The sequence below is a fragment of the Aquila chrysaetos genome, chromosome 5, assembly GCF_900496995.4.
Source record: "Aquila chrysaetos chrysaetos chromosome 5, bAquChr1.4, whole genome shotgun sequence".
Taxonomy (NCBI): Eukaryota; Metazoa; Chordata; class Aves; order Accipitriformes; family Accipitridae; genus Aquila; species Aquila chrysaetos.
Genome location: NC_044008.1, coordinates 28,445,580 through 28,517,668, shown reverse-complemented (window position 1 = coordinate 28,517,668; position 72,089 = coordinate 28,445,580).

Genomic DNA, 72,089 nt, shown 5'->3' with positions numbered 1-72,089 from the left:
TCTGATTGTGAATGGTGGTTAGCTTAGCTGTAGAGGGATTCTGGGTAGGTGTTATAGCGCATCTGGAACACCTGCGTGGAGCTAACAGGTGTGGAACAAGTCTGATAGGAGTCCTACGGCTTTCTGGAGGGGCAGCAGGAGGCTGGGAAGATTGGGGGAATTCTTAAATTACCATCTAATGACCATGCTTTGGGTGTCTAATCACTCAGCTGAAGTTAGAGGGAGAGTCTTATCCACGCTGTCTGCCATCCATGCAAAGACTGGAGGCTATGTCTTCATTAGAGTCATTGGATCATTTGCAGGAATAACTAGTTTATCTGTAGGCCAAAGCTTTGTTTACTTACCTTTTCTATAATACATAATTGAGTCCAGTGAGAACAGGCTGAGGTCTCTGGTAACTGAGAAGTATTTGGGGCTGTTAGACTGTTGGAAACTGCCATCCTTCACTATGCACTGTGACTATGGCGAAACCCATTTGAGCTGATATTGTAAAGCAAATGTTTTGTTCAAGTGACTCACAGCCTCAGAAAATGAGCACTTGTTTCACAAAAATAAGCAGGGTGGTACGTTTCAGGAAAACAAAAATTATGCAACATCAGGCACAAATGTCTTCAGCATTTCCAACTAAATGAATCTCTGCAGGGAAATGTAAATACAGAAGCCATTAAAGACTAATCAATGTACATTTTAGATCTCTAAACAATAACACTGAGCAGATCAGTAACAGAGCCCTTCATAATTTGCAGTCTCTGCAGAAACAAAGAACTTCTGTTGTATTTATTATCAGATAGCAGCATTCCTGTCTTGAAATCCAAATACAACAGAAACTCCACTGCCCTGTGCAGTTATTTTGGTCATGAATAGGGGCTCTGTTTAAGATCAGCAGGGTATGTACACCTAGGAGGACACTATGCTTCTGAAAGTTAACTAGGAAACTGTTGACTCAGACTCTGCTGATGAACATCTCATGGCTTCAGGCTCCATGTCTCTCCATTTGCTGTTTTATTTTTTCTTCAGCAGAGTTCATTTAATTTGTAATATATCCAGAGGGTTACTGCGTCCTCAAGTATGACAGCACACATGTAATAAATAATACAGTATTAATGCTAACTTTTGCAAAAAATATTTTGCTTGGGAACACAAATGAATGAGTCCATTTCTTTAGGTTGGGTATTTTAAATAGGTATTGGTGGTAGTGACAAGTATTCGTTGCAGAAAAATCTACCATTGCAATAGAATTATAGCCGTTTAAAGAAGTTTCTGAATTCTGTTTGAAAATAAATACAGGAATAAGCTAAACTGTAAATGAAACAATTCGTAAAATACATTAACAAGTCAGACTCTACATGCAAATATATACATATATATCTTTGTACATATATGAAAAATACCTGGTAAAATCATTCAAAGTAGTAAACTATCATGAAGATCAGACTGCCATGCCATTAAAACTAAATTATTTGGGGATTATTTTTTTTTACTGTAGAAGAAAACTGCAGAACAATCCCTACCTAGTTACTAAAGATGAGACTGAAGCACAGGGAGGTGAACAGAAAGATTCCCATGGAGTCCAGCTAGCTTTGCCTCTGAGGCGCTGAAACCGCAGTGAGCTTCGTGGACAGAGGAACCACCAACCTCCTGGGGTGTACAGACCCTCCAACGCTCCTGCCAGAGAGAGGCCAGAAGTCTGGGAAAGCGTGGGTCAGAGCTGCTCAGCGCTGGCTGGACTTGAGCCAGCTCGGGGCTGGATGAGGGATGACTACAGTCACATAAATTCTGACAGCCTACATCTGGCATGAAGCTGGAAACCAGCACAACATTGTACATCCTCCCATGGACCCTCCGTCCAAATCCCTCTTACCTCAGGCGTCCCCACATGTGGCTCCATTTCATGATGAAGACATGCTTCGAATGAAGCAATACTGCACAGAATCTCACTTGGAAGCTTGATCAGCTTTTTTGGTTTTTCAGTTTCTGATCTGACTAATCAGCCAGTCTAAACGAATACTGCTCTGCTAATTTGTCCTGGCTAAGGATCTGATTCATTATGTCTATAGCTCATACTCCTGTGGCTCCCCAAAAGCTTAATGCCATTAGGATGACCTACATTGGTGGGTAAGAGCTTGTAAAATTAAGACTTTAATTTACTGCTGATGTTGTTCTTTGATCAAATTATTTAAAGTTGTAAAATAATTCCTTCATATGGCTGTTACAGTAGCTTTTTTCTCATATCATATTAAAGATCCAGATTAATAAAAGGCTTATTGTAGTGTCAAGCTATAAACATATGACCATTCTTTTAAACTATTGAAACAATTGATAAGTTTACCAAATTTGGACAGATTGTTTCCCTTGTGTATCTCCTCCAACATATTTTGGTTGAAACTTTTGCACTGTTTCTAAGAAGGGGAAAAAAATGAAAAAGAAGGGGGGAGAAAAGGAAAAAGAAGGGAAAAAATAAGCACTTTGTTCATGCTTAGAAAAACCCCTGATGTGTTCGGTTGTGTTTCTTTTCCCCAAAAGTTCTGGCTTTTGAAAAGTCAAGGCCCTCAAGTCTTGCCATCAATGGCATAAATTAAAACCATAAACTACTGAACAACTAAAATTTGGGCCAAGACTATAAAGTCGCTACATAGGAAAAGTACCAAAAGGCTGCAACTGAGAATGTGGCCCATTCCCAGGTTTTACATTAAAGACTTATTGGTATAATACTTCTTAGACTTCCATCATCTCTTATGAAAAAATGAGATCCATTTCATTTTTTGACAGAACCATAGGTGCCCATCCTTGTACAGGGATGCTGTGGATTTATGTGCACGTAGGCCTATTGATCCTCCCGGTGGCCTCTGGTTACTTATACAGGAGTTGTCTATTTTGTATTAGAAGAAATTTACCAAAATGATCCCACATGCCAAAAATACAAATTCATTTACAATATACAAATGTACAATACATGCACACTAATATCCTGATATACAAATATTATTTATTTAACACACGTAATAGCCTTGGGTTTCTAAATGAATGTGTCATGGATCACTAACTTTGAGCAACATGAAATCTATTGCACGACATACACTTGAAAGCCAGAACAAAAAGCATTCATTTCTTTGAGGAAAAATTTCTCTCCATAAGGTAACATTCACCCACACATTTTATGGGCTGTTTGCCACCTGAAGTTTTAAAAGGTGAGTAAAGATTGACAGATACTGTTTGCATCTACTCATAGAGAACTATGTAAATGCATATTTCAAGTTTTATTTTCTTGATTGATACTATTCTTTTCTGCATGTTATTTACTTTCTGTATTGCTATGTTGTACTCTGACACTCAATAGTAGCACTCAGTAAAGGCAGAGTGGGATTCTGAGGTCAATCCTATGTGTGAAGCATAGCAGATGGTGCCCCACCCAAGTGGTAGGGTTGCAGACATTCTTTAATATGATGTCGTTCTCCTGAAAGGTAGCCAGATTTCAAAGCCAAAATATGGGACAATACTTGTCGATCTATTTCAGTTTTTATAGTACGCTCATTACTATAATATCTGGAGACACAGAGATATATTCTGGAGTGGGACAATGAAGGAGAAAGAAGAAAATGGTCTTCTTCCATCAGTTTTTCCCTTGCATAATGGAGAAAGAGAATCCACTTTAAAGTAACAAAGAAGGTAGATCAAAGCCTGTCTTCTTACTTCCTCTGTTCTTTCTTTATGATTTTATCTTTCCCTGCCTCTTCCTCTTCCCCCTCTTCCTTTCACAATCTGCATACACTCCTACTCACAAGTTGCTATCACTCAGTCTACATTTGCTTGCTCACAGCCATTTTCTTTTCCACATATATTCATTCTTTTCACCAAACCACAGCTAGCTTGCTCTTCTGAGCCATCCCCTCCCAAGAGCTGCTAGTCCAGGCCATCTGAATCCCCAATCCTTTCTCTGCATTACTGACTGCCCTCAGCCTGTCCCATTTCTGTATACATATCCTTGCCAGATCACCCATTATCTGACACCTTCTGCTGACTGTGCAAATGCAGTCCATTTTTCCATGTAGAAGCTCTCTGCCCACGTGCTGAAAATCTTTCATTTAGCCAGGTTGTCCCTCCCTCATCACCTTCATTCCAATCCAGTCTCCTCAGAAGTGCTCCCACTGGCTTCACCTGAATCCTTGTGTATAAACCTCCTATCCTATCCTATCCTATCCTATCCTATCCTATCCTATCCTATCCTATCCTATCCTATCCTATCCCACCTTGTGGAGAACTGAAATGTGAATTATGTTTGTCACATGTTTGGTTTGCCAAAGGAAGTAAGTGCATGTTGCAGGGCTTGTTCTGGTAAACTTTCTTCTTTTACAAATAAATTTCTGCTGGATCTGGAGGAGTAGAAGAAGCAAACCCAGGATATGTATTGCTGTAATTACACAAATTCACAGAACTCTGTGATTTGTTCTCTCTAATCAAAAGCAAGCTTGGTTGCAATTTCATTAATTACCTGAGCTCCTGTTGATAGTCTACCCTAGTATCTTCCTCATAGCAGCTGTTGCATTAGGAACTGAAACCCTGCTAATAGACTTCAGCATCCACCATCATGGTGTACCAGCTTTTAAAGTGCAGGAGCCTAGCTGTCACTGCGTTTGTTGCTCAAGGACACTTCTGAGAGTGGTTCTTTTCCTTTTCCTCTGGTAACTGGCCGGTGTGTTTTCCCCCAGATCTTCCTCCTGTCTGATTTAGAAGTTCCTAATGAAGTGTGCAACATGCTATTTGGGAGACTGAAAGTGCTGTCCCTGAATAGAATTTATCTGGAAAAGAAACAGGAGACTACCTGAGCAGAACAAACAACAGAGAGAATCTGGATGAAGATACGTACATTTCTTGATGTTTTTTTGTTTCTAATGTTGATTTGTGTTGGAAATACCTCAATAGCACAATAACCTATGCTAGCCTGCTCTCCCTGGCACCAGAAGACATAGCTGTAGCAGTTTTCTTTTTATTTATTTACTAGTTTATTTATTGCCTGTACGATCAATCAGTACTAGTTTGGAGACTATATTTCCAATAAGCATTCTTAACTTCTCCCTCACTTACCTTACTCTGTAAAGTTAGACTGTTTGGAGCTGCCACCGATGCCGGAGGAACCTCTAAGTACAGGGACTGCATGGAAATCTTTGTAAGTACAACAGCACCATTGTCGGTAATTCTTCCTTTCTTTTATTAAAAAAAAAATTAATAATATGAGACAGTAGTTTTAAAAAAAAAGCCTTGGCAATGATTCACTGGTGCATTTTCTTTTACTTTTGCTTTCCTCTTCTCAGGCTAGTCATCAGCATCCTCTGTAACATAATGAATGGATACATGGAAGTTGGTGAATATAAAACTTCATCAGCTATTCAGATGAAGGTATCCTGCTGCTGCCATAGAACAGAATGCATATCAAAATGTATATCCAGCAGTTTTTCACATGGATTTACTACGTAGGACCTCGTAACAAATTCCTTACCATTGTAGGAATCAAAAGCAGTAATGGTTTCCTTGGTTGCTTTTCTTCTTTTCTTTTGACACTCTGAAGTTTTGAGGTACTTGGATTTTTTTGCACTCAGCAGTTCATATGTGCTTAGGAGATGGATGGGTGCTGTGTGTCTCACAGGAAAAGTTAAAGTAGAAATACTCTTGGTTTATTTATTGTGTCATGGTCTGCTACATGCAGGACGAGACCTTGTGACCCATATGGCTCTTGTCATGTCATACATTCCTATTCACACAGGAAGAAAAATACACTATTTCATTTATTTTTTCTTATCTTTTGACCTTACCTTATCCTAGATAGTTGTGGGTTTTTTTCCCCTCATAAAGACTGAAGAACAGTGATCAGATTCAGAAAAGGCAGCATTATATCATCACAAGACAAAACCCTTTGCCTCCCAGATAGCAAATATTCTACTCCCATCTCAAAAAAAAGCTTGGAAAAAAGTTGTGTTATATTACTGCATCGCTGCCTGTTTTTAATATTGCATCCATATCTAAGATACTCAAGAAGCTATGCGTACTACCTTAACCTGATGCAAATCATACTTTCAGCAACTATATTATTCTGTTCTGCAATCTGATTATTTCTAATGAATTAAATGGGGTTCAGTTAATGTTTGAATGGAAGATGGGAGAGCTTGTATATATTCATTTGTCAGTGATGCATGTATGTTGGGCAGTATAACACAGGGCAGTCCACTGGTAGATAGCACTAGGCAATTTGTGATGCTATTTCTGGATGTAAATAGAAATTTGACCACTCTTGTTTAACATGTCCTTTTTTGTTTCTCAAAACAGTTAACTTTATATCCTGAGCAGTTTCAGCTCTGGTAATTATTTTTGGATGACCTACATTCCAATGAATTTTCAGTTGCCTGTGATACTCCACTTATTTGCTTGTCTCCAGTGAGAGTGCAATAATTCTACAGCCTCTTAAAATATTGACCAGGATACCAACAGGAAGCTTAAGGACTTTAGTGGCTGATGAACTATTGTATGTTTCCATTTTTAAATGTAGCATTATGATATTATTATTATTTGTAACTGTGGTGGTGAACTGATTAAATAAACTATAACTCCTTAGAAATACATCTGAGAACTTCAAATTCATCTCCTAGCCCTAATATTTGTCAAAGTAATTTGAGGTCATCATGGAGAAAATTATTCAAATCAATGTGAACAAAATAGTAAGCTACCAAGTATAAAAATGGGCTTATTCAGTCAAAGTTTTCAGATATTTTTAATACACTTCTGCATTCTACAGGGTTATTTAGACCACAGCTGAACCAAAGGGCATGTTATTCCAGAATTCATGTACATGTCCCACAAGCACTTTCAACAGTACAATATTTACATTTAAAAGAGACTAAGAAAGTTCATAAGTTTGCAGCTGTCCCAAATTTTACATTTTTTCTGCTAGCAACTTTTGCTAAAGCCATTTAAAGTTAAAATGTAAATTGAAGCTAAATTCCCTGGTCCCTCAATTCTCTCTAGACAGATAGACAGCATTCACATGTAAGAAATGACTTCTACTCTGAAGTGCTCTATTGCTACTGAAATAATGTTGCAGAAATTTGATTTGAATGTATCAAAATGGGAGAAATATGTTAAGCACAAGCACAGCAAGCAGGCATATTACACACATGCACTCACACACGAATATCTGTATGACGGATAACCCAAAGGTGAAGAATGTCAACTTAAACTGCATATTCAAACTTTTGAGGCTTTAAAAAAAGAAAAGCTAGCTATAAAAAAGACACTGACAACATCAATTTGCTTTACATTTTTCTAATGCCTCGATCTTTAATTTTTAACTGAGAACACTGTAATTAGAATGGTCTGCATTAAAAAAAAAAAAAAACCCCGACCTAAATAATAGACGTTATTATGGGAGTTTTTCAGTTTCCCCTTTTGATACTCAGATAGGGCTTTTGCAGATGCCTGTAAGAAACAGCATAATCTCACTTCCCTTTCTTTCTTCTTCCTTCTCTCTGGATACAAAATGCCTTTCTGTCTGTTCTTCTTTGGTATCAGTTCCACAGAGACTTTCTGTTGTGCCATGAACCAAACAGCAGAAGGAAATATGTAAAGAATGAAGCAAAGAAAGTGAAGAATAGAGAGAGAGTATTTCTAGGATAATGTATTTCTATATTATATTACACTGGAACAGGCCTCCTAGAGAGGTGGTCCATGTCCCAAGCCTGTCGGTGTTGTAAGAGGCATTTGGACAATGCCCTTAACAACGTGCTTTAGCTTTTGGTCGGCCCGAAGTGGTCAGGCAGTTGGACTGGCTGATCGCTGTAGGTCCCTTCCAACTGAAATTTCTATGCTATGCTATGCTGTGCTATTTTATGCTATTTTAAGCTATGCTATGCTATGCTATGTTATGTTATGCTATGTTATATTGGACAGAAGGGTTCCCTTTAACACTCAAAGAGACAAAATTTCTCCTGTAAACCTGTTTTTCAGTGCAAAACTGTCTAAGATGCAGCCAGATTTCTAGCACTTAAAAGCTAGTTAGTCCTTGTTCTAGTCTTTCTATACGTGGTCGTTGCCCTGCTGAAGGAGCAGGATGTGCTCTGCAGGGTCACTGACTGTTCAAGTGGCCACACGGTGTAAAGCGGTTGAAAAGAAACTCCAAAAGCTCACTTACATTTGCTTGGAAAGTTTGCATTTTGTTCATAAAGCACTGAATTTTCTAGGCAGAGTTTTAATGAAGGTCAAGGAAAGGGCCTGGAAACAGGGTTTATGAAAGTGTTGTAAGGTTCATTATTGTCATTGTGCGGAAAAGGATAATTTCCCTAAGAGAAATGGTGACATATACATAATAAAGTCCCTGTCCCTGTCATGACAGCTCAAGAGCATGCCATCGTTACCACCTATGTCACACTGCAGGTGTGCCTGCCATATGGGTGACAGCCGCTGACTTCTCTGATCAACACATAATTATCTCTGAATAAAAATGCGCATCGGAGTGGCTGGACATAATGGATTGAGGACCCAGGGCAAAATGCTCTTTGCCGCGTCCCGCAGCACCACCTGGGGGTAGGAGGGGGCTGAGGGGACCTGCGGGAGCTGGGGCAACCTTGGGAAACCTGCGGAGACTGGGCCGCCCCGAGGTTATCGTGTTTATCCTTCCTGTCTTCTCTTGGATAGGAGAGGTCACTTGGTTAATGGTAGGATGCCCCTGACGGAAAAGGTGCTCCTGATCGGGGCTATTCTCCGCTGATCTAACCATATATCTCTCTCACAGCATCTGGATAGTTTCCATTTGCAGAGTCCCCTTCCCCCATAAGATAATAAATATCATATCACAAGGATGGCAGTGCTCCTTCATGGAACACTGACTGTTTATTAGAGGCAAAAAGTTTAAGAGAAATGCTAACAATGTTCATTAATGGCCTGCATCCAGGTTTAATGAGGCATGTCAATATGCGGACTGGGCAACATCAGTGGCATAATAGTGGTGGTAAATGGGAGTAATTGTATCCAATTGTACGGCACAGCTTCCAGGAATGAGCCCGAACTGCCAACTGACAATGACAGAGCAATTATGGGAAGGCAAGCGAGCTGTGTCAAATTAGCACTTGGTGAGAACTCATTTTTCAGAGATGTGCTTGCTCTACAACACCACAAGTGATAGCTACTTTATTGTGAGTGATAGGAAGACCAGCACTTAGACTGATGTTCTGATTTGTCAATAGCTGTATTTGAAAGCTTAGTGTCACAAATATATAGAGATATTCAGGGAGAGAGGCACACTGCTCATGATCCGAAGGATAAGAACGTCGCTGAGAAGGTCATCTGTCAGTGTGAGCTGTCAAAGAGAGATCACACTCTATGAAAAGGGAACATTCAGCCGACTTAAGTAATTACCTTTGACTGAGATTTGAAGATGTCTTCTTTTGTTGGCCTACATTGACTGCATAATTTATAATTTACTGCAATCAGTGAAGGGCCAGGAATTGTAACTAAAAAAATCCTTATTTTATTTCTCATAATTACGTTTCTTTTTTGCTCCCTTAGTGCCTCGGAATGAAAAAGTAGGATATTGATGAAATCTTTTTTAGTAACTCGCTCAAATCAGCTTTATCTTTTAACATATCATACCCAAATCGGAAGGTTTGGTTTTTTTTTTGTTTTTTTTTTTTTTTTGGATCGCAGATATGAGCCATACCCTATGCCATCTTATAAAGTACACTACATTCCTAATGTGGCTTTACATGCTTTGTAGGATTACCAGTTGAAAAGGATAAAGGAATAATTCAATTTTGTCTTTCTAGTGCAGAATAAGGGGGAAAAAAAAAAAAGATTTGGAGTACTAAGCACTGAAATTGTAATCCACATCCTATTCGGAGATAGAGATCAGTTTGATATAGTTGTCAGAACTGCAGAGAGATAAGTATTGTAGCAAATATTTTAGAACTTTGTGGATTAATAGAATTTTCATTGCTTGGTGTCTTTTTTTCCCAGTAATCTCACTGGATCAATGTTTGAAAAGTAATTTCTTAGCCTTTAATAATCTGAAAAACAAAAGATAATATATGACCAATTATGCTCTGGGGTATAACAAGTATTACATTTTTGTTTTTTATCTTAATAGGAAAAAATATCTACTTACATTTTATTAACTAAAAATATAACATGAATTGTTATCAATGTAGCTTTTGAATTTTTATTTTCTCAGTAAAACAGTCATTTTGGAAACCTTTCTTTGGTTTTCCTTATTCTACTTGCCACTGTGGTCTGTTTGGTGTATCAAACTTTCTGATTCAAACAGGGAAATCTTTTATTGGGAGTGGCTGAATGATTAATGAATTGTAACAAAAAGAGACTGGGGATTAGCATGCCTTCTGGCCAAAAACTGTTGTTTAATTCCAGGTGTATTGATTAGCTGTATAGTTATTGACAAAAGAATTAATTTAAGTACTTTAAGTCAATGTTACTTTAGTTGAAATCTCTACCTTTAGGCACAAGGAAATGCCAGTACAAAACTAGTCAATTAATATATTGTCAAAGTACTGTCACATGAAAAAGGCTTTATGTCTTCATATCTTAAATTTTAGGAAGGATTTTTTATGTCATGCTAATTTGCTAAGATTCATCAGTGAGTCATATTTAAAATTCATAATTGTGGGTTTAGTGATGTTTGCTAATTATTTAATGTTTCCTCTGAACTTTAAAGATTCTTCTAAAATATACCTTGTTTTCTTTAGTTTGAATTTCAGTACCTGACATTATTTTAAATTATATGCCTTGCTGATTCTGAAACACATTTTTAATCATTATTTTTTTATGTTTCAGAATTCTTTAGGCCATTCAATTTCCCCCATTGTTGAAAGCTGTTTAATTCACAATGCCTTGAGTACAGGCCCGTCATCTATTCTATAGTGACTATACCACTTAATAATGGAATAGTGCATCAAAGTGCCACTTAGGTCTCAAATTGTTATGTATGACTGTCAAAGCGGTGAAAAAAGCAAAAAGAAAAAAAAAAGAAAAAAAGGGAAAAAACCTTGATTTGTCTTTACTACTGGAACGTGAATTTGTCAGCCAGGTTTTGAAATCACAACAGCATTGCTTGCATCCCCAGCGAGATGTCGAAAACTTGACAGGTACATATTTTTTCAACTACAAGCACTTCTATAATGAAAACTAAATACACAAATCTTATTTTTTTTGCTCTTGACAGATAGTTGTTGCCAATGGGATTTAATGTTCAGGTTTGAGTTGTCAAGAGAAATAACCAATAAGCAATCCAAGTAGTCAGTATACAGATATTCAAAAGCAAAACGCCTGGCTTATGTGATATACTGGGAAGATTTGAGTGTATAATTAACTAACTGAGGAACCAAGGACACTTAATCTTCCCTCTAATGGCAAGTTCAACCCATCACTGTCTCTCTCTGGGGGACAAACTGTAGCTTGTTTTCTGGTCACCAGGGCCTTTGGTTGTCATTTTGCTCTTTCTTATTCATCATATCCTTGAGTTCTGGCACTGTTCCTTTCATCACTACTCAGACACAGTAAGAATTAACAAGATAAACTATGGTTCATTTCTGAAACCCTATTCATCATCTTATATATTTTTAAATTGGGGCTGTTTATCTGTCTGCCAACTCTGTGTCACAAAATTATCTGCTTTTCTTTCAGCGTACAGAAAAGGAATATGCATTTGTACATTTGTTGCCTGCATAAACACGGATTTACAATGTGTACACTGGATGCCATTAACAATATCTTAAAAAATGCTCTAAGAGCAGGCATTTACCTCCAGGCTATCCACTCATTTACATGGCACCGCATGTCTCTGTGCATGGGTGTGTGTGCAGTATTTACATGGATGGGAGAGAAAAAGCAGGATAGTGGTAAGCAGGGTAGTGGTTGAGGGGGAGACTCAGGAACGGAGCGTGGAGGAGGCCAGATGTGGTTTGCGTAGAGGAGCACCCCCTCCCAAACCCCCACTGGGGCTCTCAGCGCTCGGCAGGAGCCAGCCCAGAGCGGCAGGCAGTCCCCACGGAGAAGTGTTGCTGAATTTGAGCTCTGCATGGAAGTGACCACACAATTCCAGGTATGAAAGCGCTCTTGCACCGCTCCCGTGTCCCCTAGGGAGCAAGAGGACCCTAGCATGACTGGAGCAAAGCAGAAAAAATTTCCGTTTGCTTAGGAAGCTCTCTGCTCACAGAAAGGCAATGAAAATGGCTGCCGTGTAGAATTTAAAAAAAAAAAAAAAAAAGTAACTTTTAAGATGCACGACATGAAAAAGAAGAACGTGGCACAAGAAGAGAGTAGTATGTCTAATGCTTTCTGGGCCATGTGCCAGGCTTGCGGACCAAGAACCAGGGGCATCCAACTGCTCTCCCCAGGTTGCTGATCTCTGCGCATGCACGGATGTGGGACATTGCACACAACTGATCCAGAAGCCTCAGGCCACGTGTATGTCCTAAATAGACTTCTTCTAAATATTCACATAGCAGGGAGTGTACTAGTGATTTTGTAAACCTGTCAGTACAATTATTATGCTTACTAAACTACTGATCGTTTACTCAGCAAAATTATTACTTGTCGGGAAGAAATTTTGCAAAGCTAGATTATACACAGAGAAACAAAAGAGATCTCAACAGAAAAACCCAGAACTTGGGGTATATAGGTAAACCCAGGGTTTAAGGTACATATTGTGAGCAAGGAGAGTCAAAGCGAAGGCTGACACAACTTCCTTACTTATTCTTCTTAAACCGCTACTGTCACTTGTGTACAGTAAATCTGTCTTAGTTCATGGATCATTGACACCATAGACCAAAACGTTTAAGGTCGCTGGTATCAAAGTAGCTGGTGTGCTTATGCGTTATGGACTTGATCCTGGAAGGTGCTGGGTCCCTGCCAGCCAGCTTCAGCTGGAGCTCAGGCTGCTCAGCGGCTGGCAGGATTGGACCTCTAGCTTTGGTAAAGAGCTTTGCCATTTTCCTTGAAAAAGGTTGCATTTGTGTAGTAGATCTGCTTTCTGAAGAGGAAAGCTGTGTCCTTCTTCAAGTTAAAATATTAAATAATCTTGACTGTCCATTTTTATCTAAAGAGTCATTTGTGCACAAGTTTTTTGTTTTAAAACAAATAAATTATTGAGCTATCATGAGTAGCCAGAGAGAGCAGAAAAATACTTGAGACAACTCATTTTGACAGTACTTTTTGATATGCACATTTATAACATTAAAACATCAATTTTCTCCAGTTTAGTGAAATAAAAAGAAAAGTTCATTAGCCCTATCCAAAGGGATGAAAGAGGATTACAATGTAATTACCGACAGACCCTTAATACAGTGGTAGAAGTGACTGATATTATTATTCTAACACTGGAAAATTTACTGTAGATGCTTTTGAGTCAAACTACGCATACTCCTCTGTTTAATGCAGGTACTTCCAAACATTAATTGTACCTGATAAAAAGCTCGCACCCTGGCTAATATACCTGTTAGAGGTACTGTGTGTTGTCATCTGCAAGTCTGGATAGCTCAAGGTTATATGACTGGGTTAATAGGATAAGATTCGTGGTTTAGCACTCAGGCTTCTAACACACAGCCATAAAGACGCTGAATGAAATATAACTGGCTGTCTCCTCCTAGGAAGCAGTCTGCAGGCCTCTAGTGATTGTTTCAAAAGTTAGAGACTCTTAAACGTCCTACATTTCAAAGTGTCTCATTTGTACAAAGACTTATAAGTGAAATAGCATGGAAGAGACACCCACATGAAGGAAATCTGTGTTTAAATATTTATCTGATGGTTTTTATTTTAAAAAACATAATTTTTTGTACAAGAGAAAAAAGATAAGAGAATTATTTTCATGAAACAACTGATCTGTATCTAATCTGCAGAGACATATTAATATCAAAAATAGACTCTCTCAAAAATCAGGCATAGCAAAGATTTCATAATATATTTGATTAATCAAAACCCAAACGGAAAGTTCTGATCTTCCCAGATGCTGATAAGGCTTACAACTTGCTTCAGGGCATTATAAACCATGCAGCACCAAATGCTTGCATATATTTCATAACACACCAAGCTCTCAAATATTTCTGTAAAAAAGATCCATCATTAGAATCTTACTGCTTCTTTTCCTGGGCTGCACTGCACGGACATAGTATCATGCACTGATTTCCAAAGAAACATTTCCTTTTTTTAATTCCTTAGTCTGCCAGGCCAGCATGTTTGATACAGAACACTTAGTAGGTGATGTTTTTTTTAGCAACTGCAAATAAGAAACAGGAGCAAGGATCCTCAGCCCTGCTAGCTGAATGGTTAGTGAGGCCCAAGGAAAAGGATACAAATAGTTTTATTGTGTGCTGCTTCAGTCCTGGATCCATTTTAGTCCAGCCTATTTTGCTGACTTAAATGACATTTGAGAATTATTTTAACTGGTATTAAAGACATGTCCACAGACTACAGGCTATTCTCTGAGCAACACTCTCTAAGAGCACGGAGAGAAGACAGAAATTATGAGAGAAGAAATAGTGACTCTATTTCCACCAGGGATTGTATCCTTTGCATCACAATCTACCAGAAAAACAGAAAAGCATAGGAGTAAGGATGTTAATAAATGTTTATGTTGCTCAGTCAGAGCATAAGCAGTATTTTGTCACTAGGTGCAATAGCATGAGATACTCAACATCCATAATCCTCTTCCTGGGAGCACTCACATCTTGCAGATGTTTTATGGTCACTCTTTGCCACCCCTGCATGTACTGAGTGGGGACTGTTATTTGAGTGTCATACACACTTCTCAGTGGCAACATTTTGGAGGAGGGAGGCGAAAAGGAAGGGGGTTATGAGCTGACCTGAAGAGGGCAAATCTGTCCATCATTCCACCATGTAATGCCAGGAATGAAAGAAACCGTCCGAAGGACCAGCTTACATCACAGTACTGAAGAAAAAAAAAAAAAAAGGTAGAAAATGAAAGTTTTACTCCTTATTTGGCTTCTTGCTGTTTAAATATGGTGTATAAGCTGGGTGCTGCACATGGTAACAAGCTATAGCTAGTGTTCTGCGTTAATCATCTAAAGTATTGAGTCAACCCTTTCTTAAAATTAGTGATGAATTTATTTTAAGTTTGATAGTAATACACGATATATTTTGACACTTCTCAAGAGGGGAAAGTTGCCTCACGTGCCAAATTAACACCACAGGAAAATTAAAGCCAGGGCTAAGCACACTGCCACTATTGCCCTTGTGTTGGGTTTACATGTTGCATACACCCCAAAATTAGCCTTTCTAAATATTTAACTGCCTAGAACATATTAGTTTCAAAAGAAAACAAAACAAAACAAAACAAAACACAACAAAACAGAGAGAAAGAAAAGCTGGAATAAAAAAGTAAGGAGCTCAAGAAGGAGCTCAAGCTTTCGCAGATTATCTTGTTCAAACATCAGAAATTGCTCACATCTTTGTCAACACCAATGGTATTGTAAACAGTTACAGTAAAAAAAAGTTACAATGTACACTGGAAATAGAAAACAAAGTCGAGGGTGATATTTTAGCTAAAATGCTTTCTTTTGGTACGGACAAATTAAAACAAGGTTCATGCATTCTCTCTTGTAAGCCCTTAGAAAGCCTGATAGGCAAAGTTCTGCTTCCCATATTTTTTATTTTTATTCATTATTGTTCCCATGAGTGTCTTGTTAACCTTTTCTTATGGCTCATTTTAGACAATGGAACAAACCACTAGCGTTTTTCAAGTTATGAGAAACACCAGTAAGAGGGGCAGGATATACAATGCTGACTTTGAGAACAGGGCTGGTGTCTGCCATGCCAAACTGTAAACAAGCAATATTGAAGGAGGCTTAGACTTCAATAAAAGTATCCAAAAGACTATGTGTATATCCTAGATGTCTGCTGACATCTTCCGCTTCCTCTCCCCACCTTTCTGTCCCTCTTTTAACCACATCTGACTTCATCCACAGCTGAAGAATGTGACCTTGGACTCAGGTTACCCTAAATGAAGTAAATGAATGCAAGTCCAGTCACTATGGTTTATTAGTAAATCTGTAATTAATCATTCTGTGCCACCCAGAATTACTGTCATTTTTATCTCCTTCGACATACCTTTTTATCCTTTTATAGTCCCCCTTCCTCACACAGTTTTTCCTTTGTTTCCAGCGACTGATCTGTCTACCTTTGGGGATATTCCAAGTTCAGAGTGAGTTTTACATTCTAACGTCAGATCTTACACACTGGAGATACGGGATTTCTGTAGCTCTCAGTACAGTTTGCCTGGGAGATTGGTAAATTCATACTATGTAGACAAAGAAACCAGATTCACACTTCTAAACCAGTATTTCATGCATTGCAAGATATTATTCTGATCAGAAAGTCAGAATGATCTAGTGGAAGTTAAAATTAATGTTGAAAGTAGTGATCTGACGTTTAACAGGAATCAGTATAAGGAAACACAACACAAACCTTGACTGTTGTTCCCAATATATGCAAGGCACTTGCAATCTCTATCAGCTGCTACAAAAATTTGCCATTTAGAAGGAAAAGGTAAGTGCAAAAATGCCACAAAGATATTGGACATACCAGAGAACGCTGAAACAGGTAATCGTTTTAAAACAAGAGCATTTGAGTGAGATGCAGAAAAACCCAGGATGCAGGAAAGGAAGGAATGAAATAAAGGACAAAGGAGGATTTGGTCAGAGGAATTGGTTAAATTCTAGAATAGGTGGAATAAAGAAAAATGTTTTTGTTTTATTGGGTTAACAGAGGCTATTGCTGGTTATTTTAGTTCATTTTATTGCAGGTTATTTCATTGGAGGGGGGATATTTTCTTTTTGATAACAACTGATCCAATCTGAAAGGACTTTTGACTTTGTAAAAACCTTTTACTTTCACTTTTTGTGATGTAAGGACCAGTTCTTATTTACACCCATCCCTAATCATCCCCTACAGGAAAATTTAAGGATAAAATGCCATCAGCCCCTAGAACTCAGTCAGGTGGACAAGGGGATACAGTTCATTAACTCAGCTGCAGTATGAGGCTGGTGTATTCACCTGTCTCTTCACATCTACCTTCCAGTTACTCCAACTCTTGTACTGAACTCACATGGAAGAGTTATAAAGACAGGCACTATACATTAGACGTCACCATAAGAAATGTTTTCAGACACACCAATATCTGAATAATGATGGCGGGAGGCTGCAGTGTTGTGCAAAGTCACAAGTCTGCTTCTGCAAGACGACTAAGCAGAAAAGTTGTGATGATGGAGACTTACTAATTCATCAAAATTCATCAATGTTCTTACAGGAAATACAAGGCATCTGTGTGAAATAATTTCCAAAACTTGAGGTTGAAGTCTTGCCCCAGTTAAAACCGAAGTCTAATGAGTTTCAGAGGGGCAGGATTCCTCCACAGCTGCTTACAGACCCGCACCCAGGCAGCACTGAGTACCCCCAGCTCCCCAAAACAGGGAGGTTCTTTGTGCTAATCTCGAATGACCACATTACAGTCCGCCGAGTTGATCTGTGTTATCATGAGTAGCACGGTGAGCAAGGTTTAGCCCTGCAAGATGGAGAAAAGGATCCCTAATCATGTACACTAGTTTCTCCTGAAACATTTCTAAAAATTCAGGAAGGAAGAAAACACTGGCATGGACAGACTTTCTCTCTTTCTTACTCTTTCTTTCTTCTTTCTTTCCTTCTTTCCCTCTTTCCTTCTTCACTTTATTTTTCTTTCCTCCTCTGTTTCTTTCTTTCTTTTCCTTCCTTCTTTTCTTTCTTTCGCTGTCCTTTTCTTCCTTTTCTAATGGATACTGCATATATAGGGGTTGAAGAGACGAGAACACAGATTTAATTCCTATAATGTTTCTATAATCAATGCTTTGTATCTGAACAAAAGTGTAAAGAAGGGCATAAATGCACTAAGCTGCATTTCAAAAATGACATCGTAATTGCTGGGACTGCCTATCTTACCTTGGCCTCAAGCATTTACCAGGATTCAAATTTATTTCAAACTGTTCTCCCAAGTCTGCCTAATTTTTTTTTTGTCCAAATAGCAGCAACTCACAGTTAGTGAACAAAGCTTCAAGATTTTTTTTTTACTTACAGCTAAATTTAACTTTACCCATCCAATAAAAAAGAAATAAGGGAGCCTTTATTATCTCCCTGGATTTCTGGGTATGATACCACATCATAGAGAAGTGGTTATTAGAGACAATGGCCTACCAAGGTGAAGTTTGTAATAAAGCCTATTATGTGGTTTCACCATTGACACTAATGGAATGTAACAGTGATTTAGAATGATTTAATGGTTCCCAGGTTGTGCTCTAATAGTGCTCTTTATATTATGATGTATATCACAAAACCTAATGTGGCTGTTGTGATATATTGACAGTATTCATGCTGTTTCATTTTTTTAGGGGAATTTTAAAAACTGTCAAAGAAGAAAATTAATAGGCTGCAACTGCTTTATTTTCAAGGGGTCTGTTTTTTAAATGTATGTGCATAAATTTCTATTTGGTGCCATGCTTAAGCTAATAAATTCATTTGCATTTTTATTCCAAAGTCATAAAAGTGGAATGCGTGCATGCATGCATTTGTGTGTGTGTGTCTGCGTTTGAAGCCCTGCTTTGAAAAGATTGCACTGTCATCTCAAAATCTGTTTACAAAATGGTACTAATGGTTTCAAATGCTCCTAAAAGGCGAGTGCAAAAGACAAGTTTTCTTCTTCTCACAGGCTGCAAAACGACACTAATTTAATAAGAGGGACACAGCAGGGGGTATGAGTACAGATTCACTTAAAAAACATCCAGACCCTTAGGGGTCCAGGTGGCTTTTAGACTTGCACTTAAAGTCTGGAATTTAAATAAAAACACAATCATCTTGGAACAGACACAAAGGAAGATGTATTAGAGCTGAGATACCTGCATTCTGAAACGGTTTGTGGGCGTTTCAGCAATGCCTGACCTATTAGCTCTAAGGCATTTTTGGTTTCAAGTAGGTTAAGGAACAGCAGGAATTTTCTTGCATTTTCTAAAAGTTTTCCCCCCCTCTTCTTGTGATTTAAAAGCATACCTCATGAAATATTTCTCTAAAGATCACCATCCTGAGCACCTCCCAGGCACTCCAGACCCCTTGAGTGACAGGGAAATGGTCAATGGATTGAGGTCATGATGGTGAGTTGCCAGTGAAAATACACACAGAACACAGTTCTCTCCAAAAAAAAGGAGTTTCATACCTGGCTACATTTACCCTGTGAATGTCAGAGCAAAGGTCCTCGGCATTTTTTCTGATAAGCGTTTCCTTCCCCATTTGCACAACTTCACCCTTTTTAAAATGAGTTTCCCACGCTTTCATGTTGAAACCAGGCACAGCTCTTTTGGAGGGCAAAAGAAAGGAGGGACCATGAAAACTTGCTTACTGCTACCTAGGTTGCCTCACCAAACACTGCAAAGGGAGCAGACCTTCTCAATCCCCACTCATGCTGAGAAGCTGTGGAAGATGTCATCCACCTCTGCTCCCCCAATAGCAGTGAAGAAGAGGAAGACATCGCTCCTGGTGAGGATGGGCGAAGGACAAGACCACCAGCCCTTACAGGTGCGGCAGAGGGGAAGAGAACAGCAAGAAAGAGACAGCTGCCTGGCAGTGAGTGTGTCATGTCACAAGAGACTGTCCTGTACTTGTGTCTCTTCTGTTTCTTCCGTCCCCAAATAATTTGCGCCTTCATGTTGTGTGCTGCAACTGCCACTGCCACAGCAGGAGGAAGCTGAACCTGGAAAAGACGGGGGCCGTGAGTCCCAGATGGGTAACGGTGACCGTACGCTCCCTTTTCTCCCGCAGGATGGACACTGGTTCAAGCATCTTCTACACCAGCTGGTCGGTGCTGCTGTCGCACCGCTTGCACTGCTGAGGTGGGCACAAGTCCACGGGGGTTCGTGCCGCACCCTCCTTTTGGAGGTGTAAAGGAGAGTAATTAATTTAAATCATCCAGCTGAATTTACCTCAGGTGAATTATTCCTTGGGTGCCCACGCTGATGTAAGTACTGTCACTTAAGGGGGAGAGAGACACAGCAATCTGGGAGGAAGAGTGATGTGAGCGAGTGCTCAGAGAGAACGTAGGTAGTGGTGAGCACAGTTTTTGGTCTGTCACCACCATATCAAGATCTTCCCAAGCAAAGAGGGAACTTGTTCCTGTGGGACCCTGGAAAGAGCCTGCTTGGCCAAACTGTAGGCTATAGCCGTTTATGTGGCACTGACCACTGACGCTCACTAATTGCTCTGTTACAGGGCAATAACACGACACTTTTGTCATGTCCTGCTTCAGGTTAGCTTGCTTGTAGACTTTCTTTTTTTTTTTTTTTTTTTCCTGTGAAAACACCAGCTTGTGATAAAACCGCCTGTGAAGAGATCTGCTGGAACACAGCCAGCCGTCTCCTGATGGGATCACAGTTTGCATTGCATGTGCTTCCACCCTCATGGCCGGGGAATTCAGTGAGCACAAAAGGACAATTTTCCTCTTTCTCTGATTCACCCCCTAAAACTGTCCACAAAACCATAATTTTTCAAGTGTAAAGAGTATGTACAGGCTGGAAAATGGTTTTATAAATAGAACCTTACATTGAATAATGACTTTGGGGCACTGAACTGAGAGAGGACAGGCAGAATTTTGGAGAAAGTCATTTGTTTTTGACACTGAAGTTATTTCAAAGTTATAAGCAAGATATTTCTCAGGAGATGTTCTCTCTTTCTTTCCTTTTTGTACTGTATCATCCCTGTGGAGAGCTTTGTGGAATCATACAGAACAAAATTAGGCAAAGTGCCTGTTACATAACCTCCCGGTTCTCTAAAAATAATGGGAGCATCACTATCACCTGATTTTCTCCCTTCCCAAAGTTTATGTACAGCACATGTGAAGCAGGGTCGGGAAATAGTGGAGATAGTATAATGAAATATAAAGATCCTTTTTACAGCAATGCATTGAAATTTGCATAATTATTATCCCATTTTGACTTTTTAACTTTAGAGAATCTATGTGGGTCAGTTTTCCCTGTTTTAATTAGCAAAATCAAAATAACAAAAAATGGCAATTTCCTTCTTTCAAGCTCAAGTGGACTACTCAGCCTGTAGCAATAATTATATTTTTCAAATGTGAGGTGCCTAATTTAAAATACAAGATTCCCAGTAGCTGCAGAAGTTTTAAGGACACGAAGTGACAGAAGCAAGTGAGCCTTTTGTTCTTATTGCTTCCCAGTCGAAAGTCCTCTCAGCATCTAAACTTCGTAGGAATTGTGTCACCCATGTAAATAAATTTCTGTGTCAATATTATTTATTGTAAAATATTTTACCCACTGGGGTAAATGAAGAGCAAGGCTTTACTAATCAGATTACTAGCACGCTTATTCTAATTTATACCTTCCACAGTTAGCCTTTAAGCCACAGTTGACCTCTTATTTTTTATATTAACTGGAAACAATTCATCAAGTGAGTTACCCCTCTCCTTTCAAATCCACTTGTATTACTAAAAGGTTGAGTAAAGACCTCTGGGGAACAAGGGCAATTTTTGACATGGATCTCAACAGATTAAACTATGCAGGGACAATATAGAATACATTGGAGCAATAACATTATCACATCATAGCCTGATTGAGAGGCATTTCCTTGCATTTTTGTCCTTTTACCATAAGCCAATAGTAGCCACAGGCATTTGACTGGAGAGCCCGGAGGATTGACAGGCCTGGCAGTCATTACACGCTGGATTGAATACTAGATTACTCCAAAGTGGCTCAGGGTCAAGGATCAGTGTGTTCCCTTTTGGCACTAAATGACTTTAATATCCTTACTGTATTAGTCAATTACTTTAAAGCTGCTGCTCTCTGAGCTCTCTCTGCCCCCCTGCAGTTTACTATGGACATTTGAATTGCTCCCATACTTAACCCACACATCTGCTTTTAGCTGTCAAAAGAATAGTGCTACCACTGGAGCTATTGACGATGCAAAATGAACAGAGATACTTGCTGTCAGTGTCAAGTGGCACTTTCTTCCCATTGTTTGTTTTAAAGAACTCCTAAATAACTCCACAGCGAAACTGTTCCTAATTCAGGAAGAGTCCGATCGCGTTTTGCAGCCTCCCTTTAATCTAATCTCCACCTGACCAAAACAAGCGGCAGTAAGTTATCCTGTCCTCGCAGTTAATTGTTTTGGGGGGAAAAAAAAACGTTGTCCAAAGAGCTGAAGTACTGCGGTAAGACGCAAAATGAAGGGTTGCTTTAAACTCTTGCTTAAATTTCACAACAGTCACTGTGACTATAGCAAATTACACTGCACTTCTGAATTTATTGGTGCAACACGGTGAAGAATTTTATATCATGGCCACTGAACATTAAAAGGTCTGGCTTGGCTTGGTGTTAAACCAACACGTCTAGATTAAATATGAGCAGAACTGATCTGAATTTTAAAACTGCTTGAAAGTCATGCCTTCAGTGTTTTAGTGAAAGTGATATCACTGCACATGAAAGCACATCTGTGCCGTGGGGCCCAACTTGTGTGTGGTGATGTCATTGGCCTAAAAAAGCAGCTCAGGACTTCACAGCTAGATACATACAGAAACAATTTTCTCTTACAAATATACCTATTCTCATCTGCGTGAGGACAAATGGGCACTGCGTTTTAATGGAAGACCTGCCAACTGTGTAGTTTGGTGAGCCCATGTGTATATCACTTGCATGTAGGCAGTCCCACCTTTTTCCTCATTTCTTTCTTACTTGTAATGTGGGTATAAGGACTGGTTGTTTTGTTGTTCTTCTAAAAAATACCACCAGTGTTTTACAAGGAACAGCACCGTGCATATTGCCGCGTGCATCGAATTGATCTACTTTGCGGACAATCCAAGAAGGATCTGTCATGTCAGTGTTACCTTTCTTATCCTTCAGAGAACTATTAAATATCCTAATGAGCAAGGGCCTCAGACTCTTCATTTACGGCACGAAAAAAAGCAAATTCCGGCAAATTTTGACATACGTGGTAGATGTAACACAGGTCATTACTACTGGGAATTCTAAAAGTTCTGATATCCAGGCTGCCCAATACATTTAGCAGGGAAGTGTCCACTCAGACCTGTTTGCTGATGACAAGGCCAAAGGAATAATGAATCCACTGTGCACCCTAAGCTTCTGGAAGGCTTAGGCAGTATCAGAGGCATTCTAGCTCCCGGCTTCAGCTGTCTTTGCATTTAATTAGAAATTAAAATTGCTGTGTTAGGAAGTAGATGAAACAACTTTTTAAATAAAATACTCAGTCTCTAAGTGCCTGTCCATGTTATTCAGGATCTTTGAGGATAATAAATACATTTTAGGTAAGAGAGAACTAATAGAAATTCAGTAATATCACCAGTGCTAAAATATATGCACACTTGTATGTCTTTCAATACACAAAAACATTTTATACGATGAATTCTGAGTTTGTCCATTTCAAGTAGATATTACATGTGTTCCTACTCCAGGAAGGCAGACAGACATGTGGACAGTAATATATATTTCGTTTGCAGTGTGCCTCTGCTCAGCGGCTAAGCATAATGAATGGTGCCTTGGGGAATGCTCTGAATAATTGTGCTAATTTAAAATTTAGTCAGCAAAGGACCTTAAAAAACTTGATACCTCTTGGTAATGATGCATCATTAGCACTTTTCATTCATTTATATTTTGTTGTGTTTAGGGATTTGGGTATTCAGGAGAAGAAAGGTAGCCTGACAAGAGAGAGATTGAATCAGCCCCCTTGATACCTGGGAGTGACAGAAGGTGAAGTACTGTAGCTGCAGTTGACAACTACTTTAATATGAGCCACTTATAAATATTTACAATTCATAAGTCAATGATGAGCTTGTGTATAGCACATAAATAATACCATAAGTATTTGGCATATTTATTTGGAGCCTGATCATTAGTTTGGAGATAGCTTAGTGTTAAAGAGTTATGGAAACATTTTCAATTAAAAGAGCTTTATTTGGAGACTGCAGTGTACAGCTTTGAAGAAAATAATATACATGAAACAGGTGAGTTCACACTTCTAGAAAACCGCCATTCTGAAGAACCATTCTCACCTTAATCATGGGAGTAAAACATCCAACTTCAGTGCAATAACATACGTGAGTAAGATTAATAGGAACTGGCTCTCGATGATTTATTTGGCACAGATACCACAGCACTTAACATATGGCCTTTTTGCAGTACAACGATAAGCATATCAGAATCTAGTCATAAAACAGTGAGTCCTATTTACTGCAGGAGACATAATTTTGTTGGGGATATAATTCCTCTTGTTAAGGAATTCTACTAATAAGTTGATTTTGTAGGCTAAATGAGACACCTCAGGTGCATGATTTTGATCTGACTGCAATAAAAGATCAAGCTCTCACCAGGCTGACGGGTTGAAAATGAAGCACCTATTGACTGACAGATTTCAATATTTTTTGTTGAAGACAGACAATTAGATGCAAACATTTTTTGTTTCTTATATTAAATGTTGTACATGTTTCATAAGGGGGGGGGGGGGGGGGGGCATGACACCCAACAGCCCCACACTCCATAAAACAAAATCAAATAAAATTAAAAAGCTTACAGAGAATGCATCCCTTTTTTCTGAAAAGCTGAAATGTCTGTACTTTCCTGAACTACTTTAGGCAGAGTAATTATCTGTAGCTTCTGTCTCTTAAATATGAGTGCAAGGTGCAGTGATGAGTGCTAAATACATTAAACAGGAGTGAAAACTAAATTGGAACGTTCTGGAGCACATGCATGGATACATAAAAAGATAAACTAATCCTCTGCACAGGTAAAACATATAATAACTTGTTATGTTTGTGTGTCTAATTTTCATGTTTTCTGGATTTTGTCACCGCTACTTTTTTAATATAACAACGAGGTTTTAAATGACCACTGGGGATGGATACTCCTTTCTTTCCACCCTGGTGGGTAATGAGAGAGACAACACCTCCAGCCATTATCCCTTCGAGTGCTGAGTGGGAGTGCAGTTAACTTTGATAGCATAGAAGTAAGTACATTTTTTATTGCATAGAAAAAAAAATGTCGAGAATAACCTATTCAGTTTAACATTTTCACAGAGTAATTACACATAAAATTAGCTAACCATCAAACTTTTTAGCTACTTTTCCCCATCATATTAACTGAATACATACACATTTCATCTTTAAGCACAGAAAAATTATTTTAACCTGGCAATATCCACAGAAACAATCTAGGGGTTTTTTTTTTTTTTTTCATTTTTTACTTGTTGATAATTTTAGGTTTGCCTCTCAAACTATAATTAATTTTTCAGATACTAGTGTAGAAAATCAATCTGCAATGTCTCTCTCATGTTTGTACAATGCAATCATTCATTAATGCAGTTTCAAATATCAAAAAAGCGTCTGTTTTCTGTTTAATTTGTATGCTCTTTTGTAATAGGATTGTCAAAGTCTTGTCATGGATCATCCTCAGGTATGTAAACAACATACGAACTTACTTTGGATGATAGACAATCTCATAATTTTCTCTTGTAAAATGACATATACAAATCAAGGAGCCAAAGCATGGAAAGTAACATATTTTGGTCTTGTGACTAATGGTAACCTGGTGCTATTGAATTACTGAACTGTGTCTGAGAACTAATGAGAAAAATTTCCCAGGGGAATCTTTATCCAATGCACTTGGAGAGCACCTTGGGGACTCATTCCGTGTCTGTCACCTTTCCCGTCTCATTGACACTCAGCTTCTTTACCACCATTACACTGTGCAACCATTTCACTTTACACCTCACGATTAGAATATTAAAAGGAGAGAATACTACACTACTTGCTCCAGATAGCTGAGTTGTTTTTGACACTTAAAATAGAAATTGTCACTGAAATATCACAAGGACATGACTGTCTCCAGCTCCAGAGCTCCAGTAGAACATTTTAAAGCTCAGAGCCGTATTATTTTGCAGCTAGTGATATCTTTTATCATATTTCTTAAACAGCTTGCTTCTTAATTTCTTAATTAACAATGAAACACTTAAGGATACGTCATGTCATGTAGACCACACAGATGATTCCTCTTAGGTAAAATTTGTTCCTGTCATAGTAGCGAGGACCGAGTCACTGGTATTGATTATACAATGATGAGTTTTTAAACGAAGGAATAGAAATGTCATTAGCAAAAATGTAGCATTTTGCATGTGATAAATATTTGGTGAAGACTTGTGAAGACTGAAAACACACGGAAAAATCTTCAGTGCTTGTACATGGCAAGCGCTTCATTGACTGATGATGAACACTGCTGATTTCCCTCAGTGAGGATTTGCCTCATATATCTTACATCTATATTTAGAAGAGCTTTGGTACATCCCGATAGGGCCAAAACCCGCCTTCCTCTGAAAAGCTTCCTCACTGAAGTGCACAGAACTACTCTCATGAGTAAGAGCAGGGAGGATTTGGCCTCAGGGAATAAAGCTCAACTTTAAAAAAAAAGTTTGAAAAAATCCAACTACAATTTTTAAACTTAAAAAGTGCTCTAATTTCACCTGGTTGGTGATTTCAGAGAGAAGCTAATTAAAGCCAATGGAGAATTTTAAAAATGAAGGAAAAAAAAACAAATTAGGGCAGCAGGGGGAAAATAAGTTTTCTAATTATATATAATGAGGATGTCTTCCGTATAGTGCAGCAAATGTTCACCTTCTCTATAATACCGAGAGTATGATGATTTCTGCTGTGCGGCCCAGGGTGCTACACATACAGCTGCATGTACCCGTTGCACAGGTATTTGATTTTATTAAAGAGTTCTAGTTAGCCAAATGTCCATGGGGGTCACACACTGTTTCTGTGTAGAGACTGAGAAGTACTGAATATATCTGACTGTTGATTATATTAACAGCACCTATTGCCTCCATTGGCTGTTTTTGTCACTTTGTTTTGTTGGCAGATTCTCAAGGGATATTATTATATTAGCGATATTTAAGAGATAAAAGCAGGGAGGTGTGCGAAGGGGAGATTATTTTGGCAAGTATTAGGAAGAAGCAAGGCTATATGCTGAGTTTAAGTTTGTCTTCTGCCAAAGATCTTTCCAGGGAACGGGAGAAAGTGTTCTCTCATCCTATCCTGCTTCTTCTGAAGCCAGTGGGATTTCTGCTACAGACTCCCTGAGGACGGGCTGAATGCAGTATTTTTTTCAGTAGTGGGCAGCCACCGCTGTGTTAGGGTAGATCTGCTATTTCTTGAAAACACTTGAGTGTACCTGTCCCAGCCTTGCATTACCAACTGTTCAGTCTTTCATTGCTGACTCAGCAAATATACTTTTCTCTAAATGAAATGAAGATGCGCTTTTGGGGTTGTAGATTTTCTAGAGGATTCTGCCCCTCGCCATGAATCCTGAGTTTCAGAGGAGATGTAAGGGACAATTGGAAGACTCACTTAAAAATTACAATATTACTGATAATGTTTAGGGAATGAAAAAGGCCTGAAAAACAAACCGACAGGAATTATCAGTCCTCTGATGTTTGATGTAAGCCATTGATGGTGGGAGAAATACAGTGATGATGATGATGAATAGGGAAATAAGGTTTTGATGTTCTCTTCTGCAGTTACTCTGAACCTACTGAAATCACAAATGTTTTAAGTCTCATTTGTTTTACAGGACTGAGTTTAATTAATTAGAACTCGGAACAGTCATGCATGTCTGTGCAAAGTGAGGACGAAGCGCTTCTGCTCAGATGATCTCCTTCATCTCCACTCTGCATCCGTTCTGCACAGGGGGAAATAAATGAATAAGAAGCAAGGCTGTGAGGATAAGATCTATATTACCAGCTCTAGCCTGTTCACCTTTACCTTTCTTGTTTGAATTTCAAGTCACTGTACTTTATTCCAGGTTCAGACCAAAATTCCTTTATCTATGCTGTTACTTTAGCTGGTCGGAGATCTGCCATGCATGAACAGAATATCAAAGAGGAAGCTAGTTTATGATTATTTTAGAAAAGTTTTTGCTTTTGACTTCAGTACACATAATATTCAAAAATAAAAGTCTGTGAATTGGTCTATTTAAACTTCCTCTACTATTTGACTACATTGACTTAAGTCAAGAACCGTGAGGGATTTTTTTAAAGCATTAACATATAGTTTACACATTCCTGTCTCCTCTTTTAAGTGGCAAAATACAATTCTTTTGAAAATATATAGGGGAAACGCTCCATGTCAATACTTAAGATATCAGGAGACAGGTTGTGAACTGTATTTCTTTGTCTTTCTCATAAAGATAATTCTGAGTGTGGCAGAGAAAGAAATCCTTAGTTGCAGTTTTGCAGGAAGCGCAGGAAGCAGGTACGTGATTCAGTATCATGCTACTGCTGCTACGGGCAGCAAGCCTTTTCAGTAGAAGTTGGGATTTAATATACATTTAAACTTTTTCTCTGTGATCTCTCTCCCACCCATTAAATTTCTTACAACTGGGTCTTACCAGCTTCTCAGGGATAGTTTTTGATTGGGAGTTGATGAGGCTACATTAAATCTTCTCGACGCTTTGGATACCCAAACCCATGGCTTTCTTACGCAGCAGAACATTACAACGAAAACCCGAGGGCAACCAACATGTATGTGAGCGCTACTAATTTGATGAATCTTTAGTAGTACAAGGTAGATTTGCAGAGACAGTAAGTGAAATTAGACACATTGCATCATTTATCATTTTGCTTCACCACCTTGGACTTATGCAGGCATCAACTCTATTTAATTTCTATGTAATTGTATATATGCATAGATAGAGAAATGTGCACTTCAGAATGTGTCTCTTAAGGCCAAGAGAGTTCAAATATAATCCTCCCACTGTCACAGATCTGTGTGCAATTTTCTTTAAGTTCAAGTAGAGATGCATAAATAGAAGCAGCAGAGCATCTGACCCATCACTCATATTCAGGATGGTTTCTCTGTTTCAGATGTTTTTGCTAAAGTTTCTCAGTTTTTAGCAATTCACATTTTCTTTTGAGAAACAGTGAAGGCGTAAAGATATGAAGACCTGCATTATATGAATGTCCATAGGGAAAGGAAAAAAATGAATGCAGAACCACCTTTAACATCTCAGTGTCCGCCTTGCAAAACTAATGTTATGGTGGACAGCTGAAACAAGAATACACACTGTGTTTTGATAAGACAAAAAGCTGGCCCTGAACTTTTGCAGGCTTCTGAAGAAAAATGTTTTATTTATAAACAGCTTTTTTGGGGAGGGGGAATTTTGTGGTGTGAGTATCATGTATCTACTTTTGCCTGCCTAAGTGGAATGCATTGAAGGAAGCAAATCATACATGTCTAAGCCCAATTGGTGTCTCTCAAAATCTTTCTCTGCAGGCCCCAAGGTCATGTCTGAACATCTGCCTATTCTTTAATATACAATTGAGAATGTGCAGTGAAACACTAATGTAACTGCTTTTTAGTGCCATGAGCAGGCAGGTCATGAAAAGCCGGCCAAGAGGGTAAAAGAAATTAATATGGTATTGTTCAAGGGCCTGATTAGCACTATTTATCTGTCACTTTCTTTCAGTTTTGGAGATTTCATTGCCCTGAGCTTGGAGCTTAACATTTACTGTTTGGCTCATTCGTCCTGGTCTAGTTTGTCACAAACATCTAAAAGTTCTGCTCCAAATGACTTTGATGGTGTCAGCTCCGTCAGCACCAAATCAAACACGGGGTGTATGTTTACAGTCTCCTTTTTATACATGTCTGGGGCAGAAGAGCTATTGAAGCAAATTACTTCTCACCCACACGGAGGGTATTCCTTCAATGTCACAGCGGAGGTCATTGACAGGGCAACACCGAGAAGACAGCTTCCGAAGAGTGTGCTTAAGTTTTCCATAATGCCCATCCAACTTTTCTCAAACACTCTCAAGAAAAATATAGTTAACCCTTTTATAATTAACAAATGCAAATGCAAAAATGTCTTTAAAACTTTTAGTATCTGCGATATTATATGAGGTTTGCAGGAATCACCATCACATGCCATAGCAGTCCCACAGTTACGGTAACAGCCAACACGATACATCATTTTTGTGTTTTAACAATAAATATTTGTGACTGCTAATCTATTCAGTGAAGCTATATAATTTCTTGTTGCTGTTGCTATACTGACCTCTGCAGGCTTTGGAAGTTTGGAACATTGTTTACTGCAGTGACTGCTGTGACCCAGTATGCAGCTAAAGGAGCCCGTAGCATCAAAACACTTGAGGTCTAACATACTTATCTAAGAGCTTTATTGCTTTTTAGTTCTAAATAACAAACTGTAAAAGAATTTAAAGTAATGATTTGAAAGTAAGTGTTCATGATGTTCAGAAAATGTTATTTTAGGAAAAAGTAAATTAAGTGAAAAAAACCAGTATTTAAATGAGTACTTTACAGATTTGGGGTTTTATGATGTGACCTGGTTATTAAGAAATACAGCCATTTTAGATGAAAAATATTATTCTTATTAATGACTGTGCAAAGCTTGTCTGTTAAAAAAAGAAATTCTGCTGTATATTTAATCCAATTTTATACAGTCTGCTATTTTGCTCCTACATCTAGTTAAATTAAAAGTTGCGTATGTTCAGTATAGGTTTTATAAGTATAAGCTTTCTCAACTAGGACAGACACACCAGTATGAATAATGATACCTAAATGATGCAAACTTCCCCAGTTTCTGAGTTTCAGTATATTGAATTAAATTAATTTCACAGATAATGCATGCATTAATTTAATCTGGGTTATTTTCTGTTAAATACTTACTGCCTTTCTGGAGTTAAGTGTGTTCCTTATATTTATTCATGTCCAAATACAATTTTTCAATTAGGGTCTGACACTTCTTTTATACATATATATCATTTTTGTAACTTATAGTCATGTTTGGCTGACATACAGAGCTATGCCCTATACCTTGTTTATGTTAGAAACAAAGACTCTCTGAACTGCAGCTCTGTTTATAACTATTTGTGGTTTAACAAATGACAAAATACAGAAGACTTAAAAATCTTGGTCTGGAAAAAATATCTCAGTCTGGTTTATGTTTTCATCTACTTTCCCCACATTTATTGATTTTGTTAACTGTTTCAGCCATTCACTGTACACTTCTCTGACCACATCATATTTATGTTGTATGCAGGTAACTGACATCTGAAGAAAAACAAAACATACAGGACGAAGTCCTGGCTCCTCTGAAAGCTCCCATTGACTTTAGGAAAGCCAAGAATTTTGCTGCTACATTTTTGTGTCTCTTGCCTCATCTTCAGAATTAAATGCTTTCCTGGACAAATTCAAAGTTTATCTAATTAATCTTACTCCGTAACAGGCTGACTGGTTATACTCCGAGACATACAGTCATATGGACATTTCCATCTCCACTATTTCTTGAAAAATCTGTGCATTTTGGGATGGATTATCATTCACATTGGATTAGACTTTCTGTAATCCAGTACTGGTAACTGAGAGTTGCCAAAAGCTGGCTGAAACAGGGAACGTTTGGTGGGAGAGGAAAATACACATGGGAAGCTGCAAGATACTTCTTTAAATATTTAGCTTAACAATCACTCCTTCCGTTTTAGTTTTTCCAGTTTTTAATGTTGTCAAAACAAATGATCTGAGATAACTGGAGATTTTTGTCTGAGAAAAGAAGGATTTTGAGATCACTATTCCATTTATCTGCTGCCACTTGCATTACCGACGTCTCCTATTCATAGTCTTCTAGTCTAAGTGCTGGTTGCCACCTCGTGCTGATGCTGCCATTCCCCACGGTGCTCAGAGCCGAGGATGAAGGGATAAATTTTTGTGCATTTACAGACTGCCTAACCCAACAGCTCTCATCCAGATTAAGATGAGTGTCAGCAATGATAGTAAAGTTTCTACAGAGCAAAATTCTGGCTACTACCATTCATGTGAGGTACCTTCAAAGACTATACAGCTTAACATGGTACCCCGAGATGCATCCAGGAGCACACCTAATGTTCTCCGGCCACAAAAGGGCAGTCAATCCATGCAGCCAAACTAGGGCTAATCTGAAGGAAAAAATACGCAAGTGTGTATAGTGAAGAATTTAGGTCTTGCGAATCAACTGGTTTACTCTAGAGATCCGCTCCTTTTGCTCCCCATTATTTGCTAATATTAGCACAGCCACATTGTCTTGATCAGTTACATAGAAAATATTGACAGAGTTTGAGACTAAACCCCTGTGTCTTAACCATCAGGGGCTAGCCAGTGAGGATGAGAGCAAAGGAAGACTCACTTTGGTTACCAGCAAGTTTGTGTAGCCTGGCGAAGTAGGAAAGGGCAACTGGAAGGGGAATGTGATTCCCCCCTCGCCCCTCCCAAGAGGAAGCACTAGGTAGTTGCAGGCAGAGGTGCTCTAACAGCAACGATGGTAATTGCCAGTCCATTCCCATACTCAGCCACGCTGTCTACGTTGCAAACTGAAGTGCTGAGGAACCTGAACTGGCTTTATGCACGTGTTTATGTTGTCATACGGTGTAGTGCAGAGAGGAAAGGCCTAGGCTTTGATTTAACAAGATGTGTTCTGGCTCTAGGACCCTACGCCTGCATAATACCTTTACAGCGATGAGTGTTCAGGGAACGTGCCTGGCCCAGGAACACGCTGTGCGCACGCAGGGAGCTGGATGCTGGAGGGTCTTGTGTCCACATTGCAATGGGGCACGTTAGAGGGCTGCCCCTGGGCACGGCTTCAGCTGCACATCCACCGAGAGGGAAACCGCTCAGGGTCTACCAGCACTGTCTCTAGTGCGTACTGCAAGTCTCCAGGTATAAGTACAAAGCAAACTAGAACCAAGAAAACTCTCCACAGCACACTAAATTAATAGCCTGGATGCACCCCAAGCACGGGTACCAGAACAGTTTAGCTATGGCAGCATAATTAAGCAGAGGAGTTATGATGTGACTTTTTTTCAAGGACATTTCAGGACTGTTAAGAAGTTCAGCATACAACTGACAAATTAACCTGGAATATAGGCTGGACGACCACTGAAACTTAAGACATGAGATGGTTTTTTTTTTTGCTACCAGTTGCATCAAGACCACATAGTACTTTCCAAAAGCCTATAGAAACATAGCTCATAGTATTCGAAGTACGGTTCTTTGTGTGCTGACCCCAGAGTACAGCACCTGGATAACTGATTTGAGCAGTCACTGAAGCCCTTCTCCGGACCACCAGTCTTGATTGCTTGGTGTTCATGTCAGGCCTATATTGTAATGTGAATAATCATTCAGTGTTACATTCCCACAGTTTCTGGTTTGTTGGAAATTTGGGGTGGGATCATGGCCTGATTCTGTCAATGTTAAGACCATAGTTTTGCTTTTGCCCTATAAGTTTCTAATTTGTGCTCATTTCTCTGTTGGATCTCTGTGAAAGCAGTTAAGCAGGATGTCAGCTCCTTTTTATTTTTCTAAGTGCAAGCCTTGTTACGTTTTGCTTAATCTTCCATCCGTATGGTGACATGTAAAACTGAAGCTTGACCATTTAAGAGTTCGGCAATACCCAGCCTCCCAGCAGGCCCCCCCAGGGCACCGTGTCAGATGGCATTAGCAGAAGAGCCAAAGCAAGTGTCCCTGCTGCACCGCTCGGACACGTGTAACTGGAGCACTCCCGAATCACAGAGCACTGCGTGTACAACAAACTGTAAGCTCCCTTTAGACCATAGTGTAGCTTTCCACACATTCCCTTACAAATAAATTGTACCGCAGTAGCTCTAAGAAGTAGCAGTACAGCAGTAAAGCAGCATCTTTGCCTATTTCCCCTATTAAACGCTGTTTTCTGGTGGGGGTGTAAAGCTGACAGCGCAGTGCCAGATACACCTCATTGTGTACTACTACTCCTACACAAAGGTGCTTTAAGTTTCTTTATGCTAGTGAGGTGGCACAAAGCAGATGCAACAGGGACTGTGCTCTGCCCGTTTTTGAAGCATCTGTGGTGCTATTTATGCGACAGACTATATTTGGTACCTCATTACTGATATAAGCAGAAGCATCACCCATCAATTGCAAAGAGATTTTCCTTTGCATACCTCAGAGGCTGAACTTCATCCAGTACTTCTGAGACATTGAGGATAAAGTGTTTTTCCACTGATGTTCTTTGATTTGCAAAAAACCCCACTATAGGATGTGTAATGGGCAAATAGACTTTGCACTCTGCTGTAATGGTATGCAGGCTACAATTTAAGGAGAACTATTAGCTTTCTGAGATGTTAAATTACTGCAGAGCATGCAATAATAATAATATGGGAAAAGACAGCACCCTAGTGGGTTGAAACAAAGAACACTGTGCAGCCCGATCGTACGCAGCCTCTATAACAACACTTCTTTTTCACACAAAAAAGTTCCTTCCTGGGGAGCATGGTTGTTATACACTGACACTGTATTCTTCTTGCACAATGGCCCTGATTCGGTGAAGTACCTTATTACACGCGAGTCTCCAAGCAATTGAGCGGTCTCACCTGAGTTAATACAGTGGTTCACGAGCTCAAAGTTAGGCCCATCCTTAAGGCTTTACCTGAATGTAGCCTCTACAATTCAGGTGACTTTCAGATTTTCTGATAACACAAGGAGTTGGATCTACTTCAATTTCATTTATCAGTTTTGGCTTCTTTTTTTTATTATTTCTTTTTACTTTTTACCTGATCTTGCTTATGTTTTAGATCTTCAAAGTAAAGTATCTAATGCAGGTTTTTTTAGTATAGTGCTGTCAGTGCCAGGACTTTTTTCTTTTTTTAGCACAGTTTACAACCAAGCTGACCACATCGAACATCCCATTGTTTGACAAGTGGCTGAAAAGTGGAATAGAAAGAAACCTACATTTTATGAAATTCTCCTGTGCTTATTTAGACCAGGAAAAAAAAGTGAGCCCAGATTAAAACCAAGTTCAAAATTAAACATTTTAACCATAAAAGGAGAGACAAATGGCATAATCTAGAAATATACTTCCAGGGTGGTCTGACCCATTGGTCAGACTCAAAGTCTTGGCCATACTAAGGTTCTGTCTTTCATTTAAATACTGCTGGGGTGCTGCCATATTTTCTTGAATTCCCTGTCCCATAATAACATAAAAAGAAGTGAATGGCCAAAAATAAAATAAAAAAAAAAAAAAAAGCTTTAGAACCTAGTAATCAACCCAGCAACTTAGCTTTCTCTTTGTGCCTTAAGAATCATTTCCTCATTTTTAAAAAAAAAAAACATATTTACATAAAGTGGATGAATTTTGCAGATGAGTAGTGAGAACCTGAGGTATCCTTCTCTGAGGTGAAGGTCTCTGGCCACGAGGTTAGAAAGCCAGATAATTTCTTCTGGTTCCTGATTGAAAAGAAAATTGAAGGCCTACCACCTTGAAGAAAAAGACTGTCCATGTGTTTTTATGCCTTTGTACGCATGTAGGGCAACAGAGCTCCTGCTGTAGTATCAACAGTAACAATATGGAACGAGCTGTGTCTTTCAAATGAATGGTGTGCTTAGCAAAACAATTTGTTAACAACTGTCATCATGTTTGCACAGAAATAAATAAGGTCCAGTTTCATATTGCAATACGTAGCCAGCAACAGTCTGGCTTTCAGGGGCATGTATTATAGCAGTGGTTTTGCCCATTTCTGTTCCCTTCCCTGAATATCCTGGCAAACCAGTTTGTTAACTGTAGCCCTCAAACACTGGTGAATTCTCAACTGATGCTGGCAAGTTGGTCAGTGCTCTTGGTTTCATTGAAAAACCACTGCTCCTAGTGTGCACAAATTAGTCGGAAGAAACTTCTGGATTCGTATTCACTGGGTTTTTTTCCAGTAGACTTGCATTTTATCAGTCAGGAACGATTATTGCAACGTTCATAGACATTTGTAACTAGCCTTACCTCCCATCCCAAAGTCTGAGTGACCATCTACAGATATCAATACGTTTGTATTGTCGTATCTTATGTAGATCAACATTGAATTAGTATTAGCTGCTGAAAGGTCTCTTCAGTGATACGAAACTTTCTGATATTTTTAGCTCCCCATTTGCTTTTGTTGATCTTATTTTTTCAACAAACTGAGTATTCTCTTTGTCTGCCTATTTTGCTTCAGAACTGGTATAAATGTTCCCAAGGCACCTTGACCTTTACCATAGGAGATGAACATTGCATGGATGAGAATACTTGGAAAATATAGGACTTGTAGAGTTGTGTGGTTGGGTGCATAATATGGGCATCACAATTGGCAATACATTGTATAGACAAATAACAGACTTCCATGATTTAACAAGAATTGTGCAAATATGCAGCCCTCAATACCATTTATGAATTAATCAAGTGCACAAGCACCTCTTATGAGGACTTCATATCAAGTAAGGAACTCGCCTAGGGACATAATACTAAAAGACCCCTACAAAACTCATTAATAGAAACTACATCTTCCAATTTTTAATTTAAATATATAATAGAAAAAGAAACAAGCTGTATCAGCTTACCACTGGACTTGAATTAGAGATAATATAATGCAGGAATTACAAAAGTTTCAAAATGCTGCATAAATACATATTTTATATTTAGATAGCACCATTCCACCAAGACATTTCAAAAAGCAATTTTGACACTGATGCAAATATTGTTTTGCCAGGCACTTATTTTGGGTACAAAAGGCTTCATTTTGTTGTCATTACTGACACATACTTTCCTCAGGAAGCACAATATGCTCCAATAAAAACAAGGGAATGGTTAAGTAGGACAGGTCCGTTGTGACTCAGCTGCCTGCACATCCAGTTCTTATACAAGGGGGGAGCAAGGAGTTTAGCTTAACCTTTGAAACAGGAGCAAAATTAGGTAAAGTTGTGTGAAGTCACTATATTTTTACCTGGCTATTATGGAAGTACTTTTAAATGCTACCAGGCAGTTCAGATAATATAAAAATTCCAATACTGCCTTCGACTCGAGTCAAGGGTACACTTAAAGAGTTATTAGCACCCAGCAAAGTGTGTTAAGTCTGACATTCATGATGTCTCAGTTATTAAATAGATACTAGTACACGTACTGATTTTCTTATAAAACTTAATAATGATAATGACCTTTCCATTTAGAATCAGGCTTTCAATGCTGAAAACACCAGCAGATTTATAGAATTTAATGCTAGACGCAAATTACAGATCATTGTCAGTTTTTCACATATACAGAACTTGAAATGTATTTTTCACTTTTCGTCTTGAACATTCATGTGTCATAATGACCATCAAATGTATATATTTCTATGCATAGCTAACATAATCGATGTTACACTCAATTTATCATTTGATTTAGTGCTCCTCTGCACCAGTGCATTATTCCACTGAGATGATCTGTGCACTATAGTGCCTCTTAATGTTAAAAAAGATTAAAAAAAATTGTGCCAGGGACTCTGCTGCTGTTACTAAACAACAGAGGAGATGTTTTGTATGGCAAAACATCATCCTCAAACAGGCTAGTATATAAATCGTTTGGGGCAAAGAGTAAAGGCAGACACTGAGGCTGTTGTTTTGCCACTCAGTGTTATGACACTACTGTGGGGATTTTTCTTTTTAGGTACACCAAACGGCGATAAGATAGACTCGTAAAGAAAATGCCAGACATTGCTAAATACTCAAAATAATTTGGCCTGGAGCACTCTGCTCAGTCAAAATTACTGCATTTCAAGGACCGGGTTTTCATCTACTAAAAAATCAACACATTTCCACTGACTTCAATACGGCTACGCCAGCTTACGTGAGCCCAGGATCTAGCCCATTTCAATAATGAATGAGAATAACTCCAATGGGGATTACAGCAGCTGAGAATTTGACCCCTGACTCTCTGCTACACAGAGAAGAAAAGGAATCATTTTTAGAATACTTAATATATTTTCTTATGCACGAACCAGGGGTTATTTCTAAAACAAACAAGCAAGACTGTGCTTCAGCAGAGATGACTATAAGCAGCAATGAATATAAGGAAAGGAGACCATATTTCTTTCTTTTTCTTTTTTCATTTTCTTTTCCCCAACCAGTCCTTTTCCCCAAACTCCTGTGTTGTGCTTCATATACCTTAATAACCCCCGTTACGCTTCTGATTAGCCACCACACCCATGTCTGATTTTGTCTCAGTTATCTGAGGGGACCAAGTGATGTGAGGAACTATTTTTGAATACTGGTACCGTTAAAGGGTACAATTTATGTGACTTCAAGGTTATTTACAGGCAAAATAATAATTCTTGCAAAGTTTGCATGTCTGATAACTTCAGAAGTCTCTACTTACACTGGTGATTTTAGGGCAGACTATGTAACTTTAAGGGTAGAAATCATCCACCTAACTTCGGGTGGGATTTGAATTAATCTGAACTTGTCCCAGGGGGCAATGGAAGGGGAGAATTCATTGCACTTACTTTAGACCTCTACCCAAGGATGACATTAATTGCACCCCAGAAGTGCCAATTTCTCTCCACTGACTATAAAGGAAGCCGAAGAGGACTTGCACAGCTGTAGGTGTCAATATTTGACAAATTCCAACCGAACTTCTCCTTTCCCTGAGAAAAGGAAAATTCCCTCATCTCCCTCAGGATGACCCTATCTTAAAGGACTGAATCCTACAGGATACTCTGTGATATTCTTTTTAACAGCATTTATTCTCAACTGCTTTAGGATCAAGAGTCAAAGATGAAAGATGCTTGCTATAGATTGGGCAAGATTTCTGAGGAAGGGGTAAAGAGATAAAAGGAAAGGGTGAAAAATGTTGTCTCAGGAACTGGATAATACCATGCCAGCTATTTCCTCTTGTGGAGAAGACAGAGCTTGTCATTTGGTTCCCACAGGGAGCTCACAAAGCAAATTTTACTTGTTCTGCCCGCAAATTTTCTGAACAATGAGTACCTACTCCAGGAATTAAAGCTTATACCTCATTCACATAATGTAATGTTAACATGAGAAGAAAGGAAGGTTCCAAGAAAGTGATTCTGAAAGATCTGAGCTTTTTCTTCCCAGACACAGGACCTCAAATGACTATTAAGTCACCTAAGACTAGGCAGTGAAATGAATGGCATCCTTCCGCTTTTTGAAAAACAACACACTGGTGTGCTATGTTTAGCTATCATTACCCAATCCAGAAAATTTAAGTCTATATGTGATCCTAGTCTCAAAGCAACCAATTCAGCTAAAAGCTTGCAAAATTGCATTTCTTGAGCATGTTTATATAATTACACAAAAAATAACAGAGTTAAAGAGTTTGGGGGAAAAAAAAAACAACTTTACACACTAATACGGGGAATGTAAGAAGAGAAGCACAGTTAATACTTTGATTTAAAGTAACTGGAGAGTGTAAAAATACTGAATTTGTTATCTTTGAGGAGCCAATTTTTCTTTGGCTTTACAAAGAAACATGTGCGTTCTCTTTTTACAGACACTGGAAACTGCTAAGCATTAACAGGCAGGAGCAGTTTACACAGTGATTGATATTAGCCAATTTTACAAAAATATGAGGGTATTACTTGTGCTGTACTCCATCTAATTATTTTTATTATTGTACCATGGCTGTGGTGAAACTCAGCCCCAGAATTCCAGATCTGGATTAACTGTCCCATGAAGTTTATAAGGGAAACAATTTATAGTGGGGTTTTGGTTAGTTAAAACCAGAAATGTATTTAGAACAAAATCCCAGTTTTGAACACTGCTGGACAGGTGGGAAATTTGATTGTGGATGCCAGCTCATGGCCAGGATTTTTAATACATGAGGATAACTGTGTAAAAGAACATTTTGGTGACTTTATTGCTGCATTTTTGCTGAACATATTTTGAAAATATTACACTTAAATACTAACCATCTCTGAGGAACTAATACATTTATTATCGATGGTTTTGTATAATTAATGTAGGGTCAGTCTTTAATATTAAAGAAAGAAGCTAGCCTAAACTTAGAAATTCAAAGTTAAAGCTGACATTCTACATTCAATTCATCCTCTGGCACCTTGTTATTGAAGAACATATAATGCTAACATCACACACAGATCTGAGGCTCCACCATTACCTAAGCACAACAGGGTAAGCTAACGACAGTGTGTCAGCCTTTTGTTGGTCCGTGTCACAACCTTAACGTTACTTTGTGAGAAGAACTGCTGTCAGGGCATTTCAAGTTGCTTTTGAAATAGTGCCAAGAATGATGAGGCCCCACTGTCCAATTGCCTTTCCAGTATTAACAAACTATATAGGGAGAAAAAAAAAATGAAGAAATTGCTCAGTTTGCATCTCAGTGCATGAAAAATCCTAAAGTGTTGCAGGGACAATTGATTATCCAGAGGGCACCACACCATTTCTGACTGAAAAAGGCCCTTTCTGGCGTCCTACTGGTTATCTATATGAACATTTCTTTTGTATTTTTCTTTCAACAACTGAGAAATGAAGAAGGGGTAGAAAATGAGGTTATGGGAAAAAAAGTCAGGAGAAAACAGTGTTTCGTAAGACTGTTAGGGTTTTCAGCCCCTTGTGTAGGAATAACCATTTTGTGTCCTTGGCAATACTCATCATGGTACCTGCAGCAAATATTTAAATATTTCTTCATTTGTTCTTTAAGGACCTTGTTGCAATAGAACACACTCCCTATACTAAAAGTATATTGGCTGAATGAGAGCAAAATGGCCTTAAATGTAGCAAAGATATTTTTAGGGATGTGTTAATTATCCAGCAAAAGTTCCACAATCTCTATTGTGATTCATGAGTCTTTGTCACAATGAACCGGCAGCACTTACAGACACAATAACATTGGAATAGTTTGTTCCCATGATGGGACTGTTCATGTGCTTTAAGAGCAGTTCATACTTACGTGATATGTTGGTCTCAATCTTTCAATATAGCACTATTTATGCAGATGAAATAGACCTTAGCACTTGATGATTCACAATTATCAGTGATTTCTAAACTGTAAAAAGGTTGAAGTAACATTTTTTACTGCACAGGACAAGCAATTTAAAGATGGGTATAGGTTTCTTTGCTCCGGTGAGTCTTAGCATATATTTAAATAAAGAAAAAAAACAGAAACATAACAGCCAGTCAAACAACACGCAGATTATTCTTTAGAACATGGTACATAGACAGTAACTAATTCCATAACAGATAATATATAAATATCCTTAGTCCTCAATCTCTTTTCAGAAGCATTCAAGCCATGACTTGGCAAGGCCAGGCAGTCTCCTGTCTCTTAACACAGGCTAGAGTTGTGGAAGAGGAATCTGGGCTACTGGGGAATTAAAACAGTCTTTAGAAACTTAGGGAACTGTTCCCACCATTATTTTAGCATTCGTTTAATAATAACTGTATTATAGAGTATAACCTAAAAGTTAAAGATTCAGTCCTCAGTGTATGGAGTACTTGGTGTCTATGTAGAACCCCGTTAATTTAATGATGGGAACTGTCATCCATATTTCTAGAGCAAGATCAATTTAAAATGCAAGCACCACTTACCTTTTATTTTTGCAATTGACAGTGTGCTGATATGACCACTGGGATGAATGGCTGGAGGTGCCTCATTCTTAGCACTTAGTTCTAACTTGTTCTGTATCACAACATCATGACAATATCAAATGTGTTGTATACTTCCTATTCCCTAGATGAATAAACAAGCAAGAATATATTCCTTTATATAGCTATGTATATGTAGATATATAAAGATATGTATATGTAAGCATAAATATATACATAGATATACATGCACAAGCGGAAGGCAAAAGTAGATGCCTCTGGAGGAGATAGCACTGCATCTTATTTTTAGTGGTTTCCCAGGACAAGATGATGTCTAATTCAAAACAAGTGTCACAAGTCATAGAATTCAATTGCTAAATAACCTATTTACCCTCAAAAATGCCTAAAATGGATTATCCCTATTGGGTAGAATAAAAGATTGATTGTCCTGTGTGATTAATCTGGACATCTGAAAAAGTTTCACATGATAATCCTGCAGTTTAGTTTGACAAGAGTAAAAATTAGACCATTCTAAAATCATCACAAAGTGTATTCAATTTTCAGGGCCCAAGTATGGCAGTGAGTTGCAAGTCAGTTTAATTCTGTGCTGCAGAACAAAGGGCAATTTCTGCTGAACACTTCTCAATGGATATGTAGATGAGAGATGAGATGCAATGTTGCTGAAATATTCAGAAGCTGATACCCATACCAAGAGAAATTCTGTAATGTAAAACATATCACTGCCTTATTTTATTTTTTTTTAATTTCTTGCTCTGGGGTTTCTCCCTCAATAAATTGCCTTCTTGACTGCCAGCTTGTGGAAAATCCTTGGGTCTGCTTGGCTTCCCAGCTGCATAGGCTATTCCCAGTCTCTTAGCCATAAATAAAAAGAGTTGCCTGTAGCTCATCCTAGCCTGATTGGCACATATGGCAATTGATTAACTACAAGTGACATTGGGGGACTGCCATCGAATACGGCCTTTTTCCTAAGTTCCTAATGAAACGATGGACTCTCCAGGGCAGAATCATCCATTAGACCCATGTGGTCTGAGCTGAAGGCGCTGTAGGTTCCTACGTAGCAATGTAATAGCCTTAAGGTTCTTCCATAGCAATGACAGAGACTTCTCTGTGAGAGGAATGATTTAAAGAAATGACCTGCTTTGTCATACTTAGAAGAGCAATTTGGAAGTGGTTGTGTTGGCAGCTGTCTACCTTCCTTCTGACTCTTCTGCTCCTCCCCTCAAATTTCTCAGTGCACAATTGTTCTGCCCACCAAAAGTGACATTGCAATGAGAACACTTTCCGCTTCTGTAGTATCTTCCCATAGAATAACTTCGTAAGATGCTTTACGAAACGTAGCGAATTTAGCATTGCAGTATGCTTGCATGCTCTGCTAGGAAAGCAGCAGGGGCAAAGAGAAGTTCAGTGACTGGCTGTGCAGGCAGAAAAGCTGAATATGGTCTGATAATCGCAAGCTAGTGAGTTAAAATAGCTTAAAAGTGACTGCTGGAAATGTCTACATATCATCTGGGATATAATTGTAATTTCCGTGCGCACTCCTAGTCTCTTGCAATGTGGGTAAAATAGGTCATGTTAAATTTAAGGGTCAATGCTAAACCAGTCAAGTGATACATGACATAAACTTAAAGGTATGGAGGAAAGTAAGGTTCAGAAAGCTTCACACACCAGTACATCAACTGAGAACTTCCATTGATCTGCATCCTGTGAGATTGACAACCATCTTCCTTGTAAACAACCGAATGAGCCTTTCAAAAACATTCTGGAAGCCATTTACCATTGAAACATATGGTAAAGCAGCCCAGTAATAATCTCAACTGATGCTGGTTTTATTTTGGGGGACTTTTTTTCTGAAGGCCCAGAAAAAGCCTTGTGTACTTGGAGCCTCTTGTTTTTTTCCAGCAACAAGTGTGATAAAATCTCTGTTTGCCAAGTTTGGTTCTTTAAAAATAAACATGTGGCTGTGGGATGTTGAAATGAATTCTGTTCTGTTCTTTTCCGCATCTGTGCTACCTGGTTGATCTGTGTATTGAGACCATGTTTCATGTCTGTATGGGGACTTCTCAAGTCTGAGAAACTTGATGGACAAAATAGTCAGATGTTGCTGAAGTGGCAGGTTTTTCATTCAGCATCACTACAAGTACTGATGGCAGGATGGACTTGCCTCCCACATCTCTGCACACATTTCTGTAAAGAGAAAAAGGAGTAGGGTAAAGGATTGTCACCATCTCCATTGTCTGGGGCCTGTAAAATTGTGATTATATTCTTATTGTGGTACAGTAGAGACTGATTATCAAAATGGGGCCTGAGAATAGGTGAAAACTTATGTTGGGCCATAACACTTCACTCTTAAAAATGCAGGTCAATATTCTCTGAGTTGTTGAGGACCTCTAATATTTTGCCGCATATCCATAACAAAGAACAGGGGAATTAAGTCCTCCTGGCCATACCTGACACTGCTTTCTATAAACTACATTTTCTTCAACAAAACAAAAAGTGATTTGAGTACCAGAAGGACATTTGCATTAGATAAGACTAAATGTAGTCAAGGAAGTTATCCTTCCACATTTTATCTTGGGGTACTACTGTTCCTGTCAACATAACAGCTTCTTCAATCCACTCATCACCCTTTTTTCTCATTTGAAGACAAACCTAAATGAAATTCATCTTAACTAACCCTGGCTGTGTAAAAGCTAGGCATGTAGTCTAAGCCATTCAATAGTGACATAAATGTCTTGTGTGCTTAGATTCTTAGTCAGACATTTAACTTCCAGCCTGATTTTAGTCGCTTATGCATAATCAAGGGCTTCTGTCATCATTAAATCCTTAAAAATGTATCTTTTCCTTGACACTCCTATTCTTGAATGCCAGAGGTCAAGGCCCATGAAACCAGTCCTGTCCCTCTGCACATATCCATGTGCACAAATTGGATCAAGTCTTTACCCTCTAATAGTCGAAGTTCACCTTCAAATTCAAGCTGAGCGTGAAAAGAAGCCAAGGCTTTTGCTTCAAAATCCTAATGCTGGATACTGTCCTGCTCATGGATGGAGGTCCTGCCCTCTGCAATTCTCATCCCAGATTTCCCACTGACAAGATTGGGAAATACACTCCCAGAGCATTCAGATGACTTTTTTTTCCCTAGTTGGGCCATCCCTAGATGGATGCTGGGTGTATAACTCAGTGACTGTTTGAATAGCAGCTTGTGAGCTCATTCTGCGCTTTCCGGTCTGGTGTGCAATTAAGACAAAATCTCCTCAGTGACTGGGTGGGATAAGTAGCAAATAGAGAAAGTCTTGGAGGACATTTCACAGGAGAGAGCTGCTTTGCTGGAAATCAGAAAGCTGGGGCACAAGCCCATATCGGCTTTTTTTTTTTTTTCCTTGCTTACTCAAAACAGTTGTACAAATGTTGAAGGAAAAAAAAATATCAGTGTGAGAGTTTCCATAGACTTCAGTGGAGTCAAGGTTTTCAAGTAAACACATATTGCAAAAGCCAGACTTAGAGAGATTATCACTAGTCTAGATGCGTTCATTTTCCTCCTAACAAGGACACCAATCTCTTTCAAGAATCCTAATTGTTCCTACTCAGAAGCCATTAAAATTATATACTGTATTATATTGAGAGTTCATCTAATTTAAATGTGAAAATTTTGTAAACATCAGTATTATATTATGTTCCATTCATTCATTTGATTCTCTAGTACATTAGAGGGTGGAAATATACACGCATTGCATTTTGGAGATTTTATTTTAAGGGTTGCTTTAATGAATTCTTAATTACATTATTCAAAAGATCCATTATTCAGCATTCATCTCACTTCTAAATGAAAGTCTTTACCTGACATGTGAATGAAATGAGTCTAAATGCTTTCCATGCCACCTAGGGATTCGTAATAGACTTCTTGCTGAATGGCAGCAGCGGGTTTTCTTTCTGTTTTAAATTTTTGTGGATTGTTTGTAGAGATGGACAGGTATGAAATACTCAGCTGTCCCAAGCATCAGTGAACCCTCTAGGTGAAATCAGTCTCACCTGATGTAATGCAGCCACAGTGCTTGAGACAGGTGAAAGAGATAAAAGCTAGAGAGAAAAACATTCATAACATTTCAAAGATTTTCAAATATATTGACAGTACTCAACAATTTTGGGTGGGAAAAGCTCATAGCCCCTTGTTAATTTTTTTTTTTTTAATGGTTCACTGTGAAAAAAGGTGGTGAACATTATAAAAGGAATTGAGATCTGTTTTTCAAAAAGGGTACCTTGATACTTTTTCTCATTCCCCATTCATTTCAGTAGGACTAATATTGGTATTAAATTTGGAAAAGAGCTTAAAAGCTCAAAATACTATACTGTATTTCAGCAGCGTAGTCAGCAACTTGAAATGAGTACACGTGCAGCTGATCAGGATTGTACTGTCATTACATACATTGGGCCAAATTCCTCCATGACTCAGTCCATTCCTGATCCCGGTCAGCAGCTGGATCGTATGCAAGGGCCACTTGCGCCAGGCTGAGTCTATATAACAGAGCACTGCCCATCTTGTAGAAGGAATGAGGTGGTTTAAGAGGATAAAGGTACATAGTTCTATTTAAAACCCTGGTAACATCTTTCTTTAAAAACACATTGATTGGTTTCAGTGAGAGCTTTGCCTACATAAGGACTGTAGAACTTTCATCACAGAAATTACCTGAAAAAAATCCTAAATACCTGAAAAAAATCTTGCTACTGTTTTGTCAGAAGATTTTAAACATAACATTATTACCAGGGAAGTGTGCATACCGTATGCCTGTAATTGATTATTTGTCTACCTATTCATTCTAAATATAAAAATGTTTCTTATGGAAAGAACATTATTTAGAGCATTGAAGTTATCACTGACTTGATACCACAGTATAATCTCAATTCCTGGTGAAAGGATTGAAATATTCATCTCCCATAGATTAAGATTGTCTGTTTCATTTGCATTAAAAAGATGACAAACTTTCTTGTTTCAGATTAACATGCCATAGATAAATTATTATATACATTATGTTCTTAGTTATTTATGTTTTATAGAACCACTTTTGTAAAAGAATGCATATAAAAAGACTTTTGAGTGCTTTTACAGTCCTTAGATCAATTTTTTAAAGTACATTTCTTAAAGTACATTTTGTTGCTTTTCATACATATAGATGGAGCTTTGCTGGTGTCGCAGCTTTGGTGGATATATCATGACCTTTCCCCCTACCTGATTATGAAGACGACTGTGAAATTTAATATGCTGCTTTAATTCCAGGCCATTAGTTAGGGCTCAGTACTGGAAGGTGCTGAGCACGTCCCACGAAGCGCCCAGCATTACCAATTCCCACTGCCTGGCTTGCTTAGCGCAGTGCAGGACTGCGTTAATAATACAAACCCCACAGCACTTGTGTGATGCAGTCAGGCATTGGTTAACGAAGCAGCCGCAATACCAAACAGACTGAACCACCTACTGATAAAAAAGCAACATCTTAGAATGCCTGAGAAATCTCAGATGAAAAACCACATTATCTACTCTTCTGATGGGCAAAATGTATGAGGGCTGCTCACAGGGACTCCCATTCACCCAGCCTAAAACTCCCCTCTCTGGGAGCGATTGAAGTGCACCCTCGAGGAGCCACATCACATTGTACGTCCTGTGCAGAAGAGCTCCTTCAGCACCAACAACTGACCCAGCCTTTGTAGCTGACTTCTCAGTACATGAAGTGCTGGTTTTGTCCCGGTTAAACTGAAAACCAAATAAATAACCATGTGGAAAATAGCAGCGAAATGAAACAGATACATCCAGCGGCCCCTATGATGCACTAAGGTATGTGTATTAAGTCACCACTTCCAGATTTGTTCAGCCAGCCAATTTTATTTGCCTTTGTTGTTGTTTCCCGCACACACCCCATTTACCCAGCTAGCAACTCGGTTTATTTTTGTGCACATCATTAAGGAAAATGAAAACTCAAATTCTCTTTAAAGGTTCTGGAAGAAGACACATATAATTATAAAAACATTTAAAATATGAGCAACCTCTCCAGGATGAAATGTATCCCCCAAAAGGCAGGCCCCGAGGAACATACTCTAAGCTTCAATGCACAACAGGTACACTTCAAAAAGAAAAGGTGTCAGTCCTGCAAAGCATCAAACCAGGCAAAAATCTCCCTAATCTCACTGAATTGTATCCTCTATAAGTTCAACAGAAATCATCCAGGGCTACTGTGTACCCATAATACTTAGGCTGCAACCCATTGTGTCTCACAATCTTTAATGTATTTTTTCAGCGATGTTTCGGTGAGCTATGGAAAACTTGGGAGCAATGGAAGATTAAGGGCAAAATCCACAAAGGCACCTTAAGCACTTAGGTAGGAACACAGAGAAGTCAAAAATGCAAAATTCATGGAGCGAGTAGGGAACAAATAAAACAGAGCATGACTTCACTAAGTCTAATTGCACAAAGATATTTAATATAAATACTTGGAAACATCTTTTATGCAATTACTATCAAAGCTGTTCCAAATATGTAGCTCTGATCACGTTTTTGGAGCCATGGCACAGCGCAAAACCATTTTTCTAAGCAGGAACATGAAAACTTTTTTCACCTTCCCAGTATGTAATTTGTATAGAAGCTAAAGGGTAGGTTTGAGTGCTTAAAGAAATGCAAAGATGAGTTTCTAATGACATTATGTTCTTTTTAAGTTTTATTTGAATTACTATGTGATCATAGTTCTCAGTCAAATATCTTATTAGCTTTTCCCTAACACACGTCAATAAGATAGTCAGCGCCCTGAAAGCTTATATGTACAAAGCAAACAAAAAATCAACATCTTTCCATTCTTTTTAATGGCTAAGAAAGGAAAGCTGGTGATATATTCCATCAGATATCTTTAATATTCTGATTTTTAAAACCGTACTTCCCATTTTTCAGAAGTGGTTTTCCGTATTTCCTGTGTGTGAGACTATTCAGCAAGCTGCTGCTGCTGAAGCAGGATGCAGTTGTGTCTAAGACATTCCAAGAGAAAATGTTTCTTGTTTTCAGTCATTTCTAAAAGTCATCATAGCAGATTTAACTCGTTTCCCACCCCTTCAACTTTCCATTTGAGAAATTAAGTCCATTTGTATTACATCTTGCCGGGTAGATAGAAGATACGGGTGGTCCTTCTATCAATCAAAATTGTAATTACCTTTCCCAATTGTCTCTGATATTTTATTCAAAAAGTATTATGACTCCTAGGCATGACATTAATACAGTGATGGTTGTTTTTATTGTTAATAATAATATTAATGGGATTTTTGATACAGTGTGTGCAATCCTATATGGCCTTTTCTTCACTTCTTCATTCTCTCTCTGTCTTTTTAGAGTTTTTTTAAAATTATTTTAGGGATAGTTCAGTGGGCTAATGCTAATGCTAATATAGGCTATGTAAAACTCACAATAAATTGTCAGCCATTCTTTAAGAATTCACAGCACATGTGTTACCCTGACTTCTTTGCAGAAGATTTGAGGTACAATCATATAATGCAGAAGTAATTCTTTATTAACCGGGCTCTCTGACTGCACTAATAATGGTAAACGTGAGCAAAAAGAACTTAAGAAGAACCACTTGATATGATAAAGGATAGTTCTTTTACTATTATGATGTATAATTTCCTGTCTTCCCCTGTAAAAAGAAGAAATTTATAGCCATTTCCTGCATGTACCTTTTTCATTTTAGTTTGACAATCCTCAGCTTTTTTACTTCAGCAGTACCTTTGTCACTGGAACTGAGCATTTGAAACTCCTTTCTAATTTGATAAAATATACATATGGCATTAGCATGCTAGAGGTAAAAGGTACTAACATCAAAGTCTGCACAGCGCACATTAGAATGATTTTAAATGGGCATTATGTATTTATTTAGCAGGGAAAGAAGGAAGTCTCTTAGAAGCAGTTTAAAGGATCTTGATTTTACTAAATGTTTCAGTAAAGCATTTTAATTAATCTTCTTACCAATAACTTCAATTCAGTAAAGCAATTTAAAAACAGCTGTCATTTATTTAGCAGTTTGGATGCAGTTACAAAGCAGGTGCATTGTTGCGCTGCTACCCTTAAGGAGTTAAAGGATGTACATGCATACGATATTTTTAAACTTTCAACTTAGAATTATTGATGGATGTAAAGCTACTCACTCAAAATCATCTAACCTTCTCAACTGGTTAAAAGAGTATAATCCTCTCAGTTATTAGGAGACCTTTGAAGTGAAACAGTGAAACTCACTCCTTCTGCCTGTTTTGAAAATTCTCATTGACTGTAGACTAAATCACAGGGAAGTTTCGGCTGCAGCACTTTGTCTGCAGAGTGAGCTGTGGATTACTTAGTTGAACTTTGCTCCAGTCGAGACTTTGTAGTGCTTATAAATCTTGAATCCATCTAAGTTCACCTTAAATTAGCCTTGCAAAAACAATCTCTAAACTTCAGCTGTCTGCTTGGTGGCTTCTGGCTAGGTGCCATGCAGAAGCTGAGACACTGATTAATTGTCTTCATTTCTTAAAAATACCTCACATTTTATTAAAAATAAAATATCATGGAATACACACTTTTGCTTTTCACTTCATAAAACAACAGTGTCGGCTGGTTCTATGCAGACCATTGGCAGATACATTGCATTTCAGAAATTAAATGGAAGAGAAACTTGAAAGCTTTACAAGTCCTGAAAGCCTTATTGCACAATAATGCCACTGCTGCATGAACAGCCTGGGAGAGGGCCAAACAAGCATGCCAAGATACAACAGATTTTTCAATTTTCCAGCAAATAGAAACAAATTCTGGTTTCAGAAGGTGTACTCGACAAACACTTCTCAATGTGTTTCTGATTTGTGGTAAGAATGTTTTTACTGCTGGTGCCCTGTACTTTTGAGACATTTATTTCCTAAAAGAAAGATTCCTTTCTATAAACCTCAACTGTCTGTTTTTCAAAGCAATTTAAAATCAAACACACAAATAAAATTTTTAACATATGGAAACCTTCATATAGAGACTTACGTATTCCAAGTTAAAATTGTTTTATAAACTGTAATGCTTTGCAGATGAAAACACCGAGAAGATGACTGTTTTTAGCAGTAATGCTTTTTGACAGCGTTAAACCTTGTTTTAGTAATTGACATCAAAATGTTTGGTGGTTTTAAAATGGACCATTAATAAAAATGGCATGTTTTAAGTTTTAAAAATTTTACTTAATACTGTGAAGTTGTATAGAATTACAAATATGATATAGTATTTTTTTAAAGAAAATAATCTTTTACGTCTCTATGTTAAAAACAGTACCGATGCATCTTTAAAGTATTATGTTGGCTCTTTGTTGTAGTAAGCATCCTAGGGTTTGGACTTTGAGTTTGGGGGTTTTTATGTCTATATCACATATATTTTTTCTTTTCCTTGTCAAGTCATTACTTATCTTCTGCACTAGCTGACTTTTCTCATCAGCTTTTACCTTCTTTATTTCATATGGAGTCAAACTTGAAGATTGCTGTACATAAAGTAGAGAAATTTATTATTTAAACATTAGCAGACTGTTAGCTTGCAGACTGAATACTTTTAAGATGTGTGCTTTGACAGCTCTAAAGTATTTTTGGAATAGTAAACATTAGTTTAGAGGAATGTTACAATATTAAATAACTGTTCTTAAAGAGTGGATCTTTTCAATTTTTTTCTGGTTAAAGAGGTTGTAGAGCATTTAATTCCCCCACTTTAAAAATAGATGGTATTTCTGTGGGAAATTTTGCTTCCTATCTATTGTAGTGCATTAAGTTCTGAGGCAAGTTTTGATATCACATTTTGTATAGAAAAGATCTGAAAGAATTAAAATTTTGATGCATTAGTGCTTTTCACTAATGTCCTGTTTATGAAGGAATTACGTGGACGCTTACTTTTAAGCATATGTTTAAATCTCATTGACTCCTGCTCTGAGAGTCCTGTATATGTTTTCAAGAGCTCCACTGCAATGAGTCATAAATTAATCTGCATCTTCCTACAGGCTGACTATGTCTGTATGGACAATTAGTCTCTTTTAGAAGCCAAAGAAAATAATGAAAATGAACTGATGACACGATGAGCCCATTTACATGGAGGATAGAAGTTGATTTCATCCCTGTGCTGAAACCTTACAACAGGGAGAGTGTGCATTCCCCATGCAACAGCTACCTTAAGCACCAACTGTCTGAAAGAAAGAAAAGATGGTAAAGAACAACAGCAGCGAACCCCCGACATATGCCAAATAGAGAGCATCAGCTGGCTCTTTTTTGGAGGAATTCCAATGACAATTTTTTGTTGCTGCCAGAGTAATGGTACTGCTCAGTCACTGACCATGAGAAAAAACAGGAGCAGAACTGCAGGAAGCAAACACAGGTGCCAAGTGACTGATCTGCCTCAGTAAGTAAACAGGCAAAAGGAAAGTTTCAAAAGGAAATCATTTAGAGCAGAGGCACGACCTGAGAGCCACTGAGGCTGTGGTTGCACACGCGGCGGCAGGGCTGCTTAAGCCTACTTAGACATGGTTCCTGCTGCCCACCACTCGTTCGCCCCCTCCTCCCCTTCCCCGTGCTGGCACCACTGTTTGTACAGCTGCATGGGGAGCACAGTCGGGGACCTGCACCCCGTGAAAAATGACCCACCAGAAATGGATCGGTTCCCTTTCTGATTTACTTCAGAGCCTCACAACCGGTTGTGCTGGCATAGCAGAGGTTATGACGTGGGAATGAGACTGTGCAGCTGAGGAGAGGAGAAGCTGTTGAAGGAGGCCCTGTCAGCGACACAGGAGGGTCACCTCCTGGGGCGCAGAAGGCTGCGTATGGCCGTTCCTCCAGCACACTGCCCTCTCTCCCTGATAGTATGTCTTTGCTACTGGGACTCTTGTTCTTTTTGAGATTAGGACACTTAAATCAGCACTCAGTGCCTACAGCGTGGAAGTTAGGTTTCTAGGTTGCCATCATAATCAATAGAGATGTAGGACTTCTTTCAGTTGCGTAAATATAGGCCTCGAGTGCCATCTGAAAATGCCTAAGTTAACATGCCTGGCCTGCACCAGCTAGCTCCAGAAGGGTGTGGATCCACCATGTCACATATACCAGCCCTCTCTGAATGTCTCAGACACCCAAAGGATCCTCAAATGACACGAGACATCTCTGTTTATGCAACTGAATTACGCTCCCAAGGTGGCACCAAGATACCTAAACAGAGCTGTTTAATGTAGATATCTACAGGTAGAAACTCCTATGAGTCAATAGCACCATTCCATTGCCTAAATATAGGGATCGGCTGCTTTTTGATGTTTGAGACGTTCTTATGGGGCTGGCAAATTCTCCACAGGACCTAGGGAATACCTGTGCCATTTTGAAGAGTGGAGATCAGACAGAAAGTCCTAGGACATCTCAGACGGCATGCAGCCCAAGTCAGCTGGACTCCGCTCTCATTCTCCCTATTTGATTCTTTTTTGGTAGCAGATTGGTATCCCCGGAATATTGTCAGCTCCCTATTTATTTATTTATGGTTACTGCAGATGATCAACCATACAACAGGCATTGCATGGGCTGGCTCATGGGATTTGACTAGATGGCCTCCTTCTGTTCCGACAGTGCGTGAGTTTTAACAGCCTTCCTCTGTGTTTTATGTGTTTCATAGAAAGAGCGCTGAAAAATTCCCCTCAGACTTGCTGAACTTTAAGGCATGAGAAAGAAAATGGGTATAATCTGTTTCACCAGGTTTTTTCCCATTAAATTAAGGTGATTGTCTCTTCTTTATAATCTGAAGGAGCCCTTAGAGAAGAAAGAAAGCAGCATATCTCAAGAAGCTGATTTGTCTGCTAGTAAAAAAAAAAAAAGTAGTTTTGTCACCTGTATGACTATGTTTAGTCACCTTCCCATTACCTTTAACAAATAGTTTCATAAACCCGTGGATCACGACCTCCTTGTAATGAGACCCCCGCTACTAAAAATAACTGCAAAAACAGGTAACCACATCATGAACCACTGATGTGTCTTTCTGAGGACCCACAGTATGGACTATAAGAAAACCAGCTGCACTGATCCTTTTGAAAAGACATGGGAACACTTCCTATAGATATCTAATTTAGGTGTCTCAGACATGTTTAACTAGTGACTGAAAAGGCAGCCAGCATTTTCAGTCACTGGATAATGTCTAGTCCGACTTATTTTTTTGTTTTCCTGAATTTATAAACCACGGTCATCTCAAAACCTAAATTAAATATTCATAGTACACAAGCTAAGCATTAGTCCCAGCATACTGAGCTTTCATCCCACCTAGTTTTCACTCCTCACCCCTTCCAATTAACCTGAATATGGGATTTATTGAAGGGTCCAAATTTTACCTTTTTATCTCAAGAAATAATTCTCCCACCACCACCAGTGCACACAGGGGGAACAATATGCAGCAGAAAAACAGGAAAATGAATATAATGCAAGATGAAGAATATCAGCTATGGGGAATCAGAGCAAAAGAAGATGTTTTCTGCTACAATTCAGGCTGCTTTTAATGACAGTCTTCTGAAATAGCTCATTCAAAGATCAGCATGGACAAGGCTACTGCAGCTTTCAGCTACTTGCAGGGTGTTCAGAGGCACATTGTCTCTTTTCAACCTTCAGTAACAAAATTCAAGTGATCTAAAACTGATTAGTTTAATTCTGCATTTAAATGTAATTGTAATTTTATTTTATTTGTTTTTATCTTTTCTAAAGCACTCTAAGAGGTCCTAAAGAAAGGTGTTACACAATTGTAAGTGCTGGAGTGATTGACAGAGTATTTTACAACTGGCACTTATTATTCCTTTTATTAAGAATAAAGTGGCTTTTAGACTAAAAACAATAGGGTGAAAAGGGGTCTTTTATGCACTCATTATAAGTAGAAAATTGGAAGGAAAAAGTTGTAATAAAAACTAAATGATTTTGGCACGATGTATGTTTCTTGCATTATATGTTAAGTGGTATATACGTTGAAACCACTGGACATACAATAGCCCTCTAGATATGGAAGAAAAAATTGAAAGTGTAGATTAAAATTGCCAAAGTAATACATGTAATAACCATCTTTTCTTATTTTTGTTATGAGTAGAAAGAAGTCTTTATGCAGCAAGAAGGAATAACATTGTTATATTTTCCCTTTGAATTTAAATTCGGGGGAAGTGACAGAGGGCTTGAAGCAGATTGTCTATTATATGCCCTGTTCTGAGATGACAGGTGATTGTTCCCCAAGTTGCTGTAAGGTTTTCTCTTCTGTTTTATTCAGAGCAATCCTCTCTTCCCTAAAAACCAGTGTGTGCTAAATGCTTATGCGCTTTCAGTCATCTTTGTAAATGGGATGCAGATTCACAGAGACAATTTCAAAATTTCAGAGCATTACCCAAGACAGCAGGCCCCAGAATCTCCTGGATGAAACCTGCACTGGGTGGTGGTGCTTTAATTCTGGATCACACTTTATATTAATAAAAGCAACTGAATTTTTGTTAAGCTCCTGAGCACAATAATAAAGTCACAATCCCTAGCTTGCCACTGGCTTATTTATAGCACTCTACTTTCTCCATAAGAGAGAGTTTCACTGGGGCTTTGTGGCTCTGTGTCAGGTGCAGAATCTCTGTTTAGCTCTTTCTAAAGCCACTGTCTCTGCAACACAGGAGAGTGCTTCACACTCCAAGTCAGAGTCCTACGGTCCCTGACTCTGGAGCAATTTGACCAATTCAAGCACTGTAAGGCTCTTTCAACTCAAAAGAGCCAAGCGTGGGTAAACATCTGGGTGAGAACATTGCCCTTCTCCTAAGCTGTATGCTGAGGTGTGCAGCCCTCACTGAAATCAATGGACGTCTCAGTGTTTTATGTGTGCGAAGTCAGTATACGTATCAAGCAAAGGCAAAAAAGGAGCTATGGTGCCTGATCAAGAGGCTTTGAGCATAAGCCAGCTTAAAATAATTCCCGATTTGATCTTGGAAGTGTTATTTGTCATGCCAAAGAAGCATATTAATCAGCCAGACCTCAAACAGGTCTGACGCCAAAGTTGTTCAGACCTAGAGTGCTAAATTTGCTAACGATTCCTTTGTGTTCTGCTGTGTTTATGGCATAGCATTACGTCTGGCCTTATGGTGCAGAGCTCCTCATGGTGGGTCTCGGGTCTGCTTTCTCAGCAGCCAATTGGTTTCATCCTCCAACAAAATCCAAGGAATAATGAGGGAAAGGCTACTAACGTATTAAGCATAACCAACAGTAGACACCTGAGATCAGTGCCTAGCACAGTTTACTCTACTTGACCGTGGCAAACTGTTGAATGTGTCCAAGGACCCTATTTTTAGTGAAATAGGGATGATGATTCTTCCAGCTCTTACACGGTCAGGTTTTTTCTTTTTAGAGCATAACCTTATGAGAACATAGATCTTGTGACACATATGCACAATGACCAAACAAAAAAGACCCAGCATTGTTGTAATATAAATAGTGTATCATGTAAATAAGAAAATATTTCTCAAATCAAAATTCAGTTCTTGTCACCTATTAAGTAAGTTTAATGTAATAATACAAATTTTCTGAAAATTCAAATGTGCAGATGTTGTACTTAAAGAGGTCAGACTTCTCTTGCATAGTCACATTGGAATCAGAACTGACAAGCTGCCTTATTAAAAAAGTGTATATTCTTATATACTTAAAAATCCATACTATGCTACAGAGATAGACCTCATGGGAGCATATGAAAAAGCGTAGTAGGTAGTTATTGTGCAGCGCTAACGTGACCTGGAAGAAGACTTAGGAGAAAGGAATAACCCAAGTGGAAGTTCAAAAGCCTATGATGGTTCTGATACTTAATTAAAAGCATTGGGAAATATTTTCAAAGGCATCTAAATAACGAGAAGTTTAAGTGCTGTTTTTATAATTTTGGAAATTCTTGTATGGTCTACTGAAATATTTAGACACTTAAATCCATTTAAAAACATGGCTTCTCAAAAATCATACAATCACAGAATCATTTAGGTTGGAAAAGATCTGTAAGATCATCAAGACCAACCATTAACGTAGCACTGCCAAGCCCACCACTAAACCATGTCCCTAAGCACCACATCCACACATCTTTTAAATACCTCCAGGGACGGTGACTCAACCACTTCCCTGGGCAGCCTGTTCCAGTGCTTGACAACCCTTTTGGTGAAGAAATTTTTCCTAATATCCATTCTAAACCTCCCCTGCTGCAACTTGAGGCCTTTTCCTCTCGTCCTATCTCCAGCCACCTGACAGAAGAGACCAGCACCCACCTCACTACAACCCCCCTTCAGGTAGTTGTAGAGAGCGATAAGGTCTCCCCTCAGCCTCCTCTTCTCCAGGCTAAACAGCCCCAGCTCCCTCAGCCGCTCCTCATAAGACTGGTGCTCCAGGCCCCTCACCACCTTCGTTGCCCTTCTCTGGACACGCTCCAGCACCTCAATGTCTGTCTTGCAGTGATGGGCCCAAAACTGAACACAGTATTCAAGGTTATGTTATGTCTTAACAAGAATGACATATTACCACACAGTTAACTGTAATTTTTCATGCCAGCAGGAAAGCTCATCAAATGAAAGAGTGAGTGTTAAGTGAAGCAGCAAAGTATTTCTAATATTTAACATGGATCTTGTGAAATATCTCCTCCAAGAACAGTGGAATGGTCTGAAAGGGGAAAAACTGGAGGGGTGTGTGTGGGGGAGATTTCACTAAGTCTTAAAGCACAGTGAAAAAGACCTTTCCCAAACTTCTTTGAAATAGTTTGGGGTTTTTTTTTAATATTTTGAATTGGGAATATAGAAGAACTACATTAAACCTCAAGTATACTCCCTGTGAAGGAGGAAAGAAGGGAAGGGAGAAAGAGAGCAAAAGAGAGGAACAGCCAGAGAGAAGGAGAGAAGGTGAGAAAGAGGGAGGAAAGTGAGAAAGAGAGAAAGAGTGAAAGAACAAAGGGGTGAGAAGAAAGAGAGAGAAAGAAAGGAAGGAAGAAAGAAAAAGTAGGAATCAACAGAAGTTAAAAAGTCAAGCCAATCCATCTATCTATCAGGAGTGTCAGGAATCCTAATTCATAGGAAAAAAGAATGGATGACTACTGTGGATATAAGCCCTCTCAGTTTGAAAGGGTAATATCTATATTTCTCTCTTCCAGGAACCTTAGTTACTTGAACTTAAACACTCTAAAATTTTTCTTGACTGTATAAATCTGAGATGCTTTTCATCCTCTACAACAGATCAACAGGCACAGCATATTCATTCAAAAGAATAACAATAAAAACAGCCCTTATGACCAAATTTTTCATTTCAATACTCCAGGGCACTTTTGTTGGACAAGATGCATAGGGAAGAAATTACTCTAAAAATAAATAGTATAGAAAGCAAATTATTTTCCACAAGAGTTTGTCCTTCTTATTCTTCATGTCAACAACTTTATTGTTCTAGACAGACTTTAGTAACATAAATTTCCCTTCTTTGAATAAGATGTCATGTCTTAGCAGCATACACAAGCTAGTCTGTATTTCAAAGGCTTCAGATAGCCCAGCAATATCTGCCATATTAGTCTCTTCTATCAGCATACTGCATTTATTTCCTAGGTGTTGGCAGACCAAGAGGTTGACATTGTCATTGACTGAGTTTTCATATCACTTCTCACCACCATTTCAGTTACTTTTGACAATGTTTCATGATTTAGTCCTAGGCAAATATCAGAGAATGAGAAATGTGCTGAAGGGATAAAGGGCATTCCCTCGATGTAATATGTCACAATAAATAAAAATAATTAACAGCAATTATATCTTTTTAATTTTTAAAAAAACCTCTCTATAAGGCAGTTCAGTTTGCCTGCAATGTAATGAAACCATCTAAATTGTAATAAAAACATTACAAATTCTAAACACTCTCTTAAAATTTGAACAAGTAAAACAAATTGACATTTGATTCTCAAAAGCCTTTGGATAAAGTACCTCATAAGAGTCAGTTAAGAAACTTGATAACCACGGCATTAGAAATACAGTACTGCCATGGATTAAAAACTGCTTTCAAAATGGGAAGGCAAGAGTAGGAATAAATGTTGAGTTCTCAGTGGGATGAAGTTATTCATTAGTGGTACTTCAGAGATCAGAACTAGAACCAACATTGTTCAATACGGCTGTGAATAACCTAGAGGAGAAAGTGAAAGCTGAGACAACTTCTTGCCCATCCCTGTTACCATCTTTTTTACATGGCAAAACTTTGCTTTTTTATTCTGGAAGCCCTGTTTCTTCTCTTTTCTCCTCTACTAAGCCCTTCTTTAGAGGGCAGGCGTTACCAGTTACCATCAGTTGTACATCACGACTGCGTTCATCCTTACTGAGGCCTCTTGGCACAATTCCAATATGCAGAATTAATAAGTAATATTAACTATGGGTCATGAGCAAATACAACTCAGTACCAAACTGAAAGAACAACTTGCAGCAGTTAGTAGGAGTAAGTCTTTAGATTCTTGATAAAAATATGATAGAACCAACTAACAAAAAGCAGAGTAGGAAAATATGAAGACACCACACACAAATTAGTGGTAAAATATATATGACTTATAAAATTACTTTAAGTACTGACAGGTCTAATTTTTTCTGTCAAAAGAGAAAACAGTTATAGTAGAAAAATACTAGATTAAGGACAATAAGAAAAAAGTTTTAGGTTTGGGGAGGAAAATTTCACAGAACAGATATTCCCTCCTAGGCTTACCCTGTGAGCTACTGGGAAAGGGCAGTAAAGTTTTAGTAAGTAGCCAGATGGAGATTTTCCTAGGTCAGAGTAGATCCACCTACGTTAAAGTTTCTGTGTTCCAACCAACAGGGAATATTAGAACACCACCTTTGGAAACAGTAATAGAAGAGCCAATTCTGTATTCCAGGTGAGTGTGAACAGAAGCCAGTAATTCCTCTTAATTAGCACATGTATCTTAACAATACATCTGCACATACTGCTACGATACCATGAGGTCTTCCAGGAAAGTAAGGAGAAAGGCTTCTAATGGATAAAGCTCATCAATGTATCTTGACATCGTCATATATAACAAAAGCTATTCTTAAGAAGTGATGTTTTATGTCAGCACAGGACTTTAGGGAAAAAAAATGCAGGTCCAACTTCAGACATTCCAAAATTCAGATACATCAAATAATAGAAAATATTCACAAATCTTATAATTAAATTTTCTCCTGTTGAACCTGGTCATGATTTCCAACAGTTTCCTCTCAACAGGATTTCACAGGGAGTGTAGTTGGTTTTGAGTTGCTTGTGCAGGTGCATGGAATTGGAAGTCTTCATTGTGTTGTTCATTACGGAGCTTTACAGAAAGTCTCTTTCTATCTTTAAGTGCTAACCTGAGCATTCTTAAACTGGGCTGTGCACCCAACAAAGAACGTCACTGGTATCTTCCCTTCTGCGTATTGTGCCACTCACTCCATAGTCGTTATCAACCACCAGACTCATGTCTTTCTCTTACTTGCATGATTTTCTATGAAGTTGTTGCATCGTGCTAGCAGGAAGTGTCCATCAGTTTACCTTTGTGTCTGCTTTTGTATGAAAAACAGGGCATTCCAAAGTGACTATAGTGCTGCCATCCGTCGCTGGAGATGTGGTTTGCATTCAGCTGTGAACAATGAGGGACTTAGAGAGGACTGTATATGTGATGGATGTTTAACAATTAAGAATCTTAAGTTGAATGTGGAGGAGCTGGGGAGAGAAGCAGAGGTCCTCAAGAGGATAAATGAGTGTAAGAGATTTATCAATGAAACATGGTTAGTCTTAAATGCAGAAAATGAGAAGCAGCAAGGAGGTCAATGGGAGCGAGCTGAGAACAGCCTATAGAGAGGAGGAAGAGGAAGAGGAAAAAGAGATAAGCAAGGTATGTGAAGAGAGAGAGTTAAAGTGAATGACAAGCAAAAGGAAATGTGCAGCATGAACAGGACTCTGCAGAGCTTGTGGTAAACCTTGGCTGAAAGAGCACATCAAATCGCAGAACTGTGAGTGGACAGCAGAGATGGCAGTGAGGAAGAACAGCCCAGCAAGTGGAGACACATTGGAAAACACACTTTTTTACATGCTTTCTTATCCTGGCTTTTCTGCCAGGAATACAGTTCCAGTTAACTGTGACAGAACAGATGCATATATGTAGAATATGCTGTAAGAGAGTATCATGTCTGTTGGTAGGCATTAGTGACATTAAAGAGGAAAGATTCTTGGTTTGCATGATAACTCTGAGACATTTATAAGGGCAAGTGTAAGGTGACAAACTAATTAAGATTTTTGGGGGAAAGAGAAATTTTGTCAATGTAGCTAGGTTGGCTGTGTGCAACCTGTGGGTAACAGATAATTTGCAGCTAATAAAGAAACTAGATTACTTATTACAAGAAAATAGAAGATGGGACTGCATATAGGAAAGCAGTAAATATTTAAGAGTGTGGTTGATACAGAAATAGTAACAACATCATCCTACCATAAAGATCTGAGTTTCCTGAAAACAGCTTTGTTTTAGTGAATCTCTCCTATTTTTAAGTGAAACAATTCATTTGGGAAATGTTGAGGACTACACGGGGAATTGTTTTGCAAAGCTTTTCACTGTTCTCTGGGGAATTCTTCCATCACATAGCCTTTTATCTCTCTGGGAGGATCACCACAATGCTTTTTGCTTTCTTTGCAGGATTGTATAAAGGAGCCTACAGATCCTGGCCCAGAATCTATTACAGGGCAGAGCGCCCATCCTTCTCACTTGAGTAGTTTCTGTACAGATATATCTGGACAAGATATGGTTTATTTAGAAGCAAAGATCCTTGGTAGTTTTATATGACAAATACCTTTCTGCACTCCTGGAGATAAGCTGATTTACTGTAGCATAAAATCTGGTCCGTTAGATTGTAGGAATACAAGAACACACCCCTGAAGCTAATAAAAAAGCATCCCATATTTGCGAGTGGCACGAGACATCGATGCCAATACTACTGCTTGTTTGGGCCATTATCTAAAATAATATCTCAGTGAGCCAGTTGAGCTGTTAGAACAACAGCAATATACACAGTACTACACTGTTAGCTGGTCAATGGCTTACTATTTTTACAGAAACAGTTTCCAGGCATCTGAGGAGCACATTTAAAGATCAGTTTTCTTTATTTCCCATAAATATGAAAGTAATAAAGAGCTTATGAATGCATAAAATGTTTGAGTGCAGTCCTTTAAGGCCATCCAGCCTCTCCAGTGTTCTAAAGAAATGTGGGTCAATGAAGGGTTTTGAAAAATAAGTTTTTATTCAATATTTTAGAAAATGGTGATAAGCAGAGGTGTTTTAAAAAGCTTTAAACAAATTTAACTTAGGAAAAAAATTGTGAATGAGCATTTTAAAATGTACCTCCTACTTTGGGACATCATTGTAGCATGTGTGGTTAGTGAAAGCGAGATTCTTATATTTATAGTCAACAAATAAATAACACGTAAGTGTGCCATTGTGTTGTCTAAAAGATTCAGCTTCTGTCACAGGTGACGTACTAAGCATGCGTACAGGAAAAGGTATTGCTCTTGCTTACTAAGAGAAAGGAGTTTGAGTCAGTGCAGTGACTAAAGCCAGGTTTGAGCACAACTATTTGTCTCTATACCTAAGGTGAAATGCACTGGACAACCAGGATGGGGTACAGAGAGTGCCAAGCTCTGGAAGTGTACTCTTTCTCTGGTTTTGTAATTTTGCCACTTTTCTTCTTTTTTTTTTTCATTTTTACCCCTAGAACAACATTTGGGAGTTGGTGACCCCTAGAAGGGTTGGGAAGGGCATATGAGCCCTTAGTGTCACATGCAGTTGGGTCATAACTTTTTTGTTCTCTAATTTGGCCCCTTTTTTTCCTTGCTATATCATCTTTATAGCAGCAAACTGTTTCTCCCCCTTCATTCTACCTATTATACATAGGAAATAATTTTTAATCATTTTTCATTCCATTATGTAGCTGAAATTAAAAATATAGCAAATTGAATTGGAATTTGAATAGTGATGCTAGAGGAATTTCCATCTAAGTCAAGAGAATCAGAATTATTCTTATTTAAGAATAATTTTTACTTTTCAGACCCTTACCTTGAGTAATTTATACAGTGCTGGCCACTATATCTTTGTAAAGGTTTAATTGCTCTTCAGGGGAGCAGTGTAGAGCAATTATACAAATGATACCAGATATCAACGATTTAAGTTATGAGGAAAGAGTGAGAAAGTTGAGCATATTCTCAGTGGAAAAGAAGAGACTTCATGTAACCCAATTGAAGTTTTAAAAATTATGAAGAGGACTGATAAAATTGATCCAAGCAAGCTCTTTACACTTGCAAGACCACAGAAGCTAGAAGACATGATCTAAAAATTAGAAAGTTGAGAACAAGAAAAGAAATGCTAAGGCAAAACTATTTTACACAGAAGGATTAGAAGTGTATGGAATAAATTACTATAAAGGGCCCCTGAAGCAAGAAGCATCATTGAATTCAAGAGGGAATGAGATGAATTTCTAAACAAAAGGAGCAGATAGAGGGGTGGCAGAGAAAATAGTCAAATGGAAATAAGGCAGACAATAAGGAACAAGCAAGAAGAGCAAGAGAGCCTTTTTCTCTTTTTTCTTTGGTTCTTCTTGCTGGTGCTGCTCTTTGGATATTGACTTACTATTACCTAAAATAATGCAGCAGACCCATAGCACAGGTCAGTCAGTCTTTTTTCAGTGATGATTTACAACATTTTTAATAGCTAGTTTATGTAATTAAGGGGTTCCTGGATTTTGGCCCATGGTCATCTTTGATCAAGTCTTGAAAATAAACCAGTTACTGATCGTAGCCTAGTTAGTCATATTGGACAGCTATATATCAAGGAAATCCCTGCCAAAAAGACATGGTGGTACAAAGTGATGAGAAGGTCTTTTCCCTCCACAACTCCAGCTACTGCTGGCAAGCGCACGTTGTTGGAATAACCAGCACGCTGCTCCTGGGATATCCATCTGCTTAGGAGCTGGAGTTTTCAGAGCTGGCTTTTACTAATAGACACAGAGGATGTAGTTACCTGAAGATTCTCTCTAGTGAGAAAGCCAGTTTATGAAGTTCCAGCTTCCAACCACAGCTACTCATTCCAGTCCCCACACCATAGTTTACTGTATTCCCAAGAAGCAGCACCAGAAATTTGAGGTGATTTTACAGATTCTGACTATATATGTTGTTTTAATTTTCCTGTGACTGTGTAAACCAATAAGGAACAGCAAAGGCTCTGAAGCTGTGTATACTCAGGAAGACAAGATTTCATTGATTTACTTTCAGACAGGTGTATTCAGAATGACAGCTTTAATTACACAGGAATGAATGGCTGAAAAGCCCACATGCACCTGAGAAAGCTTCTTGGGTTTCATTGTTGACTGCTACCTAAGTCCATTTTTGAAAACCTAATTATTTCTCAACAATATTAAATATTTAAAACCTAATTATTGCTCAGTTGCTCCATTCCCTTCTATTCCCCCCCACCTGTTGTAGTTTTTATATATCAGGCCCATGTCATCACATCAAAAAACAGCATATGGACAATAATACATTGAAATCCTAGTCCTTGCCTAATTAATTGCCTTATAGCTTTCAGAAATCCACCAAAAATAACAAAAAGCTTGGGATATATTGTAAATAGTAATAATATCCTCTGTTTTGTTTTCTTGGGAAGTGGGGGACATTTGAAAGGATTATGCAGTTTTTTTCAACTTAAAGCTTGATTTTTTTTTTCCTGAAGAAAATGTACTATTTTTTTCCTCCGCATTTTAAACATTAATTTCCAAGGTATCAACGGCTAATTATTCAGCAGTTACTTTAATGTTTCAGATAGGGAATAAGTAGCCTTGGGGAGAACAGATCATGCTTTTAAAGTAAGTCTAGCTACAGTAAAGGATTATTACTAGAAGACATCCACTGCATATAGTCACTGCTATTTCTTTCTCCATTTAAAGATGGAAGCAGAGTGGCAAAATTTAATCTCATTTTAAAAAAAAAAACAAATCTAGATGTTGCCTAGTAGCCCTATGTCCATAGTTCAGGCTCTGAAAGACAAGCTCTGGAGTATAGAAGGATTTACTGCCATCAGCTGTCAACCCCACCTCATGCTGGGTTCAGTGGAAAGGGAAATTCATTTGCCCTTTCCTACCTATTTCACACTTCCGAGTCTTTCTGTGACCCCCACCTTCTCTGGGGTGAAACCCTGGTCTATGAGCCGGACAACTGGAAGTAGCACAGTTTTGCCTCCTCTGGGAAGGCCCTTAAAGCTCGTCAGTCACACCCCTAATACCAGAGCTCCTCAGTCTTGTCTGCTGCAAGTTCTCCAGGGCCAGGAGTACCAAAGTAGATTGAGAATAAAGAAGAAAATTGAAATGGTATCTCAAAGGAAAATTAATGCTTTCATGTGGTTATATCTTTGGTGACATCCTTTGGGAACTCCCTCCTGCAACAGTAAGCCAGCCAGGTGGTCCTGAGCACAACATGTGTCTGTTGCAAACCTATTAAATGAGAAGTAACATGCACTTAAACTCTGTCCAACAAAAACCCTATCTGGTTGTTTCCATATGAGAACAGGTATGTCAGGTGACAGAGACAGCAAACCTCACTAGGAACTGTAATAATTTTTCACAAGCCTTGTAATGGACAGCTCATGTCCTGTCCTCTCCATGGCTCAGTCAGAAAGAGAAAAGAGCATGGACCAGGGCCTAGCCGCAGGTCCTTGGGCCAAGTGATGCCCCCTGACTCCACTTCCACTACATAGCTTCTGGATCTCCTACAGGGTCACCGAATGTCATAGCCATAAGACGCGACGATTATTTGGGGAGTGTTTCCCTCAGTTCAAAGTTCATGAAATAATGTGAGTGTTCCTCTGCAGCCTGGCTGACTGGTGGGTTTTTAGCCCCAAACCGATGATTTGTTTGCACCTTAATGTGTGGGATTAGAATGTGTGGGAGTTTGGAGAGTACAAAGACTGTTGGGTTGGAGGACTGTGCCATGGAGAAGAAGATAGACATGCTGTAAACTTGTTTGTACTCTCTTTTGTGAGTGGTCTCTGACCTGTGCTCTTCCCCAGGTAGTGTCTGGATATATCTGGGAAAATGCTAGGTGGCAAAGGCCAAAAGTGTACATGAGATTCTGCTAAAAGTCAATGCCATGCGTGATGGCAGGCCACGACTTAAGCCTGTGACCTGGACTTAATATAGCAGTTACTACCATAAACCCAAGCTTACTTAACTCTTTTCCCGGAATATTTCTATGTGTTCCACTTTGGTATATGGTTTCCATGTTACCTCAGCATGCAGTATTGGGTCACCACGAACTTGCTTGAGGTATTTCGGCTAAATATCTGTAAAAGGAAGTAAGCATTACAAGTTTTATAATCAAATATATTGGTGGTTCAGACTGTTAAAAACATATCTATATCTGTTTTATAGTAAATTTGTTCCTTACATTTAGCTTACTAGTATAGATATAGCCTCTGAGTTTGGGATGGGGGTTCCAACTGAGGCAAAATCTCTGTTCAATGCTCTGGTTATTCTGACCAGAAATCTGTCCAAATTTGGCTGGGAATTTTTAGGTCAGGGCTGAGCCTGCTTTTCCCTTCTGCTAGACTTTATGACATGCTGATTATAGAATCATAGAATTGTTTAGGTTGGAAAAGACCTTTAAGGTCATCAAGTCCAACCAATAACCTAGCACTGCCAAGTCTACCACATCCATACATCTTTTACATACCTCCAGGGATGGTGACTCAACCACTTCCCTGGGCAGCCTGCTCCAATGCTTAACAACCCTTTCAGTGAATAAATTTTTCCTAATATCCAATCTAAACCTGATACAACTTGAGGCCATTTCCTCTCGTCCTATCTCTTGTTACTTGGGAGAAGAGACCAACCCCCACCTTGCTACAACCTCCTTTCAGGTAGTTGTAGAGAGCGATAAGGTCTCCCCTCAGCCTTCTTTTCTCCAGACTAAACAACCCCAGCTCCCTCAGCCGCTCCTCATAAGACCTGTGCTCCAGACCCTTCACCAATTTGGTTGCCCTTCTCTGGACACACTCCAGCACCTCAATGTCTGTCTTGTAGTGAGGGGCCCAAAACCGAACACAGGACTCAAGGTGCGGCCTCACCAGTGCCCAGTACAGGGGAACAACCTCCTCCCTGTTCCTGCTGGCCACACTATTTCTGGTACAAACCAGGATGCTACTGGCCACCTGGGCACACCGCTGGCTCATATTCAGCTGGCTGTTGACCAGCACCCCCAGGTCCTTTTCCACCCGGCAGCTTTCCAGCCACTCTTCCCCCAGCCTGTAGCGCTGCACGGGGTTGTTGTGACCCAAGTGCAGGACCCGGCACTTGGCCTTGTTGAACTTCATACTGTTGGCCTTGGCCCATCAATCCAGCCTGTCCAGATCCCTCTATAGAACCTTCCTACTCTCAAGCAGATCAACAATCCCACCCAGCTTGGTGTTGTCTGCAAACTTACTGCAGGTGCACTCAATCCCCTCATCCAGATCCCTCTATAGAACCTTCCTACTCTCAAGCAGATCAACAATCCCACCCAGCTTGGTGTTGTCTGCAAACTTACTGCAGGTGCACTCAATCCCCTCATCCAGATCATTGATAAAGATATTAAACAGAACTGGCCCCAATACTGAGCCCTGGGGAACACCACTTGTGACCGGCCAGCAACTGGACCTAACTCCATTCACTATAACTCTTTGGGCATTTTAATAGATATGTGCTCTTAGCTCAGCTTTGATATCTAAAGGGTTACAGCTTGTGGGGCTGGTGAAGACTCTCTTCGTTGGAACAGATTTTGCAGAGGAATACAGGAGGGTAGCAGGACCTCTGTAACCCTCCTGTGATCCCCAGGCAGCAGGAGCAGTCTTCAAGGGGTCATCAAAGTAAGCACAGGTAAGAGCAGCACCAAGGGTCTTACACTTGACCTCAGGAAACAGGCTAAGACTGCTCCCCTGCCTGCTCCTCAGCCCAACCTGCCCACAGTTGGGTAGACTCGTAGACCTTGCCCTAAAATTTGAATAGAAATTTTTTTTTTTTTCAGGTTTTCTTTTCCTATGTTTTCACATCCATTCCCTCTCACCTTATAACCACTTATTATATTGTAGATCTGTCCAGATCACCATAATTTAACCAGCAGAGTACCATTCTATTCTAAGAGTCAACATATTGATACATGTTAGTCTGTTTCTTTCTAATTACCAGAGAAAGAGGAAAATAATGATACTATAAATATAGAAGATGTTGAATTTTTAGGAGTACTGGTTCTCCAGCCTATTGTTAAGCAGCACATACAAGTGTTTTGTGTATGCTGAGATTAATTTTCAATACGCAGTTTCCCTTGGGATATTTATATTCTTCCAATCAGCATAGAACTGTCCATCAAAAGTAACTTTATAAATATATATATACCAATAAATATATATATACCACACTCACACACACAATCACTGCCACAAACTTTTGGGGGTTGCTTCTTTAAAGAGCTGTAAATCTGAGTAACATTTTCTCTGCACAATGACTTGTTCAGGTAGGTGGGTGTTCATTTCAACAGACAATTGGAACAGAAGTACTTGTTGGTTTCTTTCTTTTTATTTTTTTCTCCCTTCCACTTTTGCAAACAGTTAAGTTAAAAATTCTCTTGTCTGAGAGGTAGAAATTATTAATGCAAAGGGGGACAAATAGTTTCATAAGAGATGCTTTGGAGTCCAGCCTATTTTGGTTTCCTTACTCAAATCATTTACTTCTAATTAGAAAAGAGAACAAAAAAAAAAAAATCCAAAGGGGAAAATACATTTTTTTTTCCACAAATTGCTTCCATCATTTCTGAACTCTGCTAAGCATTTTTAATAGATATGTGCCCTTAGCTCATCTTTTGCATGCTAACAATTTAATCTGAATACCAATATAGACACAAAATAAACGATTGTTTCCTGCCAGAGGTATCTGCAGAAGAAATCTTGGAGTAAAACATTGTCTTTGCAGCTCATTGTGTCTCTAATTAGACTGGAAGGAGGCAGAAGCTTGCTGGTGTCAGTCTGTGTTTAGCATGCCCTGGAGCTTCAAGCTCCTGTGGGTATCAAAGTGCACTAATTAAATGAGGGGTCCACAATACCGCACTAAACATCAGAGTGAGAGAAAGAGTCCAGTGTCCTCAGTGCCTTTGAGAATCCATGGCCCACGCTAATTACCCATTGTTGAATTGACTTCCCATTCTACAAGGAATGAATGGTGCCTCTCTCCCCCCCTTCCCCCAGCCTCCTCCCCCCCTTAGATTTTACCATCTTTGCTTTGGCCGCCTAATTAATCTTATGGAAATCTCCCGAAGCCAGATTCCAGCAAGGTTGCCCCGATGTTTATAATTTGATTTGTGATGATAAAAGTGAAGACACCCGGTGATGGAACAGTGTCATTTTCAACACTCTTGAGAATCGAAGAGGCTATCAATCTTTCCCACGTGCATGGCAAACTGATATCCTAGAAAATTAACTTCAATTAATAACAGAAATCCCCAGATGCTCAGGGAAGTAGAGATGCTTTGAAAGAGAACCTTCAAAGATGTCTCTGGATTGTCTTTTATATGCAGACTCTTCTTTTTATATAGAAGAGATTCTCAATAAGGGAATGTGTGGCGATGGGGGGAGTTCCCCCTCTCTCCTTTTAATCCAAGCAAGATGAGGTAATATTTTCTGTTTAGTTTAAGAAGAAGTTAACCAAAGGTCTGTAGGTTAAATCTGTTTTTATTTCCTCTCTGTAGATAGTACTACTTAAAGAATTATGCTATGCATTACACTGAGGAAAAGAAATTTAAAATAAAAATGTTTTTTACCGTAACGCTCTCCTCCCCAAAATGCAGGAAAGTTAAGGGTTGGGCTGCTTGTCATTGCCAGCCTTCTTTGCCTTGACAAGATTTGTGATCTAAAGCTGAATGTTCTATCAGGAAAAAAAGACTTGTTAAGATTTTACATGTTCTAATAACTGCAATGACACAGATACTAAAGACTCCTATAAAAGCAAGCCTCGTTCCTGTGAAACCTTGCAACACATGAATTTTACTCTACAAAAAATCTGCCATGCCTACGTTTGTGAGTGGCATTTCTGTGTTGTTATCGTATAGGGTAGTTGGATAGACAACACAACTTCAGTTTATTACTAGCAAAATAGAAACAGATGTAACATTTCACCACTTGTTATATCCAGAAATTCCTTGCTGAACAAACAAACAAAATTTAAAAGATCACCCAGTAATAATTTCTGGTTTGGGTTGGGTTTTTTTTTTACGTAATATGCCATAGACAAAACATTCAAAATTATGATTAACAATTAATTTGAGGCCACGTATAAACAAAACTTACTACCCAGTATCTTACTTAATGTTCAGCTTCCAAATAATTTTCAAGGTAGCTTGAAACGAACCTAAGTTACAGTCTTAGCTTAGCAGCAAGAATGGGTTAAGTTTATTGCATTTCAGGTTCTTGTTATAATCGCTGTCACGTGAATGAATTCATGTTGTGCCATTTCTTGCTCTCATTACAACCTTTGTTACGAGAATGAGGTATTAGGATTTTAATGCCTCATATATTCTGTGAATTATGTTAGTGTGCTGTACTACTTTGACCTTTTAAGTATTCTGTAATTTGATTGGCTGGTAATTCTAGTCCTTTTCTTGTTGACAGCCTCAATAACCTTTCAGACAAAGGTGGAATGGCAATCCAATCAAAATACAGAATATTTAAGAGTTCAAAATACGTAGTATAAAGGATGGCTATAGTTCATTGGGGGAAAACAAAATTTTAATTCTTCTAGTACTTAGGAATTGGGACATAAATAGAAAACACAAGAAATAATGCATTCCAAAGATAAAGCTTAGGATAACAAATGAAAGCAATAGGATTTTTTTTTTAAACTTATTTTGTGATAACTTGTGTTAGTCTTTTGGCTAACTCTACTTGATAGATACAGGATTATAATTTTTTACCATTTTTTTTAATATTACCATACCATATGAAATTTTATTAAATGAAAGTTTAATTTTATACCTTGAGTTTCTAGATCTATTTTAAATAATTTTATCAAATTGTGAGTACAATACATAGGTATACACTAAGAGGCAGCACCTGAACAACTTTGCGAGGATTATTAGTAGTAACAGTAATCCATATATCATATGCTGGGTGTACAAAGTATCATGAAAACATAAAAAAGTAGATGTCTATTCTTATTTGGTACTATGATCTGCATGTTCATATTTAATGGTTGGGGAAGGATGTCTATTTGTCAGAAACTGACATTTGAGGGGGTTTTTTTGAATAATACATTTTGTCTAAAAAAAACCCTCAGTGACAAACAATACTAATTAGAATGAATGCACACTTACTGTATTTTCCACTGCATGTAGAATAGAGAGCAAACTAATTTTACAAAACTTTCTGAACTTTAAACTATTTCGGTTCTTTTCACCAAATTAATTCTTCCTCTGAAATCTCTGCCTATTAAAAATAATTTTTTTGAAAAATTTTCTGCAATCATATTTTTCCCTTTTTTCTTTTTATTTTTTCTTTTTTATCTTTTATAGAATTCTATATGGAGAACTCATGCAAACAATAGAAAACCCTCAGGAAGATTTCTGATTTAATATCCTTTGAAATCCCTGGACCCTCCCCTTAAGGATGCTGTTCCAAACCCAACTTGACACAATTTGGGTCTCAATTGCTGTAACTATACCTGTAGGTAGGTATAGTTTACTCTTTTTTGCTTTGTTATTTCAAGTACAGGTTTTCTTTGACTAGAACTGGCCTATAGTTTTGTCTGTGGACTCCATATGAGGGTTGAAGTGGCATACAATCTTAAAGCCACTTCAGGGAATTCTTTCTTTTTCAATGAAGGAAATGAAAGAATGGGTTCTTCCTTTTTCATGAGACCACTTATTAGGTATATTTAGAGGAGGAAGGATCCTTTCAGGATTCCTACCTGAATGGGGTATGAATTTCCAGCCAGCTGAATTTTTAGGCTCTTCTACTTGGCAAAGAAGAAACTAGGTCAGATCCACAGACTACACGCTAGAAATTTTAGGAATCTTGAAGGGAATACCATTGATTCCTGCAGTGTACTTTTACGAACAGAAAGACTGGAGAAGTATACCACTTTTAACATACTCCCTTAATATGATGTGGCAGATTTCACACAGCATAATATGAAGCTAATCAGCATACAAAATAAGACACATACACAAGCTGTTTGATGAAGTTTCAGCCCCAGTTTTGTGGAGTTGTTGGGAAGCCTATGTATCATAAGCAGAAATCTCGGTAATAGAAAGTAGATTACAGTAACGTACCATATTCTCAGCCTGTAAATGTCGATGGCTTCTAACAGCCTTTGGAATTTAAAAAACCTGGTCAATATTTTTATGGCATGTTGGTATGCCTGCGAGGTGGCAGAGAAATTGTGTTCTCTCTCTTACCGCTGGATGCAAACACCAAGCCCAAGGTATACCTGGGTCGAGAGTGAGCTTGGAAACCATCTGTAAATGACCAGGTTTTGTGCTTTTTGTGTTTTTCAACTGAAGCTGCAAT